Below are 72,089 nucleotides of genomic sequence, written 5' to 3' on the forward strand. Positions count from 1 at the left end.
TCAGCCTAATGGCTAATGTCAGCATGACCATAAACCACAAATGACACCTCTGACGAGAAATATTCCAACCCTGAGATAAACCCCCCTCTGATCAGAAATATGCCTCCCCTCCAACCAGAGACATTAAACCCCCAGCAATAAAACTCTCCTCCACCCAGAAACATTCCAAGCCTGCAATATGCTCTCCCTCCCTAAACCACTAAATACCTTTAGTCTGTAAGAGAGAACACTACTGACTGAAATTGGCCAGAAGACCCTCTCAGGTTTATTCTCCAAAATAAACCTGTCTCTGTTAAGCTGCCTTTTCTGTTTCTTTCTTTAACTCTTACAGTTTCCATCTCCAGGCTCAATAAAGCTTACTTTCTCATTTATTCTTCCCTCAAATGCACTAGAACAGGTCCTTACTTAGGGCCTTTGAATTAGTGTTATCCTTTTCCTGGAATGCTGTACGCTCTGATTTTTGCATGACTGTTATTCAAATCGCTGCTAAAATGTCTCCTCAAAAGGGCAGCCCCTTTACTAGCCACTCAATCACCATCACGTCACTTATTGTAACTTCTTTACATACAGCTTAAAACCAACAGATATTTTGTTTTCTTTTCACCCTCAGATAAGTTCCCTAGAATCTACACTACTTATCTTCCTCATTGTTCAATGGACAATGATGTTCAATGGACAAAGCCTGGAGTAATGTTTGTTGAATGAAGAAATGAACAAATGAATTGCACCCTTTCTTCCCTGACCCTCTCCTCTCAATAGGGCAAAACTTAACTCATAATGAGGATACACTCAAAAATGTCTTTCTTATTGCCAGGTGTTTCCACTCTTGAGGAACACATGCCCTTAAGGAGACAGGGCAATTTGACTAGACTGGCCCTTCGGATTTTAGGTGAAAATAATCAGCACAACAGCTTTTCATCTCTGGTTAGGATTCCCAGTGACGAAAGCTTTAGTTTCCGATTTCCATACCATGTAAAGACATCAGGGTGAGCACTAGGGCCCTGAGAACCCTGGGTGCTACTTCTTGGCTGGGATAGGGCCGGCTGCCCCGTGCGCTGTGAGTGGTCCTCCCTGGAGATGCTGGGAAAAGGGGTGGAGTCATCAGAAAGGATGAGCTTTCCTTGGGCCTTCGGATCTGGTGGGGCTGCCACTTTGGGAAGGGCCCGGAGCTTCGGAAGAAAGCAAAACTAGCCTTGTGGCGAAGAAGGAGCCCAGCTGGCCCCAGGCTGTAAGACTAAGGGGTCGACGGAAAAGAGGCAGAGCCTGAAACCAAATCTGCGGAGCAAGCCAAGGCCTGGGGACTTGCCAGAGGAAAGGGTTAAGCCGTTTCCAAGGCAACGGACCAGGAAGCACGCAAGACGTCCGCCGCAGGTTCGTAGGTCGCCCTCGAATTTAAAGCTCCCAAGGCTGAGCGGGTCCAGGCCAATGGAGAGGCCCCCTTTAAATCATGTGATCAGCGGGGCTGCTCCGCTAGCTGCTCCGGAGCACGTGGGAAGGCTTTTTTTCCTGTTCCTTCTTTCCCTTTTTAAACGCCCACTCACTTTTGCGCGGGCTCGGCCGCGGAGTTCTTCTCGCGAGAGGCGCGCTGCCCTCTCGCGAGAGTGAGTGGGAGGCGTGGAGAGTAGGCGGTGTTGCGGGCCGGAGCTGCGGCGGCGGCGGCGGCGGAAGCCGAGGGGTGGGCAGGGCGGGGGCGGGCCGCGGGGCCGGGAGGGGGGAGGGCTGGGGGCCGACGCGGGAGGGGGCCAGCCTGCTCGCCTGGCTCGCTCACGGGTCGTTGCGCCCGGTGACATGTCCATGAGCTGCGGAGGCTGCGGCCCCCAGGTGAGCCGTGCTCTGACGCGTTCGCCGCGGAGGCTGCGGTTAGATGGGGTGGCGGCAGGTATGCGGCCGGCATGGATGGAGCGGCCCGGCTCCGGCGCCCCAGCCCCTCCGCCGGCCCGTGGTCCCTCTTCTGTCTTCGGGGCCGCCCGAGAGCTGCGCCTTCGCATGGCGGAGGGAGGAGGGCGGGAGGAGCGCGGCCAAGGGAGGAAACCCAAGGCACCGGGCCCAGAGTAGAGGGAGGTGCTCGGTCTCGAGACGGGTCTTCCTTGGGGTCCCGAGTGTGGCGGTGGAGTTGCCGCCGCTTTTAATGACAGGCTGTTTAAATCCACGGGGTGGTCTTTAGAGACGGTCCCCCGGGTACGTGGTGTGCGCACAGGAACATTTGCAGCAGCAGGAGGACGTTGCACTTTGTCCGCGAACAGCATCCTTCAGTGTCAGAACCCCGGAGCCCTGGAAGCAGGCGCTGCTCAGATCTTATGACAGAAACGGAAGGCGTCAAGCGGCTCTTCGTAGTATTGATATTTGGATTTGCTGTCAAATACCCTCCTAGGCTGTTAATGGCTTAAGGCTGGCCATAAAGTACTCCGAATGGATTGAGAGTATACTGCTATTAATCCAGGCATCTAAGCTGCTTTATAAAAAATATGTAGATGTAACCGAAGTATTTTTAAAAAAAAAAGTAAATGACAATGACAGTAAAAGCTAACATTTTTTCCCTTCCCCATATTACCAGCTTTCATTCTTTTCTCTGCTTTCTCTGTCTTCTAAAACCATATAAAGTTGGTTGTGGTTTAGCTTTAGATGTTAAGGAGTTTCATAGTGAGAAAGACTGCTGAGACACACATCTAATAGCTTCAGTACAAACTGGAGTTAATTCCTGTTCTCTTTTCAGCTTTTCAATCGCTTGCAAAATGCTCATTTTGCTTAGCTGCTTCCCACTGTTTTAGAAATGTCATGTTGATTGTGATTTCGTTATGTCTGAAAATACTCAAAATATGGTGTGCTAAGAAAAAACGGGGTATCAATAATGCAAAGATAATTTTTTTTAACGTCATGATTTTAGGATGGCAGCCCAGTGCCTGACATGATTGGTGTCAGTTAAAATAGTGCAACTGAATGATTTTTTTTAAACGTTTACTTTTTCAAATGGTACCCTGATGATTCATTTTTTTGTTGTTGTTGTTCCTCCTGACAAAACTGACCCGGGGTGAACAGTGAATGTCACTATTAATTGTAGCCGTAATAGTAATTTATGAAAGGTCAAAGAACGTAAGGGAATCAGGGAAGAAGTGGGTTCCCAAGCTGAACTAGTGACTGGTGTATGTACCCACATAACTGCACTATCGATGAGATTGATATGGGTCTAGCAGTGGACTCCTAGGCCAGTGATATTTTGCAGTCGTTGAGGATATGGGAAGTTGCCTAAGACATAGAACCATAGTGAGAAAGTCTCTAGCCTTCTCTAGCCCCCTGAACTCCAGGGATAAGTCTAGAAGCTGAAGAAGTCCTCTTTTGCCTTTAGAGGCTGGAAAAAATATGGTACTTTTAATTTTTTTTATTTTTTAATTTTAGGAACTTACTGTCTGGAAAAGGAACTCAAACCAATTTGGACAATATATTAAAGACCGTTTTAAGAGAAATTGTCAGTTATAAATAGGTAGAGGAATTCTCTCTATACTTGACAGAAATGTAACGTAGAAAATATCTCTTTGTGAATGGGCAGAGGAGACCAGTGTTGATTAGAAAAAAATTTCTTCTTACTCCATCTTAGCAAACTAATTTTCAGAAATAGAAAAATAAATTTTTTGGCTGGTCTTCATAACCTTTTGGCAAGGGTTTCAAACTTGTAGGGTGTGTGGTGTTTGGTTTTTCAAAAGCAATTGAAGTAATTTTGGATAGGGTAACTGATTTTTTTTTTTTTCCTGTCTTGTCTGCATTTTATTCATCAACTACCTGGAAGGATTGAAGAGTGAGAACTGGTCAAGAGAAGATCTAGGTTAAGCCTGGGTGTGAGTTAAGGGTCAATAAGCTGGTAATATGGGTAAGAGAAAGAAAAATGCTTTATCAGTTTAAAAACAGACTGGAAAGATTCAAATGTCTTGGTTCTCCCAGTCATCCTTACATATAAAAGTTTATTTAAAATTACTTCTGGGCCAGGCCTGGTGCCTTACGCTTGTAATCTCAGGACTTTATTTAGGAGGCTGAGGCGGGTGGATCACTTGACACCAGGAGTTCGAGACCAGCCTGGCCAACATGGAGAAACCCTGTCTTTGCTAAAAAATACAAAAATTAGCCACGTGTGATGGCACACACCTGTAATCCCAGCTACTCGAGAGGATGAGGCACAAGAATCGCTTGAGCCTGGGAGATGGAGATTGCAGTGAGCCAAGATCTTGCCACTGCACTCCACCCTGGGCGACTGAGCAAGACTGCCTCAAAAAACAAACAACAAAAGATTACTGGAGTAAAGGCATTTGAAATTTGTAGATTAGAGACTGGACATGGTAAGAGGAGAAAAGTTATCATTTTTAGAATAGTCTAAGAATGTTTTTTGGGAAAGAAAATAAATGGGGTAGAGGCGTGGAACAGAGAGGATGTTACTTGAGTGAAAATGAGGTATATTGTAAAGAGTTTCGTTTGGGAGTCATGTCTGTTAATTAAATGAGCCTCATTTTCTTCATACCCACCTCAAAAAGTTAGTGCGAAGCACATAGTACTTGCTTACTCAGTGTTTTTTTGTTTTGTTTTGTTTTTTACCTCCTATAATGGTTTGAGGATTCTTTGATTGCAAGGAACAAAAAGCCAATTTAATTAGCCTACTTTAAAAAAAGCATTTGTCATACAGTGCTGCTGAAGTCCATTGCATGATTCCAATCCAGCGTTCTGGAAATCGGGAAGTCTTCAGGCAGTCGTTCTTCCAGTTCTTCTCTGGAGGCACATGGTGTTACGTCTCTGCTACTCACTGCAGATCTATTCCAGTGTCTTTCAGATTGGCCTTCTCTTTAAAGCTCTTGGTTTCCGCTTCCCCAAAACTTTGGTTTGCATGAGACTTTGGTTTGCCATGATGCCAACACCGGACTCACTAACTGTGCAACATGGTTCTCAGCAAACATCTCCAAGTCTCAGTTCTGTTTCTAGAGAGAGAATCCAATTGGTCAGGTTTCTGCTTCTAGTGCAGGTGGCTGGGGAGTGGGGAAAGATGAGAATGGGAAAAATGGATGAGGAAGAGACTTAGATTTGTCTCACAGTTCATAGGGCTGCACGTTTGAAACTGGCCATGCCAACATCTTTAACAAAAGGAGAGGGGATAGGGAGGAAGTGATGGATACCTCAGGTGTGCTTTAACATCCTGCAATTTAAGTTCTTCCTCTAGCACTGCATTGAACTTGCTCTCAGCTTGGTAATGTTCTAACCAGATCTAATCAGTAGTCTCTTTACAGGACAGATTCTCCTAGATGTGGGAGTTCAGGCAAATTACTTAAATGCTTGATGACTCAGTTTCTCTATGTGTAGAATGGGCATAATAGCACCTTCTGTGGTGAGAAGTATGAATTCATGTATGTAAATCAATTAAACTGTGTCTGGCATATGACAGGCACAGTGCAAGGGTACAGTATTAGTATTTGACGAGAGCACACCGTGTGGCAGGTACTGTGATAGGGGCTTCTGGTCGTGTTCAGAGAGGAAAGAATTTCTGCCCTCAAGAAGTTTGGAAGTCTGATGCTGACCACTCATGCTTAAAACCATTTCCTGACTTCAGTGACACTAAATTCTTCGAAATCTCTATCTCACATACCTTTCTGACTGCCATTTATTTGTGGTTCGTTTTATCCCTCTCTGGAACCCTTTATCATGGTTGTGTCCATAGATGCTCTCTTGAATTTCTGTTCTTTCCCAGTCTCTGAGATCAGCTTTCAAGTTCTCTATATGTGGATTATTCTTAGAGTAACATCTCCAGCTCTGACTCCAAGTAAATCTCTTAATTTTTGGTGGTTTTTTGTGTAGTATTATTTATATAATTTATATGTTTTGAGACATGGTCTTGCTCTGTCACTTACATAATTTATATATTTTGAGACATGGTCTTGCTCTGTCACCCAGGGTAGAGTGCAGTGGCACAGTCTTGGCTCACTGCAACCTGCCCCTCCCAGGGCTCAAGCGATTCTCCCATCTCAGCTGCCTAAGTAGCTGGAACCACAGGTGTGTGCCACCACACCTGGCTAATTTTTATATCTTTTGTAGAGAGGGAGTTTCACCATGTTGGCCAGGCTAGTGTCAAACTCCTGGGCTTAAGCTGTCCACCCACCTTGGCCTCCCAATGTGCTGGGATTACAGGTGTGAGCCCACTGTACCCAGCCTCTTGGATATTATGTTGATATAAAATACCGTCTTCCAGTAACCTTCTAATTTGCAAAGCCTTCTAATTTACCTTCTAATTTGCAAAGAAAAAATTTTCTTTCAGTTCCCCAGGCTTGAAACCTTAAAGTTACTTTTCACATTCTTTTTTTATGCTCTAATATACCCTGTTAATAGGTTCTGTGTAGGCCTTTGGGTGCTTCCTATGACTGGCCCATCTGCAAAGTAGGACTGTTCACTTATTTCGGCCACTGGCAGCTTAGGATAGATCCTTATATTTGTAAGAGCTACTTAAATGCCTTTTCAGCAATATACTCTTAGAGTCATGGTGTCATAGATGTCACTGATAAAAAGAAATGTGTTCCTGGGTTAAAATTCTGAACATATTTTCTGTTAGAAATAATCTTGTGGATAGGGCTACGTACAAGATTAAGAACATTACTTCATTTTCTAGGGAGCATATTCATGTTGAAAGCACAATCTCAAGATTTTAGTTTTTTGTCGTTGCATTTTTTTTGTAGGTATTCAGTTACATAGCATTTTAATTATAGCATATCATCCTTGTAATATTACCATACATACAAAGTTTTATTATAAATCAGTTGAAAATATTTTTGTAAGTCAAATATATTACACCTGCACACTCAATAGCGAAACTAAGATAATCAATTGAGGGCATGTATCCTCTACAGTGATTTCTTAGAACTATTCAAATCTAGGTCTAATGAGTTTTTTGTTATGAAAATTTTAACTGTTGTTATCCTCCTGCATTCATCTGATTATTCTAATTAACTTCTAACAATGGACCATTGCATGTTGTTTTTAAAAGTTGTGTTTATTGTTGCTGAATAGGTAGTTTTGAAGTCAATAGCCATTCACACTTAGTACTTTGTCAACTGGACCCGTGTTATTCCTTTCAATACCAGTGGCTAGTTGGGCTCAAACATACCTTAGAAGTAGATCTCAATCTGGAATGCAGTTGAAAAATCCGTAATTTTTTTCTATGACTGTTTGAGAAAACAAAAGTGACAGAACAAATATCCTTGGATTAATTTTGCAAAAAGTCGTTAGGTATTTTGCCACCAAATGCCTGTCTGCATTCACGTCGTTTTTGTAATTTCTATTCACCTTACAGCTTGTTCACTTCAGTAAATGTATGGTTGCTTATTATGAGTAAGGCCTTTGGGGAATGCAGAGATGAGTAAGGCATGGCGATGGAATGAAATTCACTGTCGTATCCCAATCACTGTTACTTAGACGCTTGGTGAATACATGTGTTGAATGTTGTTAGTACTTACAGTCCAAAGCAGGGCGTAGACATGTAGACATTTAACTGTTACATAAAGCACTGTAGTCTAAAGTGCTAAAATAGAGCAAGTGATGATTTTGCCCCCTAAGGAAATGTTTGGTAATATTTGGAGCCAGTTTGGTTACTGCAAGTGAGTGAGTGCTACTGGTATCTAGTGGGTAGAGGCCAATGAAGCTGCTACCTACCACGCATACACAGCCTCCTACAACAAAGACTTATCTGACCCAAAATGTTGATGATGCTGAGGTTGAGAAACCCTGTAGCAGTAAGAACAACATGTATATTGTGAATGCAGGAATGAAGTTGATTGAGGATTAAAAAGGAAAAAGGCAGAAACTATAAAGAAGCAAATATCTTGATATTAATTGACATACTAAAATCATTTTATATAATTGACTGTTGTTTTGAAAAACGAAATAGTATCTGATAGCTGCAGTATTTTTAGATTTTGTAAGTCTAATAACAGGTCAGTGCCCAAGAAAGGAACTTAGCTTCCTTATTTGCAAAGAGGGGGATAACATCCCGTTTATTCTGCTGTTCACCTGTTAGGTATTATTCTGTTTTATTTTTCTAGTGTATGTGTTAGGGTTTACAAGATAACTTATTACAGTTTTTCTTCTAATAATATCACTTCATGTTTAATGTTAGAAATCTGACAGTGTTTTTTCATCTCCATCTTCCCCGCCACATTTTTTATCCTATTTTGTCATACATTTTATCAATATGTCTGTTTTAAACCCTCTAATTCATTGTTACTCTTTTTAGTTTAAGCAGTTATATTTTAACTGTTTTAAAGGGATTGAAAAATGAAGAATGACTTCTATTAACCTCATATTTACCATTTCAGATGTTCTTTATTCCTTTGTGTAAGATTCAGATTTCCATCTGGTATTGTTTTTCTTTGCCTGAAAAATTTCTTTCCACAGTTACTCTAGTGGTGGTCAACTGGTGGTGAATTTTCACAGCCCTTATTCATCTGAATAAATTTATTTTGCCTTAATTTTTGAAATATATTTTCATTGAGTATATCTGGGTTGATGCTTTTTTTTTTCCTTCTTAGTCCTTTGAAGATAGTGCTCCATTGTCTTGTTTTCTGGTTCATATAAATGTAAAGTCTGTTGTCCTTGGTTCCTCTGTATATAATGTGTACTTTTTTTCTGGTCAATTAATATTTTTTCTTTATCACTGGTTTTCAGCCATTTGGTTGTGATTTGCCTTGGCTTGCTTTATGTTTATTCTTAGGGTTTGTTGAGCTTCCTTGGTACTGTCAGTTTATGGTTTTCTTCAAATTTGGGAACCTCTCTGCTATTTTGTCTTCAAATATTTTTTTCTGTACCTGCTTCCCCAACTCGCACTCTCTCTCGCGCTCTCGCGCTCTCTCTCTCTCTCTCTCTCTGTGTGGAACTCCAGTTGTTCACCTTTTATGGTGCTTAAAAAGTCACACTGTCACACTCTAGGTTTGTTTTGGATAGTTTCTATTACATTGTCTACAAGTTCACTGAGCTTTTCTTCTTTAGTTTAATCTGTTAATTGTATCCAGTATGGTTTTTGCTTTCAGTATGGTATATTTAATTTTCATCTCTAAAAGTTCAATTTTGGTATCTTTTGTATCTTCTTCTCTCCTTATCATGATGTTGTTTTCCTCTCACTTCTTGAGTATATGGAACATCTTTGTACTATAGTTGCACAATCCTTTTCTGTTCCTGCTATCATCGCTGTCATTTCTACGTCTTCATTTATTGACTTTTTTCTCCTGGTTATGGTTCATATTTTTCTCCTTTGCATGCTTGGTAATTTTTATTGTATACGAGCCATTGAGTTTATACTGTTGCTTGCTTAATTTATTATATTACTTAAGTGTGTTGGATTTAGTTGGGGTGCACAGTTATTTGGAATCTGTTGGATTGTTTCAAGGCTTGCTTTTAGAATTTATTAGTGTGGGTCCAGAACAGTTTTTAGTGTAGTGCTGAATTATTGCCTCTGCTAAGGGTACCTCTTGCATAAGGCGGCTACTCCTTCTGAGGAGTCTATCATTGCCTGATATATTACAAGGTTTTTCTATTCTGGTGGAATATATTATGGTTTCTCTCTAGGGCTCTCACTCACTTTCAGCTCTCCCTCCAGCATAATACCCTGTAAATTCTAGCCATGTTGGTCTCCCCAAACTGATCTCTGTTTAAAACTCAACAAAACCACCGGACTGCTTGGCTTTCCTGTCCCTGTGTTGTGACCGGGAAGTAGCTGGCAGCCAGGGTTTCCCTTCTCTCAGGGGTCACAGTCCTGTGTTGCCTGTTGTCTGATGTTTAAAACCAATGTTTCATATATAGTCTATCCTGTTTTCTTGTAGTTATATTCAACAGAATGTTAATTTTTAGCACTTGGCCATTTGGCATTTGGTCAAAATGTGTTATTTGGAGCACTTACTCTAAATATGATCTCAGATACTATAAAGTAGAAATTAGTGGAAACACAAATGTGTTTTCACAAACTCATTAAATGTAGACATATTCATTTAAATATTTAAAGGCATACTTTGCTCTTTATTCTGTTTTATGTTTTTCAGCCTACATCATGCTTTGAACTTCGTTCTTTAAATATGTTACTTTTTATTTATTAGTTCAGCAGATGTTTGAATGCCTACTATGTAAAAATACAAATACATAAAACACTTTTGTCCTCAGGGACCTTACAACAGGAGGGAAGTATGCAATCAGAGGCACCAGAGGATTAAATGGTAAACCACTTAGGCAGCACTAAGGAGATGGCTACTGTTTGGGCAAGGAGGGATAAAGGAGAGATATGAGCCAAGCCTATTTTAGGGAGGGAAGTTCTTGAACTGATGCGTGAGTAGTAAGTAGCAGTTCAGCTGATGGAAGAGAGAGGGTAGATTTGAGAGAAGTTTAGGAGAATGACAGGTCAGGATTTGGCAATTTACTAGATGTGGTGGTCTGTAGGAATAGAGGGGAAGACTAGTTTCCAGCTTGGCCTACTGGTTGGGTTTGGTTTAATGGCTCTTACTGACATAGAGAATACAGGACGAGATCGTTAAGGGAGAAAGTGTTATTTACCTTTTGAACATACAAATTTTGGAGTAACTGGGATATTTAGTTGGAAGTCTCTAATAGGAAATTAGATATACAGAACTGAAGAATAAATTAGGGGGTTGTTTGCATAGTTAAAACCAGAGGTAAGGATAGAATGTCCTTGAAAAACTAAATAAAATGAGACAAGAGGATACGGATGAAGACTAGGAAATATTAGTATTTGAGTAACAAGTTATAAAATACTTTAGGAAAGGAAATGTATGTAGAAAGAGACAAGTTTTTCTCAACCAGAAATTACATGTGGCACTTGTTAAAATTAGGGATTCCTGTGTTCCATGTAGACCTATTGAATTTGGATCTTCTGGTGAGGGAGTTGTGTGTGTTAGAAATAAGCTGATGTGTATATGTACTGAGGTTTGAGAACTAGTGCAGTAGGAGGAGAGTCAAGATATGGCAATATTGTTGATAGGCGTTTCACAGACTCTGGCATGGTTAACTCTCCTGATACAAAAAAGGTCAAGTAATAGGTGATGTCAATTTGAACATTTCTTAGGTCAGAGGAGATAAGGAAAGACTTGGAGAATATATATTTTTTAATTATAAAAGAATTTATGTTCATTCAGAGAAGTATAAAACTCAACATACATAGACACAAAATGAAATACCCACGATTGTATCTACCCAGATAAAACCATTGTCTGTACCTGTCTAGTGTATGTCTTCTTTTATATTACACGTATAGATACACACATGTAGTTATGCAGATTTTTCACACAATGGGATAATGCTAATATGACAGAACCTGTCTTATTTTACTTATCTACTGTCTTCTCATATTGTAGATAGATGACATGTTATAAAATGTAAGTCCCACTTGTCATGGGTGACCACTGGCATCAGTTTAGTGTACCTCCTTCAAGTCATTTCCTATGGATGCACAAATACGTATATGTGTCAGAGTTGCGTCTGTATATAATTTTTTCTTTTCTTTTTCTTTCTTTTTTTTTTTTGAGACAGTCTTGCTCTGTGGCCCAGGCTGGAGTACAGTGGCACAATCTTGGCTCACTGCAACCTTTGCCTCCTGGGTTCAAGCAATTCTTGTGCCTCAGCCTCCCGAGTGGCGGGGATTATAGGCATATACCACCACACCCAGCTAATTTTTGTATTTTTAGTAGAGTTGGGGTTTTGCCGTGTTGCCCAGGCTGGTCTTGAACTCCCGGCCTCAAGTGATCTTCCTGCCTTGGCCTCCCAGAGTGCTGGGAGCCACTGTGCTAGGCCAGCTTTTTTTTTTTTTAAATTACAAGTGAGAGCATACTATTTACACCATTCTGCAGCTTGCTCTTTCACACCAGTATGGCTCACTCTAACTCATTATTTCCAATTGCTGAGTAATAGTCATGTGAATTTATTTTAGTTGATGAACTTGTTGGTTATTTTCAGTTTTTTCATTTTATTTCAGTGAGTAGTCTTTCACGTATCTTAGTGAATTTCGTGCAAGTGTATGTGTAGGATAAATTTTAAGAAGTGAAATAGCAGGACCAAAGGATATGTGTATTTATTTAAAGTACTCTATATCTGTGTTCTCTGTATTCTTTATAATCGTTTCTCTCATTGCTTTCATTTGTTTACTTTTGCATTCTGTGATTTTTCTTAAAATCTTCTTGGTTTTCCATTGTTTTTAGCAATGTCCATTCTGCTTTTTCGTTATTTCTGAGGGAATTTCTTTTGTTTAGTGGTAGTTTTCTGTGTGTTTCCTGAGCTATAGTGTCTCACTTTGTAGTTGTTTGCCTTGTCTGCCTGTTTCTTGTCTCTCATCTGCTTTTTTCCAAGCCATGTAGGTTCAGTTAATTTCTTTGACTATAAATAACACATTTAGTTATTCTTTGCTTAGGACTCTTGTTTCTTTATCCAGAATAGGGCACAAAGCAGTAAAGCATTAAATGAAAAGTTTAACATAATACAAATGTATTTTAGGGGAAAATACTGTATTTTTGTTTTTCGTGTGAAATCTGTCAAAAACGATGTGCTCTCTAATTATACAAGATGCTGAAGAAATCCTGCTCTAGCTATTATCCTTTCTTCTCCCATCAATCTTAGCATCATTTCCAAAGGTGATTTTTTTCTTTGCTTTACAGAAGTATGTCATATCATCTCATATTGGATTCACTTTTATGTTGCACAGATATTGTCTAATAGATTTCTTTCTTCCTGAGACAATATTTTACTTATGTTTCAGTGAAAAAGTGGTGGAGTAGGGCAGGAAGCTGCTTTTCTTCCATGAGTGAAACAGAGTGTAAATAGAGAATTGAACTGTTTCTCTTTCATTAATTTCAAACAATGATTTGAATTCTCAGATAATGTGAGTTGCAGGGGCATGATTATATTTCTCTGGATTTTTTCTTTTTGTGTATATTATGTGTTGTTTGTATTTCAGTGTTTCTTCACAGATCCCATACTGAACTCCATTTGCTTTATTATTCAATCTTGAGTAAGGGTGTTTTATCTGAATCTGCCATGCAAGAAAATTGTGGGTAAAGTGAACTGGGGTAGCCAGCCCTGTCAAATCCCAGGTGTTGTTTCAGAGCGCTCCCCCATCTCCCTGCCCCACTTTGAAACTGCTTCTTCTACCTTAGGTGCTTGTTGCACCTGAGGGTGAGCAGCTCATTTAGATAGTTGGTCTCATTTATTTGATGGTGAAGTCTCCTGGGAGTTAATGTTTATCTTTGCTCAGTTGACTTTAGTCAGCAGCTGCCAAGGTAATTGTTGTTTCCTGTCTCTTTTCCCTACTTCCCTTTCAGGCAAGGTTAGGAGCAGACTCAGAGAAAGTGATGTAAGGCGTGCCATTCCTTTGTCCTGCAGAATTGTTTTTAATGGCTGCCATGGCGTCATTGTGGGAATGAACTTAAGATCGTTTAATTACTCTTTTGTTTCTGGCATCTAGATTGCTTCTTACTTCTATTGTGAGTTGTAATGAACCAGACTATAAAACCTTTATGCACTGTAGAGGAGCGGTGAAGAGCCCCAGTGCCGGAGTTAGAAAATTTGAACTTGAATCCCACCTCGGCCATTTATTTACTGTGTGGGCCTGGGCAAATTGATAAGCTTCCTCTTGCCTCAGTGTTTCTCATTGTCCAACTGGGGTCCTATTCTGTAGTCTTAAGGACAACATGAGATGTTTACATAAATCTCCTAGCAAAACAGAGCACTTGGTTCCTTATGAGCCCTTGTTAATAAGCTGGGTGCTCTAGGATCATTATTTGCTTTGATGCATTCCCAAAAGCAGAAATGCTGTGTCAAAGAAGTATTTCCAGGGTTTTGACACGCATTACAAAACCTCCCTGCAGGTGCCACTTTACTTAGGAGCCGACTTTGACAGTCTCTGGTTTCTTGGAACCCTTATGCTGGCTTCTATGTTTTATGTTACATTTGAGAAAAGCCCATTTGCCTCTGAAGTTTTCTGGCAGTTGAGGAGGACACTGTAGAGGAGAAAGGAGAGTGAGGTGGACTGGGACAAATAAAAGGATTATCTTTTTGCTTTGGCTACTATACATTTTTATACTTAAGCCTTGTTTTGATAATTTTTGGTCCACTTGATCATTTTGGTCCATAGGTAAATATTTAAGTCTTCTTTTGCCTGTGTTTTGTAGTTTTCAGAGTACCTCCCATAAATTATTTTTCATTTGGTTCTCACAGTAAACTTGTCTGGTAAATATGGTATCGTATACATTGAGGAAAAAGTTCCAGAGACATTGCAGTTGACCCGGAGGAAACAAAGCTAATAAGAGGCAGCACAGGAACACGCATGATCCTCTTCTGGATTCTGGGGTATCACCATTTCTTTACCTTGTGCTGATGGGAACACCTTGTGTTAGGCTAAGCCTTTCTCATGATGCTGCTTCAATTTTAGTAATCAGATTTTATTGTTATAGAGACCACTAGGGCTTAATCTTAGTTCATAATAGAATACCATTGTATTTCTTTGTCTAAAAATTAAAATGTAGAAATCTCTAAAGTGTGCGTGTTTGTGCACTCACGCTGTAGTCTTATCTGCATAGCAAAAGAATATGCAATTTGAACTTGACTAAAATATCGTTTTTTAAAAGTTCTGACGGTGGGGGCTACCTTGAAGTTTGTTTTTGCATATAAATCTCCTCATAGTATAAATTTATGTTAACCAAATGTCTTGGAAACCTCAGCTAAGCAATTCATTTTTTTGTTTTTTATTTTTTTCAGAAACTGGGTCTTACTATATTGCCTAGACTGGCCTTGAATTCCTGGGCTCAAGCAGTCCTCCCACATCAGCCTCTCGAGTAGCTGAGACTACAGGCATGCACCACTGTGCCCGGCTTCAACTGGGCAATTCTTGATAAGACCAGATTGATATTCTGAAACTACTTGAAACTAAGAATTTCTTAAATCTTTATTTATTTGATTTTTTAAAAAAAGTATTTAGTTCTCCACTTCTACTCTTTACTTTGAAGGATTTGAATACAGGAGGGCCATATCTATCTTGTTTCTCTTGTATCCATAGCATCTAGCACAAGTAGATTTTAAATGAATGGACAAGATACTGTGGTCAAATGCAGATATTGAATGGTTAATGCCTGGAGTGGATTTAAGTTCTCAAAGATATTAAAGCATCTTTAAAAAGTTGAGACTTCATTTTGAGTGTTTCACCTGGCAGGTGTGTGTGTGTCAGATACTACTAATCATTCGACTTGGATGTCTGAAATTTTGTCAATGATACGCTTTTAAGCTTCCTATATAAAGAATTTGTTTATCTAATTTGATATGTGCAGATTTCTCATTTGTGTATTATCAAACCTTTCTGCTCAAGAAATAAGAATGTCAAGAGCATTCGCTGTTGCCATAGAGATAAGAGTGACTTTTGGGAGGCAGGGAAGTTTTAATTCTTTTTGTGATATTCTCTACTTAAGCTTTTAGTTTTAAAATGTTTTTTAAAAAACTTGTTTTTCAAATCTTTCTCTTTGATGCTTTGCAATAAAAAAGGGCAGTGAGATTGAATAGATAAGGGTGTAGACTCTTTTATAATTTTGAATCAAAATATAAGATTTTTAAAATAATTTTCTATCTCATTAAGATACCAATATTCATATATTTTTCAAATATTGTTGCTGGATTACAAGTAAATTGGGGGGGCTCAGATTATTTTTGTTTTCATTTTTATTTTTCTTTTAATGATTGAGTTAAAAGAAATTAATTTAGCACAAAATACTTGCCTGAATTGTTAAGATCAATAAATAAGTTGTTTTAATATGTTTTCTTTAGGTGTTTTGTGGATTAACTCTTCATTGATTATATACGACAAAAAATAGTTATGGCGACTTTCAGAAACAATCACATGAAGACTAAAGCATCTATCAGAAAAGTAAGTTCACTCTTTTAGGTTTCTTTTAGTAAAAGTTTTAATTAAAATGTTGATTTTTTTTATGTCCTACAGCTGTGATGTTTTGTTTAAATGGATCTTATTATTTGAATTAGTAACATTCAACTACTGCAAAGATTGGCATGTGTGAAAATAGTGATACAAAATCATGATTACAGTGATTTTATTTCCTAAAGATCCCAGTGCTTTCTCCCCATTTTTTCTCTATACACAGATACCCATCTGCTTTTTTGCAATATAGGCTGTCAGGTGTAAGCTTTCTTATATACCTTTAGCTTTACCATTCATTCATTCATTCATTCAGCAAATATACACTTGAGTTCTTTTATGCCAGGCCATATGTTAGATGTTGGGTAATCAGTAGCAAGCAAACAAAATATGATTCTTAATCCTTTCTTCCTTCTAGTCTAAGGAGGAACCCCCTCGCTTCCTCTCTTAAAACAATTTAGTTAATCTTCCAGTTCTTGACATTTTTGTATTTGCTAAAACTTTGGAGGCACTACCCATAAACAAAGAAGGAAGAAATGGAGCCTGGAGGATAATTAACAGTCTTTGTTATTTCTTTTTCTGGACTTCATCTTCTGCATTATATGACACCATTGACCAATCCTTACACGTTAAGACAATATTTGACTTTCATTATAGTATTTTTCTTGCTTTCCTTCTCTTTTGTGGTAGCTCTTGTCTCCTCTGCTGATCTTTCCAAATTCTAATTATCGGTGTTGCTATGAGCTTCTGGGCCTGTCATTCATTTACGTAGAGAGCTAAAAGATGTATAGGTTTGACTACTAACTCTAAGAGGGTGGCTTCTAAATCTACAGGATGCCTGCAAAATAGAAAGTAAACTTATCCTTAAACAGTATGTTAATTACTTTTTTTTTTTGAGATGGAGTCTCACTCTGTTGCCCAGGCTGGAGTGCAATGGCGCGATCTTGGCTCACTGCAACCTCCACCTCCTGGGATCAAGCGATTCTTCTGCCTCAGCCTCCCAAGTAGCTGGGACTACAGGTGCCCGCCACCATGCCCGGCTAATTTTTTTTGTAGTTTTAGTAGAGATGGGGTTTCCCCATATTGGCTAGGGTGGTCTTGAACTCCTGACTTCATGATCCGCCCACCTCGGCCTCCCAAAGTGCTGGGATTACAGGTGTGAGCCACCATGCCTGGCCCTTTTTTTTTTTTTTCTTTTTTTTGAGACAGAGTCTCGCTCTGTCGCCCAGGCTGGAGTGCAGTGGCACGGTCTCGGCCAACTGCAAGCTCCGACTCCTGGGTTCACGCCTTTCTCCTGCCTCAGTCTCCCTAGTGGCTGGGACTACAGGCACCTGCCACCACGCCCGGCTACTTTTTTTGTATTTTTAGTAGAGACAGGGTTTCACCATGATAGCCAGAACGGTCTCGATCTCCTGACCTCGTGACCTGCCTGCCTCAGCCTCCCAAAGTGCTGGGATTACAGGCGTGAGCCATCGCATCTGGCCAATTACATTTTTAAGTAATATGCTCCATATGTTTTGAGGTAAATTACCTTTAAATGTAATAGGTCCACTTTTTCATTTGAAAAAAGTACAATAAAAACTATTTTCTGTTTCTACTCTTTGTAAACTATAGTGTATTTATTATACTTTTTTCAGATTAGCAGCTAGACCCATAGCTTTAAATTGATTATACTGCTGGCTTTAATAATTATAACTAATAATATATACAAAATGTAATAGCAAACTGATACCATGGTCTTCAAGAATGATAGTACCTGACTTGAATATTTACCCCATACGTTGCCAGAGATTCAGGGATTAGGCAGCAACTGAAATTTCATATTATTACCAGGTTAGTGTCTTTTGTTATTCAGCGTATTGTCCATAGTAGGCAGTCAGTAAAGATTTAATTTGAATTCTACTTGAATTATTGGAATCCCTTTTAGATAAAAGTATGTGAATCCAAATATTGCATACTGTTTATATAAACAGTTATGCACACACATACACCACCTTCTACGTCTTGATGCATCTTAATGACAGACACTTCCCTTTTGGCTATTGTGGAAATTGAAAGATGTACTTGAATTCTTTAGATTTCACTTTAATTTGCATTAAATATAGAGATACATTAAATATTTATTGGGAAAGTTAAAAGCATAATACACACACAAACCCACATACCTACCACCCATATTCAACAGTAGTTAATAATTTGTCTTGTTTGCTTTGTGTCTGTGTATGTGTGTATTTACTTTCAGGCAGAACCATTTGCAAGTTATGATCATAATGTTTCTTCAGCCTGAACACTTCAGCATACTTCTCCCAGGAATAACAACATCTTTCCACATAACACTAATACCATGAACACATCAAGAAAAATAAATTCCCATGTATCTAATACCCAGCCATACTCAGATTTCCTGTGTTACACCCAAAATATCTTTTATAGTTCACTCCGCGCCTGTTTGGATCCAGTCTAGCCTCTTAGTCTCTTTGTCTCTTAGACTCTTTGTCTCTTTGTCTCTTAGTCTCTTTAGCCTCTTAGTCTCTTAGCATTTCTTTTAGTTTGAAAGAATTTTTCCTTTTTTTTTTTTTTCCTCGTTATATTCAGTTCTGACATCTTGAATAGGCCAGGCTAGTTTTCTTGTACGATGCTCCACATCTGGATTTGTCTGGTTGTTTTCTCATATTGCTATTTAATTTGATCCTCTCCGTTGTATATTTCGTGTAAAGTAGAAGTTATGTTTAAAGGTTTAATTGGATCAGATTAAGCATTTATGGCAAGAATACTTTATAGGGTAATGTGAGGACAGAATTTCAGGTTTTCCCATGATCAGTGATGCTGTGATTGATGAGTTGACTAAGGTGATAACCCTGCTAGAATTGTTCATTGTAAAAGTACATTTTCTGTTTTTTGGTTAGCAGATAATCTATGATGATACTTGGCTGTGTGCAAATATCCTTTTTTTCCCAACAAATATTGAGCTAATGTTTTTGGCATCCCTTGATTACCCTTTCCTGAATTCATTATTTCATGGGAGTTGCAAAATGGTGAGTTTCCTAATTCTACCATTCCTTTCATGTTTATTAGCTGGTATTCTTAAAGAAAAGCTTCCCTCATTCACCTTAGATGAACTATATAATATCTCCTATAGAGGCAGGTCAAATGTCCTTTAAATACCAGTTTTCAGATTAATGACAGGGCATCGTAGTTAGCACCAATGGTAGCAAGTGAGTTTATTTCCCCACATTCATTCACTAATTTGTTTGTAATGCTCTGAACTCATGGATTTTTTATAACCTTTTATTTCTTTATAGTCATTCATTCATTCATTCATCTATTTAAGTTGCTCAAATTGTTCCACAATTGATACCTGAGAGCCCCTCTGAGTAGGTGCCTATATCCTTTTGTCTCAGGCTCATAACTTTGATTGCTTTTTCACTTTCTGGTCGTATCCTTTTGGTACAGGACGACCCAATTTCACCTACTTTACCTTCCTCAGACCTGAAATTGGCTTTTTTTTTTTTTTAAAGAACCCTGAATAGTACTTAAAAACCAAGATCTGGATACTAAGAGTTGCCTTTGCACTTACAGTGTCATGAGTTTATATTGACAGGTCACGTTCAGATTTCACATATTTTTTCCTGTTTTGATTTCCTGTTTCTAAATTAGTGTGAAAATCCCCATTCGTTAAGGAAAACAAAATTATTTAAAATATTGAATATTTTCAAGCCCACAGAAAAGTTGGTTAAAAAAACCTAGTAGAATGAACACCTCATACATTCTTCACTCAGATTCACCCTCGGTTAACATTTTGCCATACCCTCTCTCTGTCTCTGTGTGTGCGCGTGCGCGCGCGCACACACACACACACACACTCTTTCCCTTTTGCAATTGTATGAGAGTAGACTGCAGACATTATTTTACTTCATCTCTTCGAAAATCGTTAATTCAGTAACATCATCTAGCATGCATTCCAAACACAGATTTCCCTGTGTCTCAGGTAGCCTTGTAATTTTCTCCTTGCTTCTCTTCTAGGATGCAGTCAAGGTTCACACACTGTATTTGGGTATTGTTTTGGGTTTTCCCCATTCTAGACCATTCCAATAGTCTAAATTCTTTTTTCATGCAGCAAATCTTCCGAAGAGTCTAGGCCAGTTGTGTTGTAGAATATTTTCATATTTGGGTTCATATGTTTTTCCCCGTAATTAGGTTCAACAGAACATCTGAAAGGTGATGATGTGTTCATTCCTGTCTATCAGATCTGAAGTCCATACTGTTGATGTTAGGCTTTACTAGGTGGTTAAGATAATAACCACCAGATATCTCCAATATAAATGCACGTAATCTCTTTATGATTAATACACTTAATAAACTATAAGGTGATCCTCTGAGACAGTATGAGTGTCCTTTTCCCCAGTAGATGTAGGATACGTGGATAATCCTTTCCTAAATCAGTAATTGCATTGGGAATTTACAAGTGCGGTTTTCTAAATCTGTCATTTTGTCCATACTAGCCAACATTTTTAGGTAAAGAAGAGCTCCTCTTTGACTTTTTCTCTTTTAATGGACTCACAGATTTTTTTTTAATCCAATAGTCATAATTCATTACCATTTTTATTCTTGATTCCAAGTTGTCCCATATTTGGCCAGTGGCAATTCTTTCAAGCTGGCTTCTGTATTTTTTTGAAATGATCCTATTAGTCTTTGAGCATTTCCTTGCATTCTGGCTCAGTTAGATGTTTCAGGCTCGCTTCATACGTTCTCAGCCTCAGACCTGGAACCAGCTATTTCCCCAGGGAACTCTAGTTCTTTTTATTGGTGATAGATATTTAGAGACCAAAAGCTGGGTGCTGAGTATGCTCATTGCTACTGAAGGTCATTGTTTGTAAGACTTTTCAATGGTAAAAGGTAGTACATGTATTCAAAGAATTATGAATTTGTAATGACAGGTCAGATTCAAATGTAACAGCACACAGCTTTTTATCATAAATTTTTTGAGTTCATATTTTTCTCTTCTCTTAGACTAAAGATTTCCATTTATTTTAATTTGTTAAGATTAGCAGCTGTTTGAGTTTATCTAGTGTGAGGTTCTGAAACATGGGGAAACAAAGTGAGTGAAACACAGTCTGTGACTTCCATAATTTTTTTTAATGGGTAGGAAAGAATCTGAATATAGTAATTATGTTTTTTGTTTTTGAGACGTAATCTCTGTCACCCAGGCTGGAGTGCAGTGGCGCAATCTCACCTAACTGCAACCTCTACCTCCCAGGTTCAAGCAGTTCTCCTGCCTCAGCCTTCTGAGTAGCTGGGATTACAAGCACGTGGCACCATGCCAGGCTAATTTGTGTATTTTTAGAAGAGATGGGCTTTCACTATGTTGGCCAGGCTGGTCTCGAACTCCTGACCTCAAGTGATCCACCCGCCTCAAGCTTCCCAAAGTGCTGGGATTACACACATGAGCCACTGCGCCCAGCCAGTAATTATGTTTTGGTGTGGATTAAATGATTTTAATGCACAACATACAGCAGGAACTTTGAGAGAGATTTATTAGGGCTAAACAATGGGAAAATCTTCACAGGTCTTGGGATGGGTAGGATTTCTACATGGGACGACTGGGAAGTAAGGACATTTCTGATAGAAGAGCAGATTGACAAGTCAGTGGAAGGGGGCATAAGGTAGAAGGAAAGGAAATAAGTGTCCTATTTATGCCTGACTATAGTACTCATTATTTTCTTCATATAACTTTTTCTCCCTCTGTTCCTTGTACTTGTGACAGACATCTCACCCTGAAATCTGGAATCGCCTCTCATTTTCATCAGACAGCTTCCTTAAGATCCATGGAAAACCTTATTTTGTGTTATTATCTTATTTTTCTGTCTCCAGCTTTGTTAACGGAGTAATCACTATTGTTAAGGGAGTAATCACTGTTGTGCACCTTACCACAGCTCCCACATCATCTCATTCAATCATATAAATTGTTGCTTCTATTCTACCAGTGACTTGGAAATTAGATATGCAGTTCGTTAAGTTTTAGTGTAACGTAAGAGTAAGTGAACCTGGTGTGAGATTCACGTGATCTTCTAGTGAGTTGAATGCCCAGGCTCTAGTGTATGTATGTTTTTTGGGCATGTGAAACTGTGCCTTTTCAGCTGAATGGAGCTTCTCAGTGGAATTGAGTTCTGCATCCAGTATCAAAAGGTGCCAGTGAATATTAGTTAGAGAATGAGTGACTATCTGAAACATCTCCAGGATCTCTTACCCTTGTCTTAGAATTAAATGAATTTAAAGTATCTTTGTTTTCTTTCCCCTGCAGAGCTTCAGTGAAGATGTGTTCCAGTCTGTAAAGTCTTTATTGCAGAGTGAGAAGGAACTATGCAGTGTAACAGCAGAGAACTGTTTACAGCAGGATGAACATGCCAATTTAACTGAGGTTTAACATATTACTTTCTAAACCCTTTCCTAATAATGCACAGCATATTTTCATGCATCTCTGTAGGACTCTAATCTATTTTTAAAATGCCTAAAATCTCTATATGTTGTTACATGTATCAGAAGTACCTGTTATATGGGTGGGAAAGGGGGAAAAAAAAGAAGTACCTGTTTTAAATACTGGCTAAAATAATTTTATTAATTGACAATGAACTCAAACAAATGAGCACATTTAATTCTATGCAAAGTACTAATTGGATATATAACATTGTATTAGATGATGCCTACTATATTCAGTAACTGGTACTTTAATATGAATTTTTCTACTCTGAAATATAAAACAAATGCATGTTTCTTATGTTGATTTTTTGGGGTATTTTCTTGAATGTTTAAATTCAGTGCTTTGATTAAAAATGAAAAAGTAGTGATAAATTTGTCTTTGAAATTAAAACATTTACTCTATTACTTGAGGATAAGAAATATACCTTGCTCGCCTATTTCTCTGCTACAGTGTTTCAAATCTTTGTTTGAATTTATTACTATAAAAGGAGTAAGATCCTTTTCTATAATATATCCATACTTCATCTTCACATTTGTTACCAAATATGAGATATATTAGGTCATTGCAGCTCACAATTGATGAATATTTGAAGTTAAAACATTTTTATTTTGAAATGAGGGTTCTAATAAAATCGTGGTTATGGATAGATGCTCCTGGACTTATGATCGAGTTACATCCTGATAAATCCACTGTTCATCAAAAATATTCTAAGTTGAAAATGCATTTAAGACCTCATAAATCCATTGTAAAGTTGAAAAATCACAAGTCCAACCATCATAAGTTGGGGACTGTATGTATTGTGTTTTAGGTGGATGATTTTCTTTAATACTCCTTGAGAAATTCTCTATTTGATGTAATTTCATAGGAAGATGAGCATATGTTTTAGGCCTGTAGTGTTCTGCCTCATCCTCTTCTTTTTGTGTCCGCTTAATTTCACTATTACTTTCTTTGCTAACCTTTTTCATTTTACTTTAGCAAAACCAAGCCACTCTTAATCTAGTTGGTTGTTTCCAAATAAACAGTGACAGAACATAACCGCCTAATACGTACGGTCATCTTCTATGAAATGATGTCCTGTGTCCTGCTCTCCAGCAGTTTTCCAGCTCAGATAGGTCGCAGTGCTTTTCCAAGCCCACATTCCCTGGTGAGGCCTTTCTAGACCAATGGGAAATATAATACCCCCCTGGCATCTTCAAAACCCTATGCCAGCTTATTTTCTGTTTTGTATTCAGTAAAGGAAACTTGAAAGAATAGGGGGAATTTCTGTCCCACTTTAGGGTGTGCAAATCTCTGAGTATCTTTTCAAATAAAGGAGGCAATTAGTTATTTGCCTATCTGTTATTGCGTACCTGTAATGTGCTAGGCACTTTCCTCTACATTATCTAGTTAACCTCACAACTATGAGAGGGAAGTTATATTAACTTACGTTTTATAGATAAGGAGACAGGCTCCTAGAGGTTAACAGTTTACCTAGATGCCTAGAAATTAACTGTAACTCTTACGTGAAGTCAGAGCCATAATTAATCAGAATAAAGATCTCAGAGTAATTTAAGATTCTGACTTGCTTCTGAATCATCAGAAATAGATCGAAAATATGTTCAGTGTTGCTATATATTCTGACTATACTATTTTCCCCACATTCTTGAGAATTGATTATTCATACTGCTGTATTTAAGTATTGTGTATTTTTTAGCCACAGTGGTTGCTTAGTGGACAGTGTACTACACTGTCTTCAAATGGAAGAAATGTCTTACTGTAATGCTAAATACATAGAGAGTATAAACGTAAAAAATAACACTTTTTCAGGTTCTAAAAGTAGTATATTTTTTTCTTTTCTTTTTTTGAGACATAGTCTTGCTCTGTTGCCCAGGTTAGAGTGCAGTGGCGTGATTTTGGCTCATTGCAACCTCCACCTCCAGGGTTCAAGTGATTCTCCTGTCTCAGCCTCCCGATTAGCTGGGACTATAGGCATGCACCACCATGCCTGGCTAATTTTTTGTATTTTTAGTGGAGACGAGGTTTCACCATGGTTGGCCAGGCTGGTCTTGAACTCCTGACCTCAAGTGATCCACCCACCTCAGCCTCCTAAAGTGCTGGGATTACAGACATGAGCCACTGCACCTGGCCAGTATGTATTCTTTGTAGAAAAATAAGAAATATTCAAAGTAGAACAAAGGAAATGACTATCATTGATCTTGTGACTTAGGGAAAAAATGCAGACGGGAAAAGAGTGGGGAAAAAAATAGCTCCATCATCCAGAGTTAATTGCTGCTTATACTCTGGTGTATTGCCTTCCAGTATTATTTTCCATGCATATGTTTTTAAAAATAAGGTTGAAATTGTATGTGTGCTGTAAGTCATTTTTCTGTGACTTGTCCTTTTTTAATAATGTGACAGTTCTTCATGCATTAGATATTCTTTAGAAAGTCCGTTTATATAAACTTCTGCAGAGTAATCTCTACGTAAGGATATTGAAGGAAATAAATGGTGGTATCATAGAGTCAATGAAGAAGTAGCCTCAGGGGTCTACCCAGGGAAGGCCTCTCTGAGGAGGTGACACTTGCATCGAAACTTGAAGAATGAGGAGAAGCCAGGCTTGTAATCATCCAAGGAAGAGAGATCCAGATTGAGGGCACAACCATGAAGTCCTTGGGAATGTACAGGGCGTGCTCCAGAGCTAGAAAGGGGGCTCGTGTGTAAGTGAAAATGGTAGAAGGTTGAAGGCATTAGGTAACCCCACTTAGGATTTTGCCCCGGGAAGCGTGGAAGAGTTTGGATAGGGAAGTGGCTTGGTAATAGGACCAGGTAGGAGAGGATTGTACTAATGTAAGTGAGAAGGGTGGCCAGGGAATGGAGAGAAGTGGATGTATTTGAAATATGTTTTGGGGTTAGAATTGATTGAACTTGCTACTGAGGGAGATATGGATGAGGTTCAAGAACTGCATTTTGGAGCTCAATCTTTGGTGAAAAATATTTTTGGGTCATCTTTGAAAAAAATCCTTTTCAAGGCAGACAACATTTTAATGCTTTGTCGGTTTTTTCCTATTTCTCAGCTCTGTCACCAGCCTGAAAGATTTAAAAATTCAAATTAATGGTGGTTTATTTGTTCTTTACTCAGGTCACATTTCTGGGTTTTAATGAAGAGACAGATGCCACTCATGTACAGGTATGGTCAATTTTAGCATTTTTACTGAGTGTTCTTGTCATGGAAATCAGCTTTAGGTTTGACCACAAAAGTCATTTATCTGAGAAGGTTGCAAACCGCAGGTTGATTTCTCCATTCTGTGTATAATATAGAATGTATGACTTGTTTGTTTATTTTGATGGCTTTCAAAATTTTGACCTTAACAGTAAACATTTTCGTTAAGATTGAGTTAAATTTGAAAGGTAAGATTTGTGAAAATTGGCCAATGCAAAAATGTAGCCTGTTTGATTTAGGCAGTTATTAACAGAGGGACTGATGTTTGAGATTGGGATCAGCAAAGAAAAGCTTCACAGTTACATAAACAGTGGTTGAAGTTCCTGTAGATGTGATAGGCATGCTTTTCTTTTTCCCTCATGCTGCTTCTTAAAAATTTGTGATTTCTACGTATTTCCTTTGGTGGCAATAAAGTGTCTCCTCCTAGAGGAGAAACAACATTTTTTAGTTCTTTCTGAATAATGCATATCAGGTGATTATGGACAAAAACTCTGCTGTATATTTTGATTGTGGCCTTGCTTGAAGGAAACAATTTGGACAGAAGGAACAAGAGAGGATATATTCCTGAGAACATATATAGCTGGAAAGAGAAATATTCCAAGATATTTCTTTAATGTTCTTCTCCTGTAAGAGTTATTGGTAAAACCATGTTTATAAAGGAAAGTACTCTACAAAGGGTCAAAGACTTTAATAATTCTTTAGCTGGGTAAAATATTTGTGTATAAAGGGCAAACAGGAAGAAGAAATAAAAGCAATTTTCTTTTCCTTTAATCTCTATTAACATTATCAGTTAAAGTCTAATACAATACCTTGGAGAGGAAAGACAGAAAAACGGATTATATTGTACGGGGTTAAAAACAAGTTTTTAGGATGTACATTCTCTAGCCAAAAATTTTGTATGAAAAAAAATTCATAAAGTTAAGTAAGACCTATACATTGACATTACTAAAAACTATTAAATGCTTAATTGCCATGGATGTGTTAGGTACCCTGTAAAATTTTTTATAGCTTGATATCAATACATTTTAAAGGCTACAGGGATAGCCAGTATTTAATAATTTTAGTATATTTTGGCCAGGTGCAATGGCTCACACCTGTAATCCCAGCACTTTGGGAGGCCGAGGTGGGCGGATCACGAGGTCAGGAGATCGAGACCATCCTGGCTAACACAGTGAAACCCCATCTCTACTAAAAATACAAAAAATTAGCCGGTGTGGTGGCAGGCGCCTGTAGTCCCAGCTAGTTGGGAGGCTGAGACAGGAGAATGGCGTGAACCTGGGAGGTGGAGGTTGCAGTGAGCCGAGATCACGCCACTGCACTCCAGCCTGGGAAACAGAGCGAGACTCCGTCCCAAAAAAAAAAAAATAATAAAATAAATAATAATTTTAGTATATTTTATTTTTGAATTTTTGAAAAATTATCTGTGAATAATAAACTATAGATGTTAACTATTATGAACCAGGAAATTTCCTAGCCAGTAGACCTTACAATTTTTGGATAGGGTCCACCTTATAGGAACTTTAACAACTGTACAGTGTTACTTATTGTTATTATTTTAAATTAGGATTTAGCTGCAGTTTCTTTGGAACTTCCAGATCTTCTGAATTCACTCCACTTCTGCAGTCTAAATGAAAATGAAATTATTTGTATGAAGAATATAAATAAACCATCAGATATAAGCAGTGATCCTCTAAATCAGGTAACTTTTGTAGATAATTTCTAATGAGATTTTTAGGGCAAATTTTACTATGTTTGATAAAGGTGATTAAACTTTTAAATGCTTGGATGACATTTATTTTTTTTAAATGGTGTCTCAAGGAAATATGATTCATAAGAAATCTAACTCATGAAGCATTGACATCCCTGAAGGATACAATAATTTTGATCATATATTTTTCAACTGTGAAGTTCTGTAGATGGTATGCAAGTACGTTATTTTTTTCTGAAAATTTATTATTTTCGGATTTCTTGAATTATACCTTTGTATAAGCTATAGTGACTTTTCCCTATTATGGCCAATTTCAAATTTATACACATGTTATGCTATATGTTTTAGAGAATGTACTTAAGTTCATTTTCTGGTTTAAAAAATTCCATGTAAAGTGGACATCTGATGTGTTCTTTATAAATAAAAATGTTACCATTTCTTATAGGTGGTTAGTTTTATAATATTCAGCATTTAGTTCTTTACCAAGTATGATTTTGTTGATAATGCATCAGAGAAAATGCTTTGCATTCTAAGAGGTAAGACATATACAATTGAACCAGAAAGTTTAAAATTTGGATTACTTACTTTCGTTTTAAAAAAACTGCTGTGTTCTTTATAAGGTCTGCCAATAAAACTAGAACTGCTTGCCTCATTTCCTTAGTTATGTTCTTTATTCATATTTACTTTGCTTTATTTGCTAGGATATAAGAGGTGATAAGCTATTATATTTGATTTCTAGTTTTTTTAAATAAATCATTTCATCAGTATTTACTTGGAAAAAATAGTATGAGGGGGAAAAGCTGGTGACTTGTATTTTTAAAGCTATAAACATTGTAAGTTGTAATACTAGGGAAATTTAAATAAAAAGAGTGAACTTTTAAAAATTGTGATAGGAAGGAAGATGGCATCATACCTGAAACTACAGGAAAATGGGATTAAAAATAAAAGAAAATAGAACTTGGTTGCTGCCCCCAAACAGTTTATAATACAGTTAGTGAGATAGGTGAATGATTCAGGAGAATCACAGGAATGTACCGTAATACAGGAAAACATAATTGCTCAAAGGAATGGATAGATAGTACGTTTTATAACATGTCAGGAGACTAGGTAGAATTTGAATACCTGGATAAAAGAAGATGGGAGAAAAGACTGGAAAGTGAAAAATGTAGAAAAAGAATAAAGAAATAAACATAAAACCAAGGAGCTTTTCAGGATGCATGAATTTCTTGTTTGTTTTTCCTCTGAGATTGTCTTATATCTATGCTTTACTTCATGATGTTTTGTATTTGAAATTAAAATTGTTTTTATTATCTTTTATCTTTCCCAAGAGTCATCCTTCTGGAATGCTTTGTGTCATGAGAGTGTCACCTACATCACCAAAACTTAGGATTGATTTTATCTTTAGTCTCCTAAGTAAATATGCTACTGGTATAAGGTACACCTTGGATACATTCTTGCATCAGAAGCACCAACTTGAGACCACTGATGAAGATGATGATGACACTAACCAGTCCGTGTCATCCATAGAGGATGACTTTGTCACTGCTTTTGAGCACTTAGAAGAGGAAGAGACTTCAAAGCCGTATAATGATGGTTTGTTTTTCATTAGACTTTTTCCTAAAATAGGGAATTAAAATTTTTCAGTTCTGAAAATTTTAAGGCAGACTTGTTCAATTGAAATTTATGTTGAGATTTGATTTAATTTAAACCTTTTAACTTTTTTTCTGATTACCTGAGGAAATTCCCTGTGATTTTTAAGTTCACTGTAATCTAGTTTTCAGTTCTGCTTATTTCAGGTTTTATTCAGTTGGTGCTGTCATTCCTAGGTTCAAATTTTGGAAGAGTTAGCTGGGAGAGTCTCCACAGTAATTTTTCTAACATGCGTGACAGCATGCAGAACATCCCATAGACCAGGTATCCCTAGACATAGAGTAAACTGAAATTATTTTATAAAAAGTATATTTACTTTCAAATGTTACTTGGGTGAATCTTTCTGTTAAACAACATAGTTTAGAAACACGTAAATATTATATGTTTAAAGTCAGTTTATTCCATGGATTTAAATTAATTTCCAAAAAGTTTTTTCAAGAATAATGGCACCATTTCCTTCTTTTCCGATAGGAATGAACATTACTGCGCTAAGGAACCAGTGTGATGCTGCTTCCCAGACGGTTACTGGTCATCATTTAGAAACCCATGATTTAAAGATTCTCATTAGCTCTGGACAGCAGAAGTCATTAGCTAAACCCTCAACTTCCTCAGTGAATGTCCTGGGACCTAAAGAACTACCTTCTGTGAAAACTTCAGTCACAACATCCATTTCAGAGCCTTGGACCCAAAGGAGTTTCTATAGGTCATCTAATGCTTCAGATAAAGATAGTGATTTACAGAAAACATTTTTTTCGTCTTCTCCTGCCTACTCATCTGAATCAGAATGTTCAAGTCCAAGTCCTGTTATTTTCTTGGATGAAGAGGGATATCAAAAAAGCTTAAAAGCAAAACTTGAGCTGCCTAAAATTCCTGTGATGAAAGATGATATAGAGGATTCAGACTCAGAAGTAAGTGAATTTTTTGATAGTTTTGATCAGTTTGATGAACTAGAACAAACTTTAGAGACTTACCTGTTTAATAAAGATCCTGTCATAGGGAAGTCATCACAGAAGAAAGGGCACAAACATGGAAAATCATGTATGAATCCTCAAAAATTCAAGTTTGATCGTCCAGCTCTCCCAGCTAATGTTAGAAAGCCAACTCCTCGTAAACCGGAATCTCCATATGGTAACCTGTGTGATGCTCCGGATTCTCCTCGCCCAGTGAAGGCCTCGGGGGAAGATAGTGGTTTATTTAGTCCTATTCGATCCTCTGCTTTTAGTCCTCTTGGAAGCTGTACTCCAGCTGAATGTTTTTGCCAGACAGATATTGGTGGAGATAGGATTCACGAAAATCTTGATTCTATTTATTACACCTATGAAGATTATGCAAATAACGTATCATGTGAAGTACTAGGCTCAGTTCTTCGTACTCAGCACACTAATGCCCTATCAAATATTATCAGTATTAAACATGGAGAAAATAAAACTGTAACTTTTAAGCATGGAAACCTTGATCAAATAAATAAATCTAAAAATAAATCCATAATGATTAAAGATAGCATTCAAAAATTTGCAGCAGATCTTGTGGAAAAAAGTTTTGGCAGTGCGTTTAAAGACTTACAGAAAGGAGTCTCTTCATGTACCAATGCGTTGTGCCACTTAGCCATCAAATTGACATCATCTGTTTTTCAGATGGCATTTAATGAGCTGAGAAGGCAGCGTGCATTTTCACTAAAAGAACGTGCCATTAGTGGCCTGGCTAACTTTTTGGTGAGTGAAGCTTTATCAAATGCCTTAAAAGATTTACAGTATGTAAAGAAGCAGATATTCACAAACACAGTTGCTAGGTTTGCTGCAGATCTTGCTGAAGAGCTTGTTTTTGAAGGCATCATGGAAGTGTGTCAGTTTTCGTATCCTCAAACGCCTGCATCTCCACGGTGTGGGTCGTTTGACTTTGAAGACAAAGTAGTGAAGTCATATGCAAAAGATTTGTCTGAATCTGTAATACAGGAAGCATTCATTGAGCTGTCACAAGTTGATGTGACCTTTACAACAAAGGCAGCAGTTAGTGTCTCTACGGATAATATCAAGTATGTGAGTGCAGAAAGTGTAGTGCCATCGACACAGGCTGTCACGTTTTCCCCTTCTTTTCACAATCAAGCAATTATGGTGACAAAACCAATGCAGGAACATAAAAAGGAATACACAGTGCAGCAGGCCTTGTTTTGTACTTCTGGAATTGTTACTTCTATACCAGTGCCCTTGGCAGGAAGTGCCCTTCTCCCATATCATATTTCATCTACTGCGTGTCAGGCAAAGGCTCATCTGTCATCTGATGATAGTAATTCAAGTGGTGATTCTACCCAAGTGCATATTGCCACAAAAAACAGAGAAGAAGCAGCAGCTTGTCTCAGAAATATTTGTTTACCTTCAGAACACAATCCAGGTAACCAGAATGATTTTAAACCAACTAATGGTGATCTTGAAATGCAGAGTTCCTCAAAATTACCAAGTGATCCTGCAATTATTAGCCACTTTTCTGCAGCAATGGTGCATACGATAGTAAATGAAACTTTAGAGTCAATGACATCATCGGAAGTTACAAAAATGGTTGATGAACGTACAGATTATTTAACTAAATCAATAAAGGGGAAAACCCCTCCATTTTCCCACTGTGGTCAGGCAGTGCCGCAATGCAGTGAAGCTAGTAGCAATAAGGACATGTTTGCTGACCAGTTATCTAAATCTATTATTAAACATTCCATAGATAAGAGCAAATCAGTGATCCCAAATATAGATAAAAATGCAGTATACAAGGAAAGCTTGCCTGTTTCTGGAGAAGAATCACAGTTGACACCAGAAAAGTCTCCCAAATTTCCTGGCTCTCACAATCACTTAACTCACTGCTCACTTTCAGCTGGAAAGGATTGTGTTCCAGAATGTAAAGTTTCTATGGTTCATGGATCCTCCCTAGAGACACTGCCATCTTGTCCAGCTGTGACAGGTCAGAAATCTGACTTGAAGGAACCTGCTAAGGATCAACCACTGAAAAAGCATAACTTGAATAATACATCACTTGAGTCTTTGTCTTTTGGACAGGAAAACCCCTTTCCTCATTCACATACTTTCTCATCTACAGCACTTACCTGTGTAGATGGTTTGCATGTGGAAGATAAACAGAAAGTCAGAGATGGAAATGTAATACCTGATACTCCTCCATCAACTCCTCTAGTACCATCCCAGGCTAGTTCTGAATGGGATATCAAGAAATTAACAAAAAAGCTCAAAGGAGAATTAGCCAAAGAGTTTGCACCTGCTACACCACCTTCTACTCCACACAACTCATCTGTTGGTAGTTTGTCTGAGAATGAACAAAATACTATAGAAAAAGAAGAGTTCATGTTGAAACTCATGCGATCTCTTTCTGAAGAAGTTGAGAGTAGTGAAAATGGAGAGCTCCCTGAAGTGGATGTGAAGTCAGAGCACTCAGGGAAGAAGGTTCAGTTTGCAGAAGCATTAGCTACACACATCCTTTCTCTTGCAACTGAAATGGCAGCTTCCCATTTAGATAATAAAATAATTCAAGAACCCAAGGTTAAAAGCCCTTGCTTAAATGTGCAAAGTCAGAGAAGTGTGTCACCTACTTTCTTAAACCCCTCAGATGAAAATTTGAAAACATTGTGCAGTTTTGCAGGTGATCTGGCAGCAGAAGTCATTACAGAAGCTGAGAAAATAGCAAAAGTTCGAAGTTGTATGCTTTTCAAGCAAAAGAAGAACAGATGTTATGCTGATGGTGACCAAGATTATAGAGTAGAAGAGAAGTTGGATATAGAGGCTGTAGCGCACCCAAGAGAAGTAGATCCGTTTATTCTTTCATTACCACCAAGTTCTTGTATGTCAGGTCTGACGTATAAGTATCCCAGCTGTGAAAGTGTGACAGACGAATATGCAGGTCACATTATTCAGATACTAAAACAAGAAGGTGGTAATATTGAGTTGATAATGGATCAGTATGCCAATAGACTTGCCTACCGATCTGTTAAATCAGGATTACAGGAAGCAGCTAAGACAACCAAAGTGCAGTGCAATTCAAGAATGTTCCCTGTGCCAAGTTCACAAGTGAAAACAAACGAACTGTTAATATTTTCAAATAAAGAGCACCACCAAGAAGCAGACAAAAAAAGACAAAGTAAAAGAAATGAAGATTACTTTTGTAAAAATCAAACTTGCGAAAGGACCCTGGATCCATATAGAAATGAGTGCTCTGAACTGTGTAGTTTTTCAGCCTCTTTTGTTCACAGCATAACAAAAGATGCTAAAGAAGAGCTGACAGCCTCTCTAGTTGGCCTACCAAAATCCTCAACAGATTCTTGCTTGTTCCAAAAATCCGGATGTGAAGGAGATAAAGAGTGTCATGTTAAACCAGAATTGCCTAAGTCTCTTCAGCCTTCCTCACAAAGTCACAGATTTTACCACAGCACTGGCAGTTTAAATGGATATGGTTGTGGAGACAGTATTGTTCAAGCTGTAGAACAGTATGCCAAAAAAGTAGTGGATGACACTCTAGAGCTAACTCTAGGATCTACAGTGTTACGAGTGTCTGAGACCACAAAATCAGCAGACAGGGTCACTTATGCAGAAAAGTTGTCACCTCTTACAGGTCAAGCTTGCAGATATTGTGACCTTAAAGAACTCCACAATTGCACTGGAAATTCATCTCAGAACTTTTTCAGACAGGGTTCTCTCGCCAGTAGTAAGCCAGCTTCTAATCCAAAATTTAGCAGCCACTATCAGAAATCTAGGATTTTTCATCTCAATGTCCCTCAGATTCATGTTAATCTTGATAAGAAGGCAGTGCTTGCTGAGAAGATAGTTGCTGAAGCCATTGAAAAAGCTGAGCAAGAGGTGAGCAGTGTCAGCCTGGCAGCCGACAGTGGGATCGGACAGGAGGGTGCCAGCTTTGCTGAAAGCCTTGCCACAGAAATCATGACAGCAGCTGTCACAAATGTTGGGCATGCTGTTAGCAGGTAAGTTTCACATTTCCTTTGGTTGTTAATGATAAATGAAAAAGTTAAATGTGATCCTATATGTCTTAGGTCCTGTTCATAAAGGAATGATTATTTTTAACCCTACATAAACAAAAATTTTCCCTATTGCATTTATGTATTGTTTCATATCCTACACATGACTTTTATATATTTTGGTCCCCTGATCCCTTTTGAGGGAAGGTGTTATCCATTTAGGGAGCTGGAAAATGAGAGTTGGAGAAAATAATCACCTTATCCAAGTTCATAGAGCTATGAAGTAGGTAAAGTTGAATTAAATAAATTGCTAGAGAATTTTATATAGTAGTCCCCCCTTATTCTCAATTTTGCTTTCCTCAATCTGAAAATATTAAATGGAAAATTCCAGAAATGAACGATTCATAAGTTTTAAGTTGCATGTTCTGAGTAGCATGATGAAATCTCACGCCGTCTCGGGATGTGAATGACCCCTTTGTCCAGTTTATCCATACTGCATGTGCTGTTCACCTGTTAGTCACTTAGAAGGTATCTCAGTTATCAGATCCACAAACCTGGTATGTACAGGGCTTGATGCTATCTGCAGTTTCAGACGTCCACTGGGTGTCTTAGATCATATCCCCCAGGGATAAAGGGGGACTATCCTATAGTAAATGTAGAATATTACCATATTAATTTACTATTCTGAGACTAAATTTTTGTACACCTTTCTTCATTCACAAGGTAAGTTTTCTTATAAAGACCATGGTTTAATCAAACTGCTCTGAGGAAGAAAGCGAAAATTCTTTACATACTTACACCATTTCTCTTGATTAGTTCACGATTTAAGGGGACAGTTCTTTCTGGTGGTCCTACAGTGTCCTGTTTTCAGTAGTTATCTCTTGTGCTTAGTGATTCTTTTTTTTTTTTTTTTTTTTTTTTTTGAGATGGAGTCTCACACTTGTTGCCCAGGCTGGAGTGTAGTGGCACAATCTCAGCTCACTGCAACCTTTGCCTCCCAGGTGCAAGCGATTCTTGTGCCTCAGCCTCCCTAGTAGCTGAGATTACAGTCACCCACCACCACGCCCAGCTGATTTTTGTATTTTTAGTAGAGACAGGGTTTCACCAAGTTGGCCAGGCTGGTCTCGAACTCCTGACCTCAGGTGATCTGCCCACTTTAGCTTCCCAAAGTGCTGGGATCACAGGCGTGAGCCACTGTACCCAGCCATGCTCAGTGATTCTTTAATAACAACTTACAGTTTTTCACTTTAAACCTTCTTTGTCCCTGAGAAGATATCAGAACCAACTTGTGTTATTAGTTGATAGGATGATATTTGTAAGTCCTGCTGGAAAGAGAAAATGCTTTAAGTTGAGGTGGAATTTAATTGAGTCACATGATATTCCAGATTTTTGAGTAGCTTCTGTCAAAGCCATGACATGGTCTGCCTCTTTTCTTATCCATCTTAAAATAGGGAGATCCAGCTTGACCAGGATTCTTGAATCCAGTTGCTTTATAGCATCTACTTGAGATGAGAGATGCTGTAGGTTTCTGGTGAATTAGGAGAGGTCTCTATTTGCCGTAATCAGGCAGCCTTCTTTCTACTAGACCAGGGGTTGGCAAACTACAGTCTGTGGGCCAAATGTGGCCTACTGGTGGTTTTTGTATGGATTGCAAGCTACGAACAGATTTCATGTTTTTTTTTTTTTTTTTAATGGTTGAAAAAAAATCAAATGATATTTTGTGACGTGGAAATTATATGAAATTCAAATTTCAGTATTTATAAATAAAGTTTTATTGGGACACAACCATGCTCATTCAATTACATATTTCTGTGGCTGCCTTTGTGCTATAATGGCAGAGTTGAGTAGGGACAGAGGCTGTATGACCAGCAGTACCTATGTACTTCCTATCTGACCTGTATTAGTTCATTTTCACACTGCTATAAAGATACTACCTGAGACTGAGTAATTTATAAACAAAGGAGGTTTAATTGACTCACAGTTCTGCATGACTGGGAAAACCTCGGGAGACTTACAGTCATGGCACAAGGCAAAGGGGAAGCAAGTACCTTCTTCACAAGGCAGCAGGAGAGAGAGGGGGGAGCTGCCAGACACTTAAAACCATTAGCTCTCATGAGAATTCCCTCACGGTCATGACAACAGCATGGAGGAGGCTGCCCTCATGATCCAGTCACCTCCCACCAGGTCCCTCCCTGGGGGTTACAATTTGAGATGTGATTTGGGTGGGGACACAGAGCCAAACCATATCATGCCCCTTATAGAAAACAACTGTGAACCTTGTCCTAGATCCACATTTTCTTGTTCACTACATACCAGTTCCTAGTATGATGATAAACATAATAAATGGTTAATAAATATTCTCATGAATAGGTAATAAGGCCTTTTAACAATTGAAATAATTTTCCTCTTACAGGTTGCTTCAGGCTATTTTACTTTTTACTTCTCAGTCCAGTCCTGTCTGCCCTATGGCCCCATCCCCCTTTCCTCCCAGCCTCACGGGAGGAAAAGAGACTGTCCTCTGAAGTTTTTCAGACATCACTCTCAGGGGCTAGCAAATGCCTTTCTCATTGGTTTTCTCAGTAATTTCCACTTTTCCTTCTTAGAGTTGGGTGAGTAGATAGGCCCCTAAAGTTCTTCCTTGTAAGCTAGTGCTGCCCACTTTCAGCTTTTTATTAAGGCTGGAATAATTCTTTTCCTGCTTCTCTTTTTAATAATTGTGCTAGGGTTCTGTAAGTACTGACTAAGGGAAGTGGACTCTAGTGTGTAGAGTTTACTGTTTAACATTTTTTATTTCTAAAGTTAAATTTGTCTTTCAAGCTTGAAAAGAGATTCATTCAGATGGATTATTCTTTAGGGGTATTATTTGGGCTTTTTCACTTGATGTCCCTTTTTTGTTCGATTCATGAACATGACCATAAATATTTCACAAACTATAATGAACAGAGAAGTGGCGTGTGAATGCAAGTGAGAAATTATGTGATAGTACATTTTTATTAATTTTTGTTTGTTGTTTCGTTGTTTGTAGAGATGAGATCTCACTGTGTTGCTCAGGCTGATCTTGAACTCCTGAGCTCAAGCAGTCATCCCGCCCTAGCTTCCCAAAGTGCTGAGTTTATAAGCATGAGCCACGTGCCTGGCTGGTAGTGCATTTTTAGCCAACAAAACGATTATATTCTGAGCTATCATTCCGAGCCAGTATAACCTCACGGTCATTAAAAACTCTTCTCTGGATCTCATCCTTTGGGTCATTTCAGCCAAAAACCATGAGAATGTGGCACATATTAGGAACAGTATTAAAAAAAAACAAAGTAGTAATCTATTATGGTTCAAAACTATAATGTGCCTATGCTTGAAATGCTCATTATCATTCTGTATCTTACAAAATTAGAATAGCTGAAAAAATGGGGGGCAATTCAGGGGCTATTCTGGGGATAGCCCTGTGATACAGAAGTAAGTAAAACAGGCAAAAATCTGCATTCTCTTGGCGCTTATGTTATAGTGGAATAAGACAATAGGTAAGTAAAATACATAGTATGACACATAGTGATAAGTGCTTTGGGGGAAGAATAAAGCAAGGTAAGGAGTTAGGGATTAGAGAGTGCCGGTGGTGACAGTGGCGGTTTACAGTTTTGAATAGGTAGCAGGGGAAGCAATACTGGCAAAGTAATATTTGAGCCAAAAACCAAAGGCGAAGTGAGAATAAGTCATGTGGGAGTCACAGAGAACAGATTTCCAGGCATAGGGGTGGGACTGTGCGTGTTTGGGAAACAACAGAGAGGCTTGTGTTGCTGAAGTGGGAGGAGTGGACCAGGGAGAACAGTAGGAGTTCAGATGGATGTTGTAAGAGGGGACAGGCAGTATGTTTTAAGGATTTGGGCTCTTATTCGGATTGGTGGGAAGCCATTGGAAGGTTTTGATCAGAAGACTGACATTTTTTCTTTTTATGAAAACATCGCTTTGGACTACTTTGTTGAACATAAAATGTAGTGGGGCAATTAAAATAGTTGAGCAGTGAATGGACTTTCTTGTGGTGATGGAATAAAAGTATAAATGCCTCTTATTGAGAAAAATGAAAGGGGTCATATATGATCTGTGCTCAAAATCTTGGAGAGATTTGGTTAATCTGAATACAGGTTTGATTGACAATACTAGAATTTCTTGAACTACTTTTTTGTTCTTAAAGCCAGAAAGAGACTCCTTTAATATAAATAAAAGTACTGTTTTACAAAGTAGATGATAAACTTAGGAACTTGTACTCCCTGTAGTATCTCAGTTGAAAAATGAACTGCTTTAAATAGAATTTAGAGAAATAATGCCCTAGGGATAGATCCACTGGAGATTAACTAAGTTATGGCTGTTGGTGGGTACCTCAGTTATCTTTGAAATTAATACTCTATCCTACAGTCTCTTTATTGGCAGACTCAAATAAAGGATTACACGAGCCACTGGTCTGACTCTGAATACCATTTCTTGTTTTTGTCATCTTTATCATCAAATTGATAGTCTTGTAAGTTCAGTATCTGGGATGCTTTCAATTTGATTTTTTTTTTGTTTTTTCTTCTTTTTAGTTCAAAAGAAATAGAAGACTTTCAGTCAGCCGAGTCTGTCGGTAGCCAGCAGATGAACCTCAGTATTGGTGATGACAGCACTGGTAGCTGGTCTAATTTAAGTTTTGAAGATGAACACCAAGATGAAAGCAGCAGTTTTCATCATCTCAGTGAAAGGTAACTACACTTTTGCATATAATTGTGTAATTTCAGTCCTCAGATCTCAGAAGTGAGCTATAAATTTACATTATTATTTTAAAATTCTAAATTTGAAAATATGCTATTACTTTCAACATGTATTTTATTATTCACAACATATTTCTAATTGTTTTTAATACTTATTTAATACAGTAAGTAGCCCAGCTAATTTTATTTGGGTGTGTCAGTAGTTGATTTGAAAAATATTGCATACATTTAATTTATTCCTTTTAAGCTTCTCCTGAACTTTTTATGAACTTCTGAGGAAAATATTTTTTTTCACTTTAAAAAGCGTCCTTTTTTTTCTTTAAAGAACAAGAAAAAGGACAGTTATCTGTAAAAGGCATCAAAATAACCCTGTAATTTTCCTGATATTAGTTGAAATAGTATCTTTTTGGTGGGGCGAGAGTCCTTACTTGTCCTGCTGTTAGGAACAAAATGACCTGGAACACTTATACTTGAATGATTGAAAATACATAAGTCAAAGCCATTATAAAAATATGATTTTGTGTAGCACAAGGCACTTACCTCATATATAACTTTTCTTAGTTAACTTTGTTCATAACAGTGGTGTTTGAAATATTTTGTTAATTATGAGACAGTTGTTTCTTATAGTCTTAACCTCTACCTAAAGGCCTTTCTGACCTGTAAAATTCTATAACTCTTTATCCACATTAACTGATAACTAGAAATAATAGACACCATTTGTAGTGGAGTCTTGAGGGAGGAAAGGGTTTTCAGCATACTGCTAGTTTCAGACATGTGTGGAAAGGACCTGTGAACCATCAGTTGAACTTAGCCCCTGGAAATGGCAAACAAGGTGTGGGAGGGAAGGCGACTCTTGGAAGAGGGAATGAGGTAGCATAAGGAAAGGAAATGGCTTTTCACCTGATAGAACACTTAGTCTCGGAGAGTTTTGTTTGATGCTTGGATTAACCTGGAAATATTAATATTTTGTAAAATATATTTCATAGTTTATTATGGTACTATATACACCATCAATATTTTTTAAAATCTAGGTCCAAAAAGACAGTGTTTAAAACTAGTAGAAACAAGTGGGGACAATGTCACAAATCACGATTTGGCCATTTTCCATAACTTTATCTAGAAAAGGATACTAACATTTAGTTTCTTCTCTCATTTTGAGAAACACAGGCTTCTAGGATTTCAGTGGGGTTGACAGTGTTGACAGGAAATCCTGGCGTTAAAATGGGAGACTGAGGTGTGGGTAGAGGCTAGCAGCATTAAGAGGACTTGTAGCCAGTTGAACAACTCTGTGCTGAATGTTATCTAATTTGATGAGAAAAAAGGAATCAGCTTACCAGTTTCTGTCCTTAGTTCTGTCCTCCTTAGCATTATTTATTAATGATGTGGAATACCCATTTGTGGGTGATTCAACACAGGCTGAAAAAAGAATCCCATGAACAGAACAAAGGTTAAAAAGACCAAATCAGGCTGAGGTTAAAATAATTATGTTTAACATGGATAAATGCATTTAAGGTCAGAAAATTAATGATTAATATTTGAACTTAAGTGGGGAGCAAACCTGGCTTAATGGCGTTTTGTCAGAAAAAGACCTGTGTTTCCATTGACCACAGTTGTAACGTGACTTAATGTAATGCTGCATGGCATTAAGGTTCTGGCACAGAGAAAAAGATCGCGGGGCTCATCCAGGATTGGTGGTATGCTTGTTGCATATACAGTTTCCAGGGTGTCACCTCCAGAGATGAAGATTTATGAAGTCAGTGGAGGGTCCTGAGAATCTGCATGCTTGATAAGCAGGTACTGGACCACTGCAGTACTTATACCACTGGCTGGAGTACTCCTGTGCTAGACATAGGAAATATGAAAAGACATAAAAGAAAATGATGGAAGCAGGGTAGTGTTTCAAGAGTGAAGCAGGAAAACTCTTAAGAAATTAAGTTTTTTTAATGTTGGGTTAATATAGGGTGATCATACTTCCCACTTAGGATAGTTTGGCTTGCTTCGGCTGTTCTGTTGTAATTATTAATGGTGAGACCTTTCATTTAAAAAATGTCCTGGTTAGATGAAAAATGTATACAGTCATCTAGTTAGAAGTGGCATTTTATGAAGAATGACTTCAAATACCCATTTGGAGGCACAAAGAGGGAGGGGGATAAGATTAGAGAGAATTTGAATTTTTGGTCTTCATTTAGCTGTTTTTGTTTTAATATTTATGTAATAGGTAGGTGATGGATTTTTATTATTAAGTGGAAGAATCATTATGATGAGTAAAATTTTATGTATTTTTTTCTTTGCTATAATCTTTCTATTAATAGAAATAGAGTGTTTGAGATGACTAATTTTCTTTTTCTCCTTGGCTCACAGCTGTCTGTCCATTCTTTATTTGTGTATTTTCTTATTTTTAGTTTATCTGACAATGAACTACATGGGTTTGAACAGTTTTATAATAGAGCTATATTTGTTTGAACATACGTTAAAAAGACCCTGCTCAGTTTTAATTTTTACTCTCTAATACATTGTGATTTGTGACAGTTTGATCATGTTAGAGTGAATATAACTATGCAAATTATTTGAGATTGCTTGGAAGTTTTTTAGAACTTGAAGTAATCACCTTTTTTTGGTAATCATATCAGCATTTACTGATGTACATGAAATGATTTTATGTTTACTTTTTTAGAACCAAAATTTTGGTTTGTATAAATATTACTTTTTATAATTGCCTAGCCTAATATTGGGAAAAATAGCTGCTTATCACTGCCAACTAATGTGCTTACTAATGTTTAATAATTAGAAATGATTAGAATTTTTAAATTGCATGCTGAGGGTTTTAATCTGAAAATTTGAATTTAATTTTATTTCTGAACATGGTTGCTTTTTTTAAAAATTGCTTTGCTGCAGTTTTAGAAAATAGTTGCTTTCTTCTTCAGTTGATTAGGTAGTATAAGACGTTATCTGTATGTGGTATTTGTGACTGACCAACTAGACAAGTGTAATGCTTGATTTAGTCTTGGCTATTCTAGCTGTATTCTGAAGAAAATGTTTGTTATTTGCCACCTACTTGGAGGTGAATTATACATACTGAATTATACATAATATATGGAACGAAGATCATTGACATAATAGTATTTTAAAATCTGAAACATGTTTTGCCCAAATAGTTAGAAAAGATCTGTTTGGGACTATGTCTTAGAGCCTTCCGTCCCATCTCCCCCGACATCCCCTCACCCAAACCTGTCACTGCTTTGCACTATCTAAAGACCTGAGAGAATATTAACCTGTTTTTTTTTTTTTAACTTTATCCAAATTGAAAGGTATTGGCATTTCACAAATTAGAGTTCAAGATTGGTCTTAAGACATTAACTTTCCTGTGAAACTTATTAATTCATGCGTTCATTTGCTGTCCTAAAAGCCATTCTGTTAATCTGTAAAATACAAGTTTAGATAATTTTCATGATCTATTGAGAAGAAAGAAAAAACTCCCAAATCTCTGAACTTGTCAGGCCCCGTTTAGAGTAGCAGTGATGGTCTCTCTCCACTCTGGATGTTCCCCTTTGTTGTGACAGCTTCAGAACATCTGCAGTTATCAAGGACAGAAGCTGTTCCAAGGAAAACAAAGGTCTTTTCTACTATTCATTTTCTAGTTCAGCTCTGTTCTTTTCTTCCTCTGGCAGTAATGGTAACAGCAGTAGCTGGAGCAGTCTTGGTTTAGAAGGAGATTTGTATGAGGACAATTTATCCTTTCCAACATCAGACAGGTTGGTCCAGTCTAGAAACTTAAAAACTGATGAGTCTGTCACCACTAATGCATGATGTCATTTTCTTCAAAGAATGTGGGTTACAATGCCAGTATATATCAACCTGCTTTTCTCTTGTATTTTGACATGATTCTGCTTGATGAATTCACATCTAATGAAAAAATTCAACTATGCTAAGATATGACTGACATCTAATTGCAAAATGTGTCACTATTATGCATGTGTTGCTCTGCTTGCTATTTTTCATTCTACCAATTATTTCATTCAAAAGAGCTTGCTTCCTACAGGATTTCTGTTGGGTTTTTTTGTTATGTTTTTTTTTTGTATGTGATTTTATTTTATGTATAAGAAAAGTATAGGTAAAAAGTGTTTTTACTGTATTAAAAAATATATAAATTGCATCAGCTAAACCATTAACAAATTATTCCTGGCATTTTGTGAGATTCAAATGCTACATTAAATTAGTAGACTATTTCAACTTTAAATGATTTTAAATTGAATAATATTATGAAATTACATGGCACTTATATATATCATGGTAAGGTAGGATTTCTTGGTTTTAATAACTTTAGGGATCATTTGCAATTCAGATTTTAACATGAAATGATGTGAGAAGCAAAGCTTCCTTTTTTAATTGTCATTTCTCCCTTTCTAAATGTCACATGTCATATGGTAACATTCATTACCACATTTTTAAGAATTTGTTTTGATACCATTATTAATTAAAGTTTTTTTTGTAACTACTTCTGCTATTTTATTCATAAGTGATGGACCAGATGATAAAGATGAAGAGCATGAGGACGAAGTAGAAGGTAATTTGATTTGGTTTTCAAAGTGTTGGCATGTCTTTTGTGTAAGGTTTCCTAGAAGAGTCTTTATGCATTTTTGTCAGATAGGCTCTAGGTTATTTGTGTAAAACATTATAAATCAGTATTTTTGAACTAATTTTGTTTGTCCACTTTTAGATCCTTCGCTGAGTAGTTTTAGTTGATTGCTACACTAATGAAATTGTCATTGGTGTAAAGAAATACTGGGCAGGCACGGTGGCTCACGCCTATATTCCCAGCATTTTGGATGGCTGAGGTGGGTGGATTGCTTGAGGCCAGGAGTTTGAGACCAGTCTGGCCAACATGGTGAAACCCCATCTCTACTGAAAATACAAAAATTAGCTGGGCATGGTGGTGGGTGCCTGTCATCCCAGCTATTCGAGAGGCTGAGGCACAGGATTCGCTTGAACCTGGGAGGCAGAGGTTCCAGTGAACCGAGATCATGCCACTGCACTCCAGCCTGGGTGACAGAGCCAGAGACTCTGACTCAAAAAAAAAAAAAAAAGAAAAGAAAAAAGAAAGGAATACTTTATGAGAATTATTTGATTATTTGAGATAAATTAATTATAATCTCTCCACATAATTATTTTCAAAATATAAAAGCTAAAATTCTTACTCATAAGATAATTTATTTTAACTATGGCATATTATTTTCCTTCCAAACTGGTAACTTATAGAACTAGGGTTTCATGTCAAACTTAGCTGAGTCAGTAATATTCTTACTTATCCTGTTTAAAAGATATTTCTAAGTTAATTCTTCTTCCCTCCCCCAGTTCCAGTGCTTCACTCTCACATACACATATTTGAAGAAAATATTCAGATCCTTCCTTAATGAACATAGTTCCAAGTATGTCAGTACTAGATATCATTGGCCACAGAGTTTTGGACCATGGTTTGTAATCCTTAATTCATATGTTAAAATATCTGAGTTTATTCATCTTAATTTTGAAAATACCAATAATGTCTTCTATAAAGTGGCACTTATAAAAGTATTTGTACTTTTTGAGATACTTGTTTTTGAACTAGTGATGTTTTAAAAATTGCTTCTCTAGAAGCAGGCAAACAGAAAATAGCTAAAAAGAATTTCTCGAAATTTTCTTTATGACACCTGAATTTTCAATAGGTTTAACACCTTGTTTAGGGAAATCACATCCCAATTTTTAAGCTGCAATCTTCAGACTTAAGATTATTATTTTTTTAGTTTTAATGTCTCTGTAAGTCGACATTCTTTATATAGGGCTTCTAGAAGTCAGTTTTTCTCATCAGATACAAAGTCGAGATGGGGCAATATTTTTAGTGTTATTGATATTTGATATTGATATTCCCTACTACAATATTTGTTTCATTCTTGTTCAATAAAAAAGTGTTGACTTTGTTTATAAAAGTTCTATGCCTTTTCTCAAGTAACACCTGTGAACAGTTATTCTAAAGGCTACACATGGTATAAATGCATGTGGTAAGTATTCTCTAATGAACTAGCAATTGCTTAACTAGCTTTACTGAGGAATGATTAAGAAAAAAGATACAAGTTAATATAAATATGAAATTTATTTTGAAAAAGATTACTTTTGGCACTAACCAGGCTGTTAAGGATTTCTTTTGTGAGTAGGTAGAAACAGGAGATTAATTATATGTTGATATGTCATTACTGAGCTTTTGAGATTATAGATATTTCTCATTATATAGAAAGTTACAGCCAACTTTAAGTTTGTTAGAGATTGGTAAATTAGGAGATAGATTGGTCTGGATTTATAGAAAGACTCAAAATTATGGAAATCCTAAGGCAACAAACTTCTTTTAAAAAAAAAAAAATTTTTGTAGTTGCAGGATGTCAGTCCCTCCCCTTTTCATTAATTGTTAGTGGCTTCTCTAAAGAGAGAGCTGTTTGAAAGTTCTTGTAGGCCAGGCAACCAGGAGTCCTGAACTGAGAAAACACCAGCAGTGCAGAGAAGCAGTGGGGTGATTTAGCTTCCAGCCCCCTGAACTCCACAGGATTGCAAAAAGGCCCAGAGACCATGCCTTGTACCGTGGTGTACCAAACTTATTTTTGATTGAGAGTGTTTGAGAGAGGGAAGGGAAAAGATAATACATTTATTTTTAGAGAGTAATGTGGACCAAATCTTTTAAATTAAAAATTAGGGACCAACACAAATCCTGAAAATAATTAATAGTGGTCTAGAATGGCCTGCAAACTGTAGCAGAGAATCAGAGACATCTGTCAACAGTCTTTCCATTACTGGTACATATTGGCATGATGTCTGCCAGCATGTCCTGGTGCTCACCTCTTGTGGTGTGTGTTAAGGGGTGGAGGGGTCCTGGTCTCAGCACTCCGTATTGCTCAGGTGTCATTAAGCAGCAGGAATGTTAAATGCATGATATTGGCCCACAAGTCATTCTTTCCATCAACAGAGATGGATCTTTCTTTGTGATGAAAACAAAAGTACCATAAAAAAAGAAAATAAATTAGAGATAATCTTGATACTTGGAGTATACCAGAAAATTCCCTGATCTGGTTTTGGGTGTAAGTGGTTGCATATGGCATTTCCTCCCAGTTTTGTCTGAAGAATGAGTGATTAAGAGCATAGAGCTAGACTGCCTGTGTAAATGTCCTGGCTCAGCCACTTCCCCACTGGAGGACTCTGGGGCTCTCTTTGCCTCAGATCTCTCACCTGTAGGATGGATACGATAATAGTTTCTATGTCATAGAGTGGTTGCGAGGATTAAAGGAGTTTGTACATATAAAGAGCTTAGAACAATACTTAGGATGGAATATGTGCTGCACAAATGTTGCTGCTCTTCTTTATTTGAGATTTTTGTTTTTTGAGACAGTCTTGCTCCGTTGCCCAGGCTGAAGTGCAGTGGTAAATTTCGGATCACTGCAACCCCTGCCTCCTGGGTTCCAGTGATTCTCGTGCCACAGCCTCCTGAGTACCTGGGACTACAGGCATGTGCCACCATACCTGGCTGGATTTTGTATATTTAGTAGTGATGGGGTTTCACCGTGTTGGGCAGGCTGGTCTTGAACTCTTGGCCTCAAGTGATCTGCCCACCTCGGCCTCCCAGAGTGCTGGGATTATAGGCCTGAGCCACCATGCCCAGCCTCATTTTAATTGTTATTGTAATGATAGCTTTATAGTTCTATTTTCTCTGTAACCCATTGGTCATAATTTATTTCAAATTATGGTATTTATAGAACTTGAATTCATTACGTTAAAATGGTGTTTTATATTTTTGCAATCAATAAATGATCAAAGTTGTTCCTTTGTTTTACATTATTTTGCCCTTTAAAAGTTTTAGTTGAGGTTATGGTGTGGTTAGAAAAAGATGGGTGTTTTTTCACCATTCATTAGAATCCTAAGAAAGGGAAAATATTTGTATCTACTTGACAACCAGAGTATTGAGAGTTAAATTGATGAGTTTTACTTTATATTGTTTACATTTAAATATTAGGTTTGGGGCAAGATGGAAAGACACTGCTAATTACGAATATTGACATGGAGCCATGCACGGTAGACCCCCAGCTAAGGATTATTCTTCAATGGCTCATTGCCTCTGAGGCTGAAGTTGCAGAACTTTATTTTCATGACTCTGCAAATAAGGAGTTTATGCTAGTAAGTACCTACCTTATAGAGGGTTAGTATACATTTAACAGTAGATGATGTTCTTGTCATGTGGTTGGTCTAACAAGATGCCTGGTGATGGCAGAGTGGTTAAATGCTTAGGCTGTAGTATCCAACAGTTTGGGTTCAGACATCAGCTCTGCCTCTTTCTAGCAGGGTAACCAGAGGCAGGTTCACCAGTCTGTCTCATTGCCCCTAACGGTGCTATGCAAATGAATATAGAATCTACCTTACAGGGGTTTATGAGGATTAAATATAATGTTAAAAAAATGCTTAGTCTAATGCCTGGCATAACACTAAGCTCTCAAAGGTAGATGCTATTAATAAGCATTGTGTGTGTTCCTATGAAAAAGTTGAATTATTCTCTGTATTTAATTGATTCATAATTGTACCTAATAATATATCTTTCTCTGATAATCCAGTTTCATTCATATGAGAAGCTGTCATAATTAAAAGTCGATAAAAGTTTAAACAAGATGCTTACTGTGTGCCAAATACCTTATTAGTCAAGATTTTCAGTTTACAGTCTTAAGGTTTTTGTTGCATAATTTTCTTTTTTGGAAGTTTCCTTTTGGTGTGGTAGAAATATTCTAATTGTGGTGATGGTTGCATTCAACTTGAAGAACATACTAAAAACCATTGACTAAGACACTTTGGGTGAATTGTATGTTATGTGAGTTTTATCTCAATAAAGCTGTTTTTAAAAAGGTTAAGCATATATATGTTAACACAAATTAGTTTTTCAGAATTTTACAGATCTTTCAAAACTTAAGAGCTTTTACAGAACTTAGTAGAAAAAGAAGTGAACAAAGACATGTCATGAGTGGGACAACAGGATTTATTTAAACCTGTATTTATGTATGTATGTATGTATGTATGTTGAAACATTAACATTTTTTAACTTAGAAAGCTGTGTCATCATTGAGGCTAGAGTGTGTATTCCAGAAAAATACCATACTATATGTTGTGGAAGGAAAATCCACATCCATTTATTGAGCTTGACGTTGTCTTTATTATTTTATGTTCTAATTGAGGGTGTGGCATTTGTATTTAGTTAGGTGAAGAATTTCCTGTAGAAACTCAGTCTCTGCACTCCCACGCAGACTATTTGCTTGGTGAGGTTTGTGGAGCTTTGTCTCCAGCGATCCCAAAGTGTCATTCTCTGGAGGAGATGTGTTTATATAGGGGAAGAAGGGAAAATGTTTAATGTGGGTAAAGGGGTAGCGGTTTAGAGGGGAAGACCTTGTTATAACTAGGAAACTATTTAATTGTAAACAGCAGGATTCTTAGTTTCAGCTAAAAATAAAAGCTTTGTTATAAAATTGTTTTTGGTTAATGTTTGACACGTCTTTCTTTCGTTCTTAGCTTTCAAAACAATTACAAGAGAAAGGATGGAAAGTGGGAGACCTCCTGCAGGGTGTGCTTCAGTACTATGAAGTGATGGAAAAAGCTTCCAGTGAGGAGAGATGCAAGTCGCTGTTTGATTGGCTCTTGGAAAATGCATAGAGCAAACCCCAAACCAGTATATTTTAGTATTTGTTTGGGGAGGGGAACAAGCCAATAAAGATGTTTAGGATAAAATTTGAATAGTGAATATTAACATTGTCAGTCAGTTGGGAGGCAAGTAAATATAACTTTCTAAACGCTTTGGGTTATCACTCGGTGTATATAGTTCATACTTTTGTAATCTGTCAAAATACTAGCTTCATTTATTCTTCTATACATGTGTGTATTGTGTCAAGACCCTAAGAACATGTATTTGAAGGAAGGTCTAACCATGGGGTTTTCAGGGGCATTGTCTGACCACATTCTTTTTGTATCCAAATAGTGCTGCTAGAAACTGCACTGAAGTGGCTGGGGATAGGTTCCAGTGATAGAGTTATAATTTTGCTCCTTTGCAAACAAATGGCATCTAATTAATAACTAGTCTGACATCAGAAAATAAAATTGAGGCAGATTTTTGATCTTTCCTGTTGTTAAAAATCAGTTTCATTTTCATATTTCATAATTCAGCTGTTGGTAGCTTTTTGATTTCCCCAAACTATTTAATTTCTTAGCAGAAACATTAGTATTTTAGGTTTCTGTAAACACTAAGTGATAGTTTGACCCATCCTTTCATCAGATGACATTATTTGCCAATGCTGCCAGTCATTCTGGCATGAAAGTGATGTGTGTGTGTGTGTGTGTGTGTGTGTGTAAAGGAGTACTTTAACCTTGCCAGTTTGTTCCTTTTATTTTACTGTTTTCTTTTTAGAAACCCACTGTTAAGATTTAAAAAGGTGCTTTAAAATAAAACGCCTATAAAGATTGTGCAGTAAGAATTTTTATTCCTCTTTTTGATGATTTTGGGTTCCCAACTTATCTTACAAGTGAAAAATTATAAAAGATGTTGAAAATTTAAAAATTAATATTAATATGGAAATGCATTTAGAGAAGCCAATAGCTTTTATTGTTGGATTTTTGAAAAAAAACTCTCTACCAAGAATATGGTTGAAAAATTGGGATCCCCCCACCCCCCCCACCATATCTACACCGTTTTGTCAAGTTCTCTGACATGATCTTTCTGGTCTCTACATTTCCTACTAGTTTGTGTCCAGAAACTGCAAGTTGACATGAATAGAGGACCAAGGTTGTGTTTTGCTTTTGTCTGTCTCTCCCCTCCTCCCGCCCTCTGCCCTCTCCCCTACTCTCTGCCCTCTCCCCCAACTCTCACCTCCCCCCCCCACTCTCTCACCTCCCCACCACCACTCTCTCTCACCTCCCGCTGTGTCCTGTGTATGTGTGGATGTGTGTGTATTTGGGTGTGTAAATGTTGGTTCTTCCACTACTGGATTTTGTAATCTAGGATAAATCACTTTTTGTGGGGGCTTTGGTTTTGCTCCATTACATTTTCATTTTTTTCTGAGCACTGACTGACCTGAAAGCTGCACAAAATGTAGAAGACATAGCACCTGCCAAGGAATAGGGAATAAGGGCACTTACATTAATGTGAATTAGTAATTGTGGTATAGAAATGTTTTATAGTGAAAGATTTAAATTTGCTTTTTAAGAAAAATGCCAAAAGCTATTTAAATAACTTGAGGTAACATTGTAAGTTTTGATTTTTCTCAATTTAAGATACAGAAATACAGCAAGCCTTAATATAAAGTTTCCTGAAGTTTTTTTCAAGTATTTTTTAAGGTGGAGAAATGCAGGAATTGTATAACCAGAATTGTTTCTGCCTTTAGCTTTTCAGAACTTGAGATGTGGCTGCACTGGACTGGGTTTGTAAATGTTAGGACTAGGAATGTTTGCTCTTGTTAATTATGAATTAATTGGTTATTAAGTTTAGAATGCATTTTTACAAGTATCTATCAAATTGTGTTTAGTAACTTGAGTGTATGCACAGGTTTGATCAACAGCAAAATAGAGTTCTAAATTTCTTTCAAAGTGACAATACATTATTTTGTAAAACTTTGTGTTTGAAAATGTTTACTTCTGTTTATGGTGTAATCATTCTGAGGTGAGACTTTTCTTATTCTCATTTCCTTTGCATTTTGCTAGAGCTGTGGTGAGTTCAGCATTTGCTTATTTAACCACTACAAAATGACAGACCAGTTATTAGGTATCAGCATGTGTGGTAATAATAATAGTGGAACTTCACACTTACATCAATTCAGTGCAGGGGCATAGAGTAAAATATTAAATATTGGCAGATGTGAAAAGAAGTGTGAGTTAAAAATATTAAATATTGGCAAGTGCGAAAAGAAGTGTCAAACTTCCTCATATAGAGAAAAGAATTTTGAGTTTAGAGCAGTATCTTTTAATTAAGTATAGTCTAAACTTAACTTTCTTTAAAGGCACTTTGTGGTTTTTCCAAAGATATTCTAGATCTATTTGGTTGCTCTATAGTCAAACAGTTCTTTTGAAGACAACTCTCTTATTTTATTACAAATTGGCTTGATGTATTTCTATTGTAACATTGTAATATTGCTGTGCTGTACATTTTGGCCCTTATGAAATATATCTTTTTCAGAACCGTTAAAGTTTTGATGTACATTGAGCTGAATTCTCCGTTTACCAGTTTCATAACCTTCAAATGATATGTGGAAAAAAGTGAATGAGACCTCTGATAGGGGGTTTTCAGAACCTTGTTCACACCAAAATGTGACAGTTCTTTCATGTTTTCCTAAACCAAGTTAAAATTACATGTATATTTTGGTGTTAAGGTTGATATTTAAAATATTTCTGATTTATACAAAAGGAATGTTTCCTTTATAAATCACAGAAGAAAATAACAATATCTGTTGGATGTTTGATATAATTTAATGGCATTATAAAACCTTTAAGAGGATTCATGGTGAATATATGTGATAACATCTTTATACTTTGAAAAATGTTCCACTTCCCCTTCAGATATTTGTTGTAAGTTAATTCAAATCTTAATACTTTAATTTTGCTCCAACAAGGGCTTGATGTTGCTGGTAAGAGAATTTACTTATAAATGCACTATGTATAAAGTGAAAGATAGTTTACTTATCTGACTTTGATATTAGAAGGCTGACATTAGTGCACATTCCCCAAATGCAGAGTTTAACCTTGATTCTTCATTTAAATGTCTACTTAATTATTTAGCTGATATTCTTCCACAATTACTATATTCAATTTCCCATCAGTATATCACTTTAAATTTTATGTTTTTCTAAGGAAACTTTCCACAGAATTTTAAACAACTGATGCATCCATACTCAGGGTGTAGGGAGAATACTTGGCATTTAAATACCCTGTCCACCTGTCACCAGCACAAGAGAATTAGAGCTTCAGTGAGAATTTAGAAAAATTATACTAAAGTGAGATGAATTTTTTCTCATTTTCAGCAAAACTCCTCTAAGCATTTACTCATTTACTGTATTCCTGCTCTGAAGATGTGGATACAGAATTAGTCACTCTTGTCACTTTATTTATTTATTGGTTTTTTTTAACCATCTGTGTACATTCCTTTCATAGGGTAGAGTTGTAGTTCTAGAGGTTCTTATTTTGTTTTTGTTGTAATGTTTGAATACTATTTAATATCTGGTTTTAATATTGCTGGATTTGCTACCTTTGGTTACTTGTGCAGTGTTAAAAGTAATCCACTTTCTTGTTTAATATACCAGATACATAGCAAAAGCAGCTTGGAATAATTATAGCTGTTTATTTGGCTGTGCTCAGTTACTACATTAAGATCTTGTACTGTGTAACAGTAACTCTTTTTTGCTCTTCAGTAATTTAATATGTTCACTTAACAAAACACGAACTTTGAGATGCACTAAAATTTTGTTTTAGCAGTGGCTCAAAAAATTTCAGAAATTACTTTTGTAATTATTTGCAATTAATTGTTCTTTTATCTTACAATTGTTTAAGCCTGTGATCTTTCTTCTCCCAACTAAGAGTTCTTCAATAAATTTAAGAAATACCTGGTCTTGGTTTTCATTCTATAATATCTCATTAACTGCTCTGTAATGAGTGGGACCACTATGACAGAAGACCACACAAGAGGACCGAAGTGCTAGATCATGGTTTTGAGAACAAGAGAAGTTAGAAATATTTTCAGCTGGACACTAGATTCTGCCTACTTATAGATGCCCTGCATGCGGACACAGTGACTTAAAAGGCTGGTTGCCCAACCTGCTTTGGATTTAATGCAAAGTAGAATATTATGGTTGCCTTGAATATGAACATGGCTATGAAATTCTTCTAGCCTGGTTTGAACACTCTTTCCATAGTAAGACCGTGCCTCTGTTAAACTGTGTACGCAGGATACTTAAAAGTTAGCTCCGGTTTTTTTTTACTAATGGATTTGACTTTGTCTTAAGAATTTTTTTTTTCCTTTTAAATAGAATATTTTTAGAGCACTTTTAGGCACACAGCAAAATTGAGCAGAAAATATAGAGCTCCCATATACCTTCTTTCCCCAGCCTCCTTCAGTGTCAGCACCCTGCAACAGTGGGACATTTGTTACAATCTATGGACCAACGTTGACACACACACCATTATCATCCAGAGTCCATAGGTGACATTAGAGTTCACTGTTATGCATTTGTGGGTTTGGACAAATGCATAATTATAGGTACCTAACACTGTAATATCATACAGATAGTTTTCCTGTGCCCTATCTTAATGTAATTTAAGCCCAGAAATTAGGAAATGATTTTAAAATGTTTTTCACAAATGTTTTAAAATGCTAGGAAATAATAGCAAACAATAAGAATGTTTGGGTGTAAGTGCACCCAGTTACTAAGAAAACCAAAAGTGCTGACAAGAAGTAAGCAAGATTCCGTAGATTATAGTGCCAAAAAGGAAGTATGGCTCAAAAGGAATGGGAAATGTGGCAAAGGACATTTGACAGTTTTACGCAGAGGGATCATATGTGATTTGTATCTTAGCTAGGACAGAGGAAGGTGAGGGACAGGGCTTGAATTACCTCAGATTTGTAAAGTGTGAGATGGAGAGGTCATTTATCTAAGGATAAATGTGCTGTTGTTCCTACAATACAAAAAGAGTAAAAATCAGTGTTTTTGCATCGAGTTTACAGCAAGAACAAAAAGTATATTTTGCACTTCTTTATCCTTTGTAATTTTATAATCGCCTAACTTTTGGTCAAGGGGGGTAATATTTTAGACTGGAGAGAGTGAAAAACAGTTTCAAGAGGGGGTTGAAGCCCCAGTTTTGACTTTAACTCATCCCTCTGCACCCCTACCCCCTTTTAAACAGACACCTAAATGAATTTGTTAAAGCAAGGGATTAAACCCAGACTTCTGTGTACTGAATTCTGCCCATCTGTATGTTTTGGTCTGGTGTAGAATCTTTTAAAAATAGTTACCAAACTTAAAAATAAGATTTAACATTTAAATAAGTTTTGTATTTTCATCTTCTTGAAACAATTGAAAGCTCTGAAGCAGTGATTGGGCTCTTACGTTGGCAGCAATTTAGCAGGAGCTGAATCGTGATTGCCCCTTTAATCCCAGAGTAAGTTCTGTTTTTGCCTCTGGCATGACTTACTCCAATTCCCTCATTTCTGTTGCCTGCTGGGGCCTTATAGACAGTTGAGATGCACCCACTGACTTAAAGCAGATAAGATAATGTGCTTAGAAAAAAGCAGATAAGATAATGTGCTTAGAAAATCTGAACAACGTTCTAGTGACTCATTCTCTAGGGTTGCTCAAAGAGGGGAGGAACATTCTAGAAATTACAAACTTGCTGAGTTGATTGCTCCTGAGTAGAAAACAAATAGTAATTGTTAAAAGCATAGTTTCGTTTGTTTGTTTTGTTTTTTAAGTATGTGGATAAGGGAGAGCCAGCATAGGTTTACCAAGAGCAGAGTCTGTCAGATTTACATTTCATTTTCAGTAGGGTTATTTTGACATATTAGAGGATCAGAGATACAGTATCTAGATTTTAATGAGGCTTTTTATATGGAGAGAAGGAATGAATAACTGTGGCTTCCTAACGTTTTGAGAAATGTGTTCCCAAAGGCTTGTGGTTAATAGATCATTGTCTACCTGGTGGTCAGTGCTGTGTGTCTGTATTAGTTCTTGCATTGCTATAAATACCTGAGACTGAGTGGTTTATAAGAAAAGAAGTTTAATTAGCTCACGGTTCTGCAGGCTCTACAGGAAGCATGGTAGCATCTGCTTCTGGGGAGGCCTCAGGAAGCTTCCAGCCATGGTGGAAGGCAAAGGGGGAGCAGGCACATCACATGGTGGGAGCAGGAGCAAGAGAGAAGGACGGGGGGAGGTGCTACACACCTTTAAATGATCAGATCTTGTGAGAATTCACTACTCTGGGGACAATACCAAGAGGATACTAAACCATTCATGAGAAACTGTCCCTACAATCCAATCAACTCCTACCAGGCCCTACCTTCAACTGAGGATTACAATTCCACATGAGATTTGGGTGAGGACACATCCAGATCTGAGGACACATCCAGATCATATCAGTGTCAAAGGCCATTTCATGTATGGCCTTTTTATCCAGCCGTGGAGTGAAGATTTGGAGTAAGCTCATGAAGGATGTCGAAAAGCATTCGAGTATTACATAGTAACCATACTGAGGGATAATATTCAAACAGTCGAAATAAACTGGGAGAGCAGATAAGAGACTTTTGAGTCTATTTCTTCCTTTTGTCCTTTGACCAAACGACGGATTTGACATTCTCTTCCAAAGGTGGGGAGGTTCTGTGTTTACATACTGCCTTTTTATAACTAGGGCTTGAATATTTTCCTCCAAATACTATATTTTTATGGCTCTCTTGATATAAACTTAGTTATTTCCCTGTTACTTAGTAAATTATATGAACCCGGGACTTCTAAATATATGGGAACTGATGCTAAGGAATCCTATAAGCTTAAATCCAATAAGAGCTTAAAATGCTGTGGACTTTTGAAGAGTCACAAGGCTATCAGGAAAAAAGGCCACCAGAACCACTAATATCTACTATTAACCTCTTAACCTCTTTTCTGTTTATAACGGGATGTAGGTGGCTGTGGCAGGTGAATGTGGATTCCAGGAGATCATGATGTTACAATAGCTTTTCCAACCTATAAATCTTCTTTGAATCAATTTTAGATGGCTTGTGACAAACGCTGGGAGGTCAGTCAAGCTGCTTAATCTGAAACTCAGTGGACTTCAGTGTCCTTGAACCCTAAGCAGCCATGGCTTCCAGAAGGAGGGGGCCCTTGGTTGAGTGACAAAGTCTGCAGTGATACAGAGCCAGTGAGACATAAGTATGTGGGAAGACAGATCCAATTAGGCCTTCATAGACCCAAATGGCTAAGTGCTCTAATAAGGTGGGGTAAATACTAGGTCTTGCATAAGTACAGAGTGGTTGGAGATGAAAATAGTCCCTGCCTTTATGGAGCTTCTTGTTTAGTGAGGCAGAGTCATTAAATGAGTGATTGTGTACAGTTAAGTCCTCGCTTATGTCATTGAGAGAATCTTAGAAACTGCAACTTTAAGCAAAATGCCATATAGTGAAATCATTATTTTCTCATCAACCTTATAATGAAGTGAGGTAAATATTTAATTACGGTTGTTTAAACGTGTTGGAAGCTAAAGACAGAGGCATCTAGTCAATGCTTCCCTAAAGCCATTCTGAGGCTTAGGCTAGGTTTGAGCTGAGTAGGAGCCAACCAGACAAGGGGAGTGGGAGGGTGGAGGTGAGAAGGGCAGGTGGGGAGAAGAGGTTTCCACTAGATAAAAGCCATGGACAAATTCCCGGGAGTACGGGACTTCTTTGGAAACCAAAGACCAGTTTGGCTGGAACATGAAGAGAAGTGACACATCTTGAGAAACACACATCTAGCTGGCTGTCAGCCAGGTGGTCCAAGAAAGTGTTTGTAGTTTGTTACACCACAGTCATTGGTTTTAAGTCCAAGACGTGGCTGATGGTCATCTTCGCTTGACACTGCTTTCCAGACCATGCCTAGAGTATTGTGTTTAGTTCCCGATACCATTTTACAAAGGACAGAAATACATGGAACCATCCATATCCATGACTGTCTAATGAGGCTAAGGAGCTAAAAATGTATTAAATGAGTTTTCAGTGAAAGAAAAAAAGGCTGTTTGGCCTAAAGAAGGAGAGATGTAGGAGTAACCTCAAACCTGCCTTTAAATATATGAAGCGCTTTTAGTGGAGACAGATTGAAACTTGTGACCCTAGTGGAGGGGATAAAATCCCATGGGGAGAAATTAGCAGTGGATTTCAGCTCGTGCTCTAAAAATTGGAGCTTTGCAATATGGGCGAGACCCCCTTAGTGAAAAGGAGCGTTTCTGGCCCTTGGAGAGGTTTCCGCAGTGCTGGCTGATCACTCCTGCAAGTTTTGATAAGAAATCCAAACAGCTTATAACTTGGGATTATGTGACCTTTGTGTTCCAACACATCCTTTCCCACACACTACTTAATTTTTTCCACAGTCATTTAGTAAAGCTGTTAAGAACCTGGGCTCTGGGGTCAAAAGAACTTGATTTAAAATCCCGGAGGAAAAACCCAGGATGATGGTATCTTGGAGAATTTTCATTTGCTTCTGGCAGGTGCCTGGGGGCACAGCTAGTCTTGGAGCACCTTAATTTAAATTCAAACTTTGAGGGTTTTGGATCCCTCTGGTGGCTTGATGTGCTGCATGTCCAGGCCAGGGCCTGTGTCTGGAAGGTGTAACCCTTTGGGGTTACAAGTAGAGAGGGGATGGTTTATGAGAATCCCTTTGTCGGAGGGGGTGGGGAGAACTAACTTTTTGCCTTTCTGGCCTTGTGAGTCTGCCAAAATACTATCCTGTATCACAGCTTTTTTTTTTTTCCTTCAGATTTGACAGATATTCTTAGGGTGAAACAGGGGCTTTGAATGCTCGGTGGTTTACTTTTTGGGGTGCTTTGCTTTTGCTAGATATTTGACCCATTGCATCCTCAATAATACACCTCAAGATGTTGTGGGTGTATTAATAAGGCGGCTTCTGGAGTTTTTGCAAAAACGAGAGAAAACTTTGAAGATAAATAACATTTAAGCTTTATCCAAACAGCTTACTAGCTGTTTAAATGCTTTCAAGGAGGTCTTTCTTTTTTCTTTTTTTTTTTTGAGACGGAGTTTCACTCTCATCACCCAAGCTGGAGTGCAGTGGTGCGACCTGCGTTCACTGCATCCTCTGCCTCCCAGGTTCAAGCAATTCTCATGCCTCAGCCCCCAGAGTAGTTGGGATTACAGGTGCCCATCACTACACCCGGCTAATTTTTTGTATTTCTAGTAGAGACGGGGTTTCACCATCTTGGCCATGCTGGTCTCAAACTCCTGACCTCAGGTGATCCACCCGCCTTGGCCTCCCAAAGTGCTGGGATTACAGGTGTGAGCCACTGGGCCTCCAGATGTTTCATATTTTATCCAACTTAATTACTTTTACTATTTTAATTTACATGAAGGACTTTTTATTTTTTTTTTTGCTTAGCTCCATGTGATTAACTGTTAATATCCTTTCAATTTTCTTTTACATTTTTAATTTATCTTCTTGAAAGGGTTATATGTGCATATGGTATTAAATTCCAAAAGGTATCAGAATGTACAGTGACAAGTATCCCTTTCACCACTCTCTAGCCACCGAGCACCCCCACCACCCCCAGAGATAACCACTGTTACCAGTTTCTGTTCCATCAACACTGTTCTATAGGTGACCTTTGAAAACTTAGATTGGATTTTGTAACTTGTAGATGGATACAAATCTGAAAGTTTCAAAAAACAGGAAGTGACCAAATCATTTAGTAAGGATAGTGGTTACTTCTAGGGGAGAAGGAGGTACAGGAGCCTCCCATGGTGCCAACAATATTCTGTTTTCTTGACTTCGGGTGGTGGTTAAACTGCCCATATAGATTCTAAGCAATTCTGTGAATATATTTCACATCACGCATGTGTGTGCAAAAAAAATCTGCAAAACTGATCATCTTAAAGACAACCAGAGAGAACGAATGGGTTACCTGCAGAACAAAACTGATTCACAGTAGTGTGCTCAAATATTACAATAGAAGCCAAAAGGAAATAATGTCTTCAAAGTGCTGATTTTTAAAAAGTCAATCTAGAATTTCGTATCCTTCAAAACTATTTTTCAAGAGTGAATGTAAATTTAAAGTAATTTCTAACAGATTGAAAGCGTTTACAATGAACTTTGCTGGAAAAAACTACTGAAGGACATATTAGTTTTGTAAGAAGGAAATTGAGCTTATAAGGAAATAGTGAAGAAGCACTGTTTAAAATAATTAAAATAGAAAATGAAAGAGAAAGAGTGAGCACCTAAATGCAATGCAGGTTCATATAATAATTCCTGTTTACTCTCTATGGTAAGCATTTCCTATCATTGAATCCAGTATCAACCCTGTCATCATTATTTCTGTTTTTCGTGTGAGAAGCTCAGACTCAGAGGGGTTACATTTCTTACCCAATGGGCATAGTGGTAATGAATGCCCAGGCCTGACAGGTTCCAATGCCCAAGTTCTGTTCATTGCACTACAATCTATCACCATATTTAGAAACAGAAATGTAAAAAGATGACAATTAAAATCACTTGTAATAACACATAGTGTATTAGTCTGTTCTAACACTGCTAATAAAGACATACCCGAGACTGGGTAATTTATGAAGGAAAGACATTTAATTGACTCACAGTTCAGCATGGCTGGGGAGGCCTCAGGAAACTTAAAATCATGGTGGGAGGGGAAGCAAATATGTCCTTCTTCTCATGGTGGCCTCAAGGAGAAGTGCAGAGCGAAGTGGAGGAAAAGCCCCTTACAAAACCATCAGATCCTGTGGGAACTCACTATCACGAGAACAGCATGAGGGCAACCACCCCCATGATTCAATTACCTCCCCCCAGGTCCCTCCCATGACACGTGGGGATTATGGGAACTAGAATTCAAGATGAGATTTAGGTGGGGACACAGCCAAACCATATCACATAGAGAGAACAATTATTTATATAATAGTATATTTCTTTCCTGGCTTTTACTCCCACATATGTATTTTAAACAAGTGAAATTTCCCTTATTTCATAAATATTTGTCAAAAACATTTTAAGACCCCCACACTGACCTTTGGCCTTTTCAAGTTTGGCAATTGATGAATCTGGCCATTGTCATGGCTGGAAATATCTTGGCTGGGGCTCTTTGTTCTGACTGTTACATAGTTGGATTCTGTTTGTCTTCTTATGTGGTATTGCTTTGAGCTTCAGACTGATACAGCTGACAATCTTTACAAAGTAGGATTTTAAGTAGATACATTTTGAGAAGGACAACATGTAAAAAGGATCTCTGGGTGTCTTCCAGAAGCCAGGCACAAGTTTTTATTATCTCAGCTTAACTAGATGGTTTTCTTCTTTCTTTGCCTTAATTCTTTTGCTGCCTGTCAGAGCTGAAAGCAATAGAGGCCATTTCATGCATGGTTTCCATGTCTCTCCAAACATGGTCTGAAGAAAAAGTTACAGAAAGAGCAAATGTCCTTTTCAAGCTCTCGGTCCCTTTTTTCAGTTGTTGGGTAGTATTTTCCCTTTGCCCTCTGTCTTTAGAGTCCAATATGTCTAAAATCAAGCTCATCTTGCCCCAGCACCTCTTCCAGGTGTTCTACCTACATTATCCTGGCCATTCAGGTGTAACACCTTCCAGTGATCTCTGAGTATTACCTACCTCTTCTCCATCTCACCTCCTCTCTCCAAGAGACGAGAGAAAGCGGGATGATAACATGAGAGGAAGGAGAGATGGCAGGTGTTGGGGAGCAAACAGTCCTCCATCCAGGGGGGATGGGAGAGAAAGTGAAATGTTAGAAGATGTTCGTAATGTGATGCGATATAACCCCATACTCCATAGCCATCAGAGGAGTTTAGCAAGGATTTACCTTGCTTCTTGGTGATTTTGAATCAGATTTATGTAGTTATAATCATTACTATTATTATTTATTTGAGGCAGTAAGTTGAAAATTGCAAAAAGAAGACAGCTCAGCAATGTCCAGATGATAGAAGTCACCAAGGGACGAGCTACATTTCATGATTAAATGGTTTGCAAGGTAAGTTAAGGAAAAGCGCAATAAAACAGCTTGTCTACTGACTTCATCTGTGCTCATATGGCAGAATGAGCCACTCTGACCAACCCGCTCATGGGAAACAATTAAACATTTTGGATAAAATATAAAAAATATTCCTAAATATATTGTTGGGCTGGCATGAAGGCAAGATTTATGCAGGCCAAAAACCCAATGAAGGTAGAAATGTGCAACTGTAAGCAGGCGGTAAAACCAACTTTGGCTTTGAAGGCATTTGCTGAGCCCCGTGAACTTGAGCTTCAGGTTTGGTTGACTGATACAGCATGGGAGAGAGAAGCTGCATGTATTAGGTTCTCCAGAGAAAAAGAAACAATAGGATATGTGTGTGTGTGTATCTTTGTCTATAGATTTAGAGATATATGTATATATAGAGAGGGAGAGATTGACTTATTTAAGGAATTAGCTCATGCAATTGCAAAGGCTGGCAAGTTCGAAATCCGCAGGGCAGGCAGGAAAGTTGGAGACCCAGAGAAGAGCTGATGTTGCAGCTTGTCTGAAGACAGTCTAGAGGCAGAATTTCATCTTCCTTGCAGGACCTCAGTCTGTTTTCTTTAAAGCCTTCAACTGATTGAATGAGGCTCACCCACATCATGGAGGGTCGTCTACTTACTGAAGGTGTACTGATTTAAACAATAACCTCTCTCTCTCTCTCTCCTTTTTTTTTTTTTGAGATGGAGTTTCCCTCTTGTCGTACAGGCTGGAGTACAATAGCCTGATCTTGTCTCACTGCAACCTCCGCCTTCCGGGTTCAAGTGATTCTCCTGCCTCAGCCTCCCTAGTAACTGGGATTACAGGTGTGCACCATCACGCCCGGCTAATTTTTGTATTTTTAGTAGAGACGGGGTTTCACCATGTTGGTCAGGCTGGTCTCGAACTCCTGACCTCAAGTGATCCCCCCGCCTTGACCTCCCAAAGTGCTGGGATTATAGGCGTGAGCCATTGCACCTGGCCCAAACTTTCAAAAATCAAAACTAAGATAAATGAAATAAAACACTCAACAATTGGGTTTACCAGCAGATTAGACATAGCTGAGAGAGAATTAGTGAATTAGAAAAACTTACCCAGAATGCGGCACAGAAAGACAAAAATGCGATATATGAAAAAAACGTTTAAGTGACCTTGAGGGAAAGGAGATTTAACTCATACCTAAAAAGTATAGAAGGAGAAGAAGGAGGGAATCAGGGCAGAACTAATATTTGAAAAGACAATGGCTGGAAAACTTCCAGAAATGAAAGATGATAATCCACAGATTCAAAAAAACCTAACAATTTCCAAGCAAAAACAGAATACATATTAAATTTTTTAGGGAGGGCTATACATGTATTTGTCTATTTTTCTGGACTATTCAAAAAACAAGCTAAAATTCTATGGTAAGAGAGTAGAAATAAATTGTATATAAAATTCAGGATAGTGATTTTCTGATAGTGACAGTGACCTTTAAAGGTGGGGGAAGAGAGGAGGCTGTGATACAGGCTTCTAAGGTACTGGTAATATTCTATTTATGAGTTCTGTGCCCCTGGATTTTAAATTTATGACCTTTCTTCCGATTGCACACATCCTTTATATACTGTTTTAAATGTATATTGTATTTCATGGTGGAAAATTAATTTAAAATATATTATTCAACAAGATTTGATCAAAGATGTTGTGGGTGTATTAATAAGGCGGCTTCTGGAATTTCTGCAAAAACGAGAGAAAACTTTGAAGATAAATCATGTGTAGGCTGGGTGTGGTGGCTCACCTATAATCCCAGCACTTTGGGAGGCCGAGTGCTCCAAAGATGGATGGATCACTTGAGGCCAGGAGTTCAAGACCAGCCTGGTCAACATGGTGAAACCTCGTCTCTACTAAAAAAAAAAAAAAATACAAAAATTATCTGGGCTTGGTGGCACATGCCTGTAGTTCCAGCTATTCGGGAGGCTGAGAGGCACGAGAATCACCTGAACCCGGGAGGCAGAGGTTGCAGTGAGCCGAGATCATGCCACTGCACTCCAGCCTGAGCAACAGAGAGACTCTCTCTCAAAAAAAAAAAAAGTACGTATGTTAATATGTTTAGGCACAAGTGAAAGCAGTTTATTAAAAAGAAAAAAAAAAAAGCCAGAAAACTTTTCTGTGTCCCGAAATGCCTCCTGAAAAGCACACATTACTTGGGTTTTATTTTTCGCCTCTTAAAATTGGGGTGGGTTGGGGTGAGGGGAAGACTGCTCTCCACCAAGGCAGGCAGAGAGAAGCTGCTGCTGTTGCCTGTCTTATCCCTGCCTTCGTCTTGCACCCCCTATTCCCACGTCTGGACCCCTGCCCCGTCTCCTGACACAGAGGCTTGGCTATCCAAATCCCACCCCGAGGCTGTAACTAGGAAGTGCCTGTTGTCCTGCCAAGGGACTGGATTGGAGGAGGAGAGTGCAGGGGTGGGATGAGGGAAGAGATGGAGGAGGGGGCTTTAAGCCAGAGTTTCTAGCAGGAGCAAATACCGGCACAGGGAAGGACACCATTGGCCAGGGTCTGCAGAGGAAGGCAAAGCTGCTGAATGGCCACTGTGGTCCTCAGCCATGAGTAGGGACGTCTCGTGGCCTCAGAAGCTGCCTTGTGATTGAGTGTGAAGGGACAGGATCTGAGGTGCTTGAGCTCGGGGTAGGCTAAGATGGCCATCTTGGCAGTTTGCCCTAGACCGTGGTGCCCATGCACCTCCCAGCCAGGTTGGGCTGGTCTTGGCGTCACAGGGCTGAGTGGCAGCCGTTGAGTGCACTGCTGTCCTGAGAACAGCTCTGCAGCCTCTCCCGTGGGGTTCACTACAGGGCAGTGTTTGCCACCAATCCAGGGGTGCATAGAATTTTATCACAGTGAGAAGGAGGCTTTGGCAGAGACCACAGAAGCCCAGCAGCATTGATGACCAACTGCTTTCTTAAAGCTGCAGTGTTACTTGGAGCCTCAAGGTGGTACAGCAGCACAGCCTATGGCTTACAAAAAGCCTGAATTACACTTTGTGTAAAGCTTCCTTGGGCACAATTAGCTTGACGATTTGAACTGTTCCTCAGCTGCTTGCATTCCTTGTTTCAAATAGCCTGGCTCCTAATCTGGCCTGACCTTTGAGGTCCTTTCTTGCTGGCTCCTCCACCTCCATCCTCACTCAGAATCGGGAGGGTTTTCTTAGTTCTTTCATTACTGAAAAGGAAATCCTTTTCTGCCCAGGTTCCCTCCTCAGATTCAGTCCGAAACTGCTCCCCTGTGGTCATGGGGCCTGTCCTCATAGGCGCCACCTGGACCTGTGCCAGGCAGACAGCAGAGGTGAGTTCCAGGGGGTTCCTCGGAGGTCACACCTGCTTAGGTGCATGGAGGCTCAGGTGAGCACACTGCAGACTGCCACCATCAGTGTCCCTTCTCTGCTTAAATCACCTCCTTCCTTATTTCACTGATTCCCACTGGCCTCCCCTTCATATACATCCTCACTATCCTTTTTGGAATTTTCTATTAACATTTCATGATATCTGTGCTGTTTAGAATTAGCTTCTATTCTAAGCATACTCTAAATTTTACTCCAAATTTACTCTCTGCTCAAATGTCACCTTATCCATATGGTATTCCCTGACTACCTGTGAACAGCAGCGACCTTCCATCACTGGTGAGCCCCTTATGTTGCTTTATGTTCCTTCTGAGCCCTTTCACCACCTGGCATAAGTATATAATTGTTATCTCTTAACTGGCAGAAGGCCCCCAGTTTTGTTCTTTGCTGCATCCCTAGCCCTGGAACAGCGTCTGCATATGGTGGGCACTCAGTAAATGCTGGTTGAATGGATGGATGGATGGATGGATGAGTGACTAGGGAGAATTTCACCCCTTCCCAACAGGTCAAAAGCAATGTCCTGACAGTTTGTAGTCTAGGGTCTGGCTTTGGCTGAGCCACTGGTTACTTATAAGACTTTGAGCAAGTCACTTGGCGTCCCCGATGGCCCATCTCCAAACCTGCACAATGAGTGGACTGGACTGCATAGTCTACGGTTCCTTCCTTCCCCAACAGTTTTTGGTTTTATGATTATCCTCCAAAAGGGGCTAAAGCCATAAGCCAGGTGACAGACAATTTGCATTATCGGCAGGACACTTGTAAGTAATAAGCTAGCATCAAAAGATGCATTGATATATGTAGATAAACATACTTCACAATTTTTAAGTCTTTAAAAATTATGTCCCTAAGAAAGTCTCAAATCTATTGGCCTTATGTTTCTGTTTTGATCTCTGGCTCCATGTGTTAATGACTCTGATATTTTTCTGACAAATAAAAGGTTTTAAAAATTGCTATTGCTTATTTGGGTTCTTCCTAGGTTATTTCCTCTCTTTAGTAACATTATTTGGGGAAAGATGTCATGCTCTTAGTGTGCATCCAACATGAAAAAATATTTCAAAATAAAACAATAGTAATTTTTAAAAACCCTGTTACCTTTGAAAAGAACCATCACCTTATGCCATAATCTTCCTCTTGCTATTTGGTTGTGGTTATTTTTTAGGACTGGTATATGTCTGGCATCTAGAAGATATTAAAATATTTTTAATGAAGAGTCAGTGGCATGTGGGAGGAAAAAATTCATATCCTGGGATATGGGTAGAACTTCATGAAAGTGATTGTCTTTCTTATCCAAGGGAAGAAATTTTTGTTCTTTCTGAATGAACTTGAGGGAAAAAGGCAATCAATGTTTTTCCAGTGTAACCTGATAGATTCTCCAAGTTCTCAAGTTCAAATATTTATAATTTTGTCTTTATAATGAAAACAGAACCAAACGTGTAGTGGGCATACTCATGATCTTCCAAACACGTGCAGGTCCCTTTCCCTGGAAACTGCACATGTGTTGCTTTACATGGCGAAAGTGACTTTGCAGATGGGATAAAAGGAAGGATCTTGAGATGGGGAGATTAGCTTGGATTATCCAGGTGGATCCAATCTAATCTCCTTAAACTGAGCAAACATTTCCCAGCTATGGTCAGAGGACAATGCGATCAGAGGGAGAGTCTGAGATGCATCATTGCTGACTTTGAAGAAGGAGGAAGGGGGTCAAGGGCCAATGAGTACAGGTGGATTCTAGAAGCTGGAAAAGGCAAGACATAGAGTCTTCCTCAGAGCCTCCAGAAGGAAAGATAGTCCTGATGACACTTTTATTTTAGCCCAGTGAGACCTATGTCAGATAGAACTCCAGAACTGTACGATAATAAAATGTGTATGGTAAGGCACTGAGTTTGTGGAGTTTGTTACAGCAGCAATAGGAATACATTACCTTCTTATTTGAGCAGAGGCTTTGAGCTCCCCAGTGTAAAAGAAAAGAAGCCAGTCTAGGGTCTAGAGTGGTGCCCTTCAATTTGGTAGCTGCCGGCTGCATGTGGCTACCAGAGCCCTTGAAATGAGTGTTGAGATGTAGTGTAGAATAGATGTAGATTTCACAAAGATTTAGTGTGAAAAGGAAAATATCTCATTAATTTAATAATTGATTTGTGTCGATTACATGTGGAAATGACATTACTTTGGATATGTTAGTTTAAGTGAAATATACTATTAACATTTATTTCACATTTTTTTGAACTTTTGTTTTTAATGTGACTACTAGAAAATTTAAATCATGTGTGGTCCGTGTTATACTTCTATTGGGCAGGGCTGTTCTAGAGAATCCCTAAAGGTAGGAGGTGGTCATTTCAACAGTAGGCAGTTCTCCAACCAAGTGGTGAGTGATGAAAAAGTCCAGGCACAGAATTCCAGGAGGAGAGGCCAGGCTTTCTTACATCTTCCTGTACTGGACCCTAAGAGAAGGTGTTGTATGTGTCTTTATATCCTCAGGGCCTGGCACATTCTCAGAAATTGTTTGCAGAACATCCATTTGATGTTGCTGACCCTAGCAAGTTCTTTGACAAGACACCAAAGGGTGGAAAATTAGTCTTGAACAATTGCCCTGAAGGAACTTGAAACTGTGGTCTAACAGAAAACAGGATGCAACAACTGGGTCTTTTCCCGTTTGCCCAGTATTTGTTGCCCCACCTTACACCTCCTGGACACAGGCATTTACCATTTCCAGGAAGGAAAGATCTCAAAAAGAATTAGAAACCAAAAGGCAGCCTTGGGTATCAGAGCCCAAATACCAAGAAGTATTCATGTAATGATTTTGGTTTGGCCTCTTTCTTATCTCGGTGCTAGTTTCTCGGCAATGCAGAGAAAAATGACTTGAGCTCAGAATTAGGAGATGAACTTTCCATTTGAATTGTGGGTTCTCCTCTGATTTGCTCCATGAGCAAGTTAGCTTCCCTGCAGTCCCCTTCATCATGCCTGCTAAGAGGCAAATGTTTATATTTATCAGGACTGAGCACTGCATGGTGAGGATTAATTAGTGACCCTACTTAGAATTATTTTTAAAATATCAGGAATAATTTGCTTCCATAACAAATTATTCTGGCTTGGGATTCTGGGACAGGATTTGGGATTCTGATCAGTTGCTTCACTAACAGCCCAACACTGACATTTGCAGAATCTGTTGTGGTTTAACAGGTATTATAAGTTCAAGTATCATATTTCAGAGTGTCCGCTATGGTTGTAGGTAACTAAAGGTTACAGTTTCCCCCCATATGATGTCATTTGCTTAACTCAAATGAACTTTGTGCCATTAAAAACAGGGAAACAATTTATTTCAATGCCATTTGAGTCTGTTTTGAGGTATTGCGGACGGAAATATCCTGGTTACTGGGTTTGGATGATTCATGTAGCAGAGCAGTCTGAGGAATAAACTTTATCTTGTCCTCATCTTTATTTTTGTTTTCTATATGGAAACTAATCATTTGAGGTTGGCAACATGGATTTAGGCTAAATTTCTTCAATGAATTTTTTTCTACGTTTCCCTACTTCAGACCAAAAATCTCCAACCCTAGGCTATTTTCCAAAAGCAAACCTGCTCATGAGCTCTCTGAAAGAGTGCGAGCCTGTCGAAAATTACAGTAAGTCTCCCTCTGAGGTTGGTTAAGCTGAGAATTCATTGTATTTTGGTTAAAAACAGAGAGTGTTACAATTTGATCCTGGAAGCTAGAAAGAATTAGTAATGAAAACATTGTTGGTGGAGACTGTTGCCTGGTACACAGCCTGAACTCATTTGTCTGGCCCCCATGCTGCGCCATAGTATGGGTGGCCAATGAGAAAACACACACACACACACGCACACCATCGGTTATGTTTTTCCTGATGCTTCAGGGAAGTCTGCAAATTAAAACAAATGATACTATCTGGCAGTAACTGACCATCTTGTCACTATAAAAATGTCATATTCATGGGAAATGAATAACATGCCTGCCAAAAATCAAGTCGCCTCAATGAAGGGATCAAGGGATTAAATACCCATGGAGAAAATAACAGAGACACAATCCAACTGTTTTATACTAGTTGATAGCAACCTATTCTAATGATATGATTAAGATTTGTAATGGCCATATAGGTTTACCTTCTCCAACCAAACTATTTTAATAATCCCACGAGTTTCCTGTTTAATATTGAAGACCATTTCCTTAGCTAAAATTATGCTTTAATTGACCATATATAAATATCTGAGGGTTTTGGAGAATACCATTAGACCATGCACAACCAAGCACAGTTGGATGGAACCTTGAAGATGTGCATGGTGCCTCTCGCCTGTGCTCTTCGTGGTGAATGAGTAGCTTTGGTCTCTGCACTAATCTGTTCAGTTTGAGGGCTGCTGGAAGCACTCTCTTTTATTCTCTTTTCATTTTCTTTACTTCACTAGCTCACAGAGCTGGAGGCCACAGGACTGTTTGTTACATCATCACTGCTTTAAAAGCTTATTTTTGTGAATGTGATTGTACTTGAGGGTTGTCAAAACTTGTGGAAATGTGGCCTTTGGTGACTGGCCATGGCATAATATGACAACGTTTCTGGAGCAGTCCAGCACTGGGAATGGTACCCTTGGGCCAGGCAAGTAGCAGGCAGTCATTTTCGTCTCTGGAGCTGCTGGCACTCAAGCATAGAGGAGGTAGACATTTCAACGGCCAGTTGCTTTTGTATTTAAACAAATAGATCCTGGATTGTAGCTTTTTAGAAGACTGCAGACGCAACCTGCAACAGAATCACCTGGTTAGCTTACTCCCCTACCAGCTGATGAGTCTTAGATCAGAGATGTTGAAGCACAGCCTCTGGGGATGGGGCACTCAGGAACCCAAATTTCTTCAAATAAACTTCACATTTTAGAATAGTTTCAGATTTGCAAAAAAGTTGTAAAAATAGTACAAAGAGTTCCCATATACCTCATACCCAGTTTTCCTTATTAATATCTAACATTAGGATACAGATAATGTACATTTGTACAAACGTGCAATGTAAGTAATATACAATGTACATTTGTACCACATACATTATCTGTATCCTAATGTAATGTACAATGTAAATCCTAATGAAGGATACAGATAATGTACCTTTGTAATGTACAAATAATATCTTACATCAGGATACAGATAATGTACATCTCCCCCACTTGTTTCTTTATTTGGTCTTTTATTTATGTCAGTGTGGACTCATGAATACCAAGTAATACTTCAGTACCACACTACAAATGTACACTATCTGTATCCCAATGTAAGATATTAATAAGGAAAACTGGGTGTGAGGTATATGGGAATGCTTTGTACTCGTTTTAAAATTGTTTTGCAAATCTGAATGGACGAATGTACTTTAGGTGCGTTTGTCACAATCTCATGATTAACCAAAGTCCATACTCTATGACCTGATGTCCTTTTTCTGCAAGATTCCATCTGGGATGCCACGTTACATTTAATTGTTATGTCTTCATAGGCTCCTTTTGGCTGAGACAGTTTCTCAGCCTTTCTTTTTTTTCAGTGACCTTTGATAGTTTTGAAGGGTCCTGGAGAGTATTTTGTAGAATGTTCCTTAGTTGAATTGTTTGATGTTTTTCTCAGGGTTCAGCTGAGGTTATGGGTTTCTGGAAGAAAGATCACAGAGGTAAAGTTCTCTTCTCGTCATGTTACATCAGTGGTACCATCAACACACCTCACAGTTGATGTTCACCTGGATGACCTGGCTGAGATAGTCTTGACAGGCTTTTCTACTGTAAAGTGATTCTTTTTTCCACCTTTTCAGGCTTTACTTTTTGGAAGGGAGTCACTGTGGGTAGCCCCGCACTTAAGGAGTGGGAGTTGTACTCCACCTCCCTGAGGGGGATAGCTGCATAGATGATGGAATTCTTCTGTCTAGAGATTTGTCTATTCTCCCCCACTTGTTTATTTATTTGATCATTTATTTATGTCAGTATGGACTTATGAATATCAATTTATACTCCAGTACTACTCTGTTAATCAAATTGTTTCAGCTTTGTCCATTGGGAAATCTTTCAGTGGGATCCCATGTCTCTTTGATGTATCCCCTTTCTTGTGGTGTTTTTGGGAGCCCTTCTGGCACTTTCTGCCACTACAAGATGCTCCAGGAATTAACATTTTTGACGAGCTTTATCATACTGAAAAAACCCAAGATTGATCATTTTCAGCCATCAAGACCAGAAATTTTAAATGTCCCGCTTATTGTTGGATGTGGAACAAAGCTGTAAAAAGAAAAATCCCACTAAAGAATGTGTATGTATCTTCAAAACCTCTCTGTTTATTTGGTAACATCTATAGCCAAGGCACGTACAGAGAGGCAGTTATTTAAATCCAATCAAGAGACTAAGAAATTCAAGAGATCTATTGTATAACTGGTAGCTATCATTAATAACAATGTATTGTATACTTGAAAATTGTTAAAAGAGCAGATTTTAGGTGTTCTTGTCACAGAAATGACAATGAGAAGTATGTGAGGTAATACATAAGTTAATTAGTCTGATCTAGCCATTCACATGTATATATATTTTAAAACATCAAGTCATACACCATAGATACATATACTTTTTGTCAATTTAAAAAAGTAGTGATTTGTTTTTTAAAAAGAGACTAAACATTGAGGAGAATCATCCAAGAAACATTTTCCTGGAAACCACAAGGCTTTTGGACCACAGGCACCTCACTGGGTGTGGATAACAATTGTTGAGTTAGCCCAGCTCTTATCAAAGAGGATCTTAAGCCATATCAACCACTTCTTAGGATTTTCTGGTGACTTCCCAGAGAGGCAGAGTCAGAAAGACCCATGGGCAGTAACACCGAGGGCTGGCTCTGGAGTGGGGATGAGGCCATTGAGGGGAAGGCCAGGGCTTGGGTGAGCTTGTGCTGTAGGGATGGAACTCTGGTTGGCATAGGGTACCGAGTGCGTGTCTCTGCATGTGCATTCATGCAGACTTGCACATGGGTAAACATTCATTTAACCCACCTTGATAACTACCATCTACCTTTTGTAATTGGATTTGATTGAGAGTCAGCTGCTGGAAGGTGTGACTGCTATGTTGACACAACAAGTCACAGAGATGCCTTAGGACCCATTTCAGATCCTTGTTGAATGCTTTACGGTGATGATGACAATACACTCACGGTACACAAAACCATCCCAGCATGAAGGCAACTGGCTTTTTCTTTTCTTGGCTTTTCCTTGGCTTCCACATTTGTCTTGGCTTCTCCGCCATCATGGAACATCAGTTCACCTTTCCAGAATACATCTGGTGGTGTTTCTATTAAGTAATACCAGCGAATTACATATAATCCTTGGCATTAGGACATTTAAAAACTGGTGAATGTGGCTGAGTGTAGTGGCTCACGCCTATAATCCCAGCACTTCGGGAGGCCAAGGCAGGCAGATAACTTGAAATCAGGAGTTTGAGACCAGCCTGGCCAACATGGTGAAACCCCATCTCTACTAAAAATGCAAAAATTAGCCAGGCATGGTGACGGGCAGCTGTAATCCCAGCTACTCGGGAGGCTGAGGCAGGAGCATCGCTTGAACCTGGGAGACGGAGGTTGCAGTAAGCAGAGATCGCGCCACTGCACTCCAGCCTGGGTGACCGAGCAAGACACTGTCTCACAAAGAAAAAAACCAAACAAAATAAGACAAAAACAGAAAACCCCAAAAAGCCCTGCTGAGTGTCTGGTCTCATGCATGCCAGGAATCATTCATCAGTGATTATGATGTATATGCTCATGCATCCATTTTGATTGTTTTTCCTCCCCTCTACCCCATGCCGTGCCATTCCTCCTGCCGTCCTCAGATATTCTCCCACGGTTCTGCAGAGGAAATGCAGAGGAAATGTAAGAACTTCCTCCAGGTAATCTTCCCCTGGCAGGCTGCATTGTCAACAGCAGCTGTCCTCCAGGTAGGCTTCTTGGCATACCCTGAAGCATTCTGGAAGCACTTGTGTTTTTTAGCACTTTAGGCAGTATTGATTATTTTTTATTGGGGATTGAGTGTGTTGTGTTTTGTCTCCCAGGACTTTTTCACATCTGTTGCTGTGCTTAAGTTTATGGCAGAGATTCATTTGAAATGAGATGTTTTTGTCTTTTTTTTTTTCCATTTGAGGCAAAAGTGCAGATGGGCTGTGCTTTTAATTTTCTTGCTGCCACCTGGGAAGAATTTGTCATTTCATTCCTAAAGACGAAAAAGAAACACATCTGATATAATCTAACACAAGTCTATGCTAAACAACTCCAACAACTGTGGGAGAGTAATTCCAGCAATTTGTGTCATTA

The 72,089-nt window shown here is 38.2% G+C and overlaps 1 protein-coding gene across 4 annotated transcripts; it reads left to right on the forward strand.

Annotated features, from left to right (window-relative positions):
* Positions 1-1,149: 1,149 nt before the first annotated feature.
* AKAP11 (A-kinase anchoring protein 11) lies at positions 1,150-52,294 on the forward strand. 4 transcript variants are annotated; one of them, XM_007960250.3, is made up of 12 exons: positions 1,150-1,371; positions 15,820-15,919; positions 22,227-22,343; positions 25,522-25,569; positions 27,167-27,301; positions 28,639-28,903; positions 29,432-33,929; positions 38,492-38,647; positions 42,325-42,408; positions 43,174-43,220; positions 46,686-46,846; positions 48,221-52,294. In XM_007960250.3, the coding sequence occupies exons 2-12, from the start codon at positions 15,869-15,871 to the stop codon at positions 48,359-48,361; spliced, it is 5,703 nt and encodes a 1,900-aa protein (XP_007958441.1). In that variant the 5' UTR covers positions 1,150-1,371; positions 15,820-15,868; the 3' UTR covers positions 48,362-52,294. The 4 variants fall into 4 exon arrangements, with proteins under 4 accessions (XP_007958441.1, XP_007958440.1, XP_072869875.1 ...); XM_007960249.3 differs by lacking the exon at positions 1,150-1,371 and adding an exon at positions 1,726-1,821; XM_073013772.1 differs by lacking the exon at positions 1,150-1,371 and adding an exon at positions 13,500-14,355.
* The last annotated feature ends 19,795 nt before the right edge of the window (positions 52,295-72,089 follow it).

The sequence above is a fragment of the Chlorocebus sabaeus genome, chromosome 3, assembly GCF_047675955.1.
Source record: "Chlorocebus sabaeus isolate Y175 chromosome 3, mChlSab1.0.hap1, whole genome shotgun sequence".
Taxonomy (NCBI): Eukaryota; Metazoa; Chordata; class Mammalia; order Primates; family Cercopithecidae; genus Chlorocebus; species Chlorocebus sabaeus.

Bases quoted from the DNA above. Each gene is read 5' to 3' on its own strand.
- AKAP11 (XM_007960250.3), top strand. From the start codon at position 15,869: ATGGCGACTTTCAGAAACAATCACATGAAGACTAAAGCATCTATCAGA. The intron at 27,302-28,638 runs GTAACTTTTGTA...ATCTTTCCCAAG, and splicing joins GCAGTGATCCTCTAAATCAG to AGTCATCCTTCTGGAATGCT. The intron at 33,930-38,491 runs GTAAGTTTCACA...TCTTCTTTTTAG, and splicing joins GTTGGGCATGCTGTTAGCAG to TTCAAAAGAAATAGAAGACT.